The sequence below is a fragment of the Drosophila bipectinata genome, chromosome 2L (genome assembly GCF_030179905.1).
Source record: "Drosophila bipectinata strain 14024-0381.07 chromosome 2L, DbipHiC1v2, whole genome shotgun sequence".
Lineage (NCBI taxonomy): Eukaryota > Metazoa > Arthropoda > Insecta > Diptera > Drosophilidae > Drosophila > Drosophila bipectinata.
The window spans coordinates 24,842,839-24,914,927 of NC_091736.1; the positions used below are offsets into that span (position 1 = coordinate 24,842,839).

At 40.6% G+C, this 72,089-nt stretch overlaps 1 protein-coding gene and 2 long non-coding RNA genes across 3 annotated transcripts; 1 reads left to right on the plus strand and 2 right to left on the minus strand.

The window, feature by feature from the left end:
- Positions 1-23,336: 23,336 nt before the first annotated feature.
- Positions 23,337-24,117, minus strand: LOC138925815 (uncharacterized). The gene is made up of 2 exons (XR_011442038.1): positions 23,963-24,117; positions 23,337-23,896 (listed from the first exon to the last, which is right to left on the minus strand). It is a non-coding gene; the product is annotated as an uncharacterized lncRNA (long non-coding RNA).
- A 484-nt stretch (positions 24,118-24,601) lies between these two features.
- LOC138925816 (uncharacterized) lies at positions 24,602-25,259 on the plus strand. Its single transcript, XR_011442039.1, has 2 exons — positions 24,602-24,731; positions 24,859-25,259. It is a non-coding gene; the product is annotated as an uncharacterized lncRNA (long non-coding RNA).
- A 30,705-nt stretch (positions 25,260-55,964) lies between these two features.
- LOC138925878 (uncharacterized) lies at positions 55,965-59,690 on the minus strand. Its single transcript, XM_070277471.1, has 5 exons — positions 59,608-59,690; positions 59,001-59,205; positions 58,428-58,911; positions 56,086-56,219; positions 55,965-56,000 (listed from the first exon to the last, which is right to left on the minus strand). Exons 1-5 carry the CDS (start codon positions 59,688-59,690, stop codon positions 55,965-55,967), a joined length of 942 nt encoding a protein of 313 aa, XP_070133572.1.
- Between the last annotated feature and the right edge of the window lie 12,399 nt (positions 59,691-72,089).

Here is a 72,089-nt window from a genome sequence, read left to right on the forward strand (position 1 = left end):
TAGAGATGCTTTTTACTCGAAATAGGATGATAGCAATGGAGCTACAGGGTTTGACTGCTAGCAGTGGCACTTACCAAAGTTAATATTGTTAGCCCCAGCATCCTAGATCATGCAGACCTGGAAGGTGTATGAATGGAAGAGCCCACCGAGACCGCGACTAGAGATGTTTTGTCCGTATCGTCCGTTAAGATCTTACAGTCCCATAACATATTACACTTTATTATTAAGTTTCCGAAGATAAAGTCGGCCTGCAGCAAGATCACCGTTTTCCCAGTGTCACATCACGACACCATGCTCAGGCTGGAAGCCAACGTCATTGGCGAATGCGACAGCGAGATCCACACCGTGGAAAAGTGCTCCCCGACATCATGAGCTACATTTTGCCGACTGGCTCGCAGAAGATCATGCGCCCAATAGCTTCATGCTGGAGGCACGGCGCATTGCGAGATCCAACAAAGCGATTTACACCCCATCACTTACGTTTATGAAGGGATAGTAATTGTAAATGATCGCTCGACTCACGTGTGCCATTGTCAACGAAACCCGATTGGTCAATCATGACACAGCCCAGAAGAGGGCTCCAGGAGTGGCCAGCTCACCTTCCCTGAACGTCACCATGGAACGTAACGTTCTTAGCCTTCCTTACCTTCACCGACTGAGTGAACGTAATCTGGAGCACATCAAAGAGTTCGGGAAGGAGATTAACCACCATCAGTTATATCAGTTGGTGTTCATAGCGGGAGCAATATGCTGCGCTTTAATTGGCTTGATCTATCGGCGAGTCACTCAGGCCCGAAAAACCGCGGCCCAGCTGAAGGAGATGATTGCCCAAATTGGGTCGGCCGAGGGCGGCCTCATTCTTGAAGGGGGAGAAGTTAACTGAAGTTAACCGAGCAGGGCAATGTCCGATTATTTAAGAGCTCGCTCTGGCCAAACTGCTGACATAGCGTCTGGCCGGAAGCCCATGCATAGCGGCAAGCACTGCACATTTGCGTGGCCGCTATGAAATACTTTTTGTTAGCTTTAAGTTTCAGTTTGTGTCAGAGTCTCATACAATAAAGAGCACCATAAAACCAATCTCCGGTACTGCCGTTAACTTGTAAATTCATTTGTTGAATTGGTCACCGCGCCTCAAGGGCCGTGACAACGGGGCAAATGCTCCCATCATAACTCCCGTCACAGAAAGGATCTTCCCTCGGCACTACCGGATCTCAACCACTACCTACAAGGAGTAGCAACACCCCCCGGCAACCGCCAGGGGTAATTATCTTACACATATCTCCAGCGTCTGCGGCATCACCGACTGCAGCGAGGGATAACCAACAACAACATTATCATTACACAAACCCAATTTATATTATCTTGTACTCCATATTGGGGACTCCAGACACATGAACCGTACTCTAGTATAGGACGGACCAAGGAAATAAATAATGTTTTGGTTATATAGGGGTCATTAAATTCTTTTGACCACCTTTTGATAAAACCAAGGACTCCTTTAGCCTTATTAACCATTAAGGAAATATGGTCGGCAAATTTAAGTTTTATGTCTAATAGGATGCCGAGATCATTAACCTGGGTTAATTTTTCTAAGGCAATCCCATAAATAGAATAAGTAGCTTGCAGAGGCCAAGAACGATAAAAAGACATATGTTTGCATTTTGATTCATTAAGTATTAGATCAGTGGTCGGCACCCCAATACATTGATATGATTTTACCGCATTAGTGTTAGTAAAGAATAGCAGAAAGTAGGCTTTGAGCATGACGTTTCACACATTTATACTGTGTGTGTGTGGCAGAGCTCGGGCAGAGAAATTTCCTATGCCCCCGAGATAGGGCCGTGCCGACTTCTGTATTAGATCATTAGCTAAACACCATTTTTGAAAGTTATTAAGGTCAGACTGAAGACTGCATTGGGCAGAGATGGATTTGTACTGAAGACAAAGCTTTAGATCATCTGCATACATAAGAACTAGAGAGTTCGTTAAAGCAGGGGGCAAGTCGTTTATAAAAAGCGTAAATAATAACGGGCCAAGATGACTTCCTTGAGGGACGCCGGATGTAGCACGGACCAGACGGGACTGTATGTTTTTAAATAAGACTCTTTGTGTCCTTCCATCTAGGTAGCTGGAGATCCACGTTAAGAGGTCTTTAGGAAAACCCAGCATATTCAGTTTACTCAACAAGAGTGAGTGATTAACTGAATCAAATGCTTTGCTGAAGTCTGTGTAAATTACATCGGTTTGATGTCCCTTACAAAAGCCGTCTATGACAAAGGATGTCAACTCCAATAAGTTTGTGGTGGTGGAGCGACGCTTAATAAAGCCATGCTGACAAGGAGTAATAATCGAAGAGCAATGGTGTTGCAAATGAGGGGTAATTAATTTTTCAAATAACTTTGGAATTGCCGACAACTTAGAGATTCCTCTGTAGTTGGCAGCCTCGGACTTTTTCCCTTTTTTATGTAGGGGAATTATAAATGATTCCTTCCACTTAAAGGGAAAAATCGAGGTTTCCAAAGATAAGTTGAAAAGTCTTAGAAGAGGTATGCACGCAGTATTTTAGCACACACCCTGGTACTCCGTCGGGGCCTGGCGAATAAATGGGCTTTACCCTTAAAAGACCAGATAATAAGTTGTTCTCAGAAAAAAACGGACAGAAAATAAGATTTGCTGCTTGAATGTTATATGCGTAAGGCTGATCAGTCAATTTAGGAGGAGAATAAGTTGTTTGAAAAAATTCTGCGAATAGATCGGCAATGGCCTGATCCGAAGTCGCAGAGGAATTTTCAAACATAAGCAGGGGTAAAAAAGATACGTTTTTACGCTTAGTGTTTACAAAATTATAAAACTGCTTTGGATCCTGAGTAAATTGAATCCGGCAGCGGTCAATATAATTCTTATAACATTCAGCGTTATGCACGGTAAAATTCGACCGAGCTAGTAGGTATCTTGAGAAATCAACACTACTGCAGGTTTTTTTATATGTAAGTAAAAGCTTATTTTTTTATTTTTTAGGTTAGTGAGGCACCTTGTAAACCAAGGAGGATTGGTTGAAGCGGACGGATATTTCCAAGGCACACATGAGTCAAAAAATGTATTTAAAGTAAAATAAAATTTTTCTAAAGTGAAACAAAGTTTTCTAAAGTTTACGGAAACAGCGAATCTTATTTACCACATCTGTCTCCGATCTTATCGGAGACATCTGATCGATACCAGGAGTGGTTTCGATTGAGACCTCCAGCGTGGGGTGATATGGATCCTCTGGGGATGAAAGGGGAAAAGCTCTGGAGAGAGCAGTACCATCAGGATCAGATACAAAACATAAGTCTAAAAGCCGACCTAGCGAATTTCTAACATGATTGATCGGACCTAGGGACATGTCAAACATGCCCGCGGTGAAGTCATGGTAAGTTATAAGTGACAAAGATGGTGAGTTATCGACGTTGGACCACTTTAATTCTGGGATATTAAAATCGCCCACCGCTACGAGTTGGTCACGATCCGTCATAAGATTAGAGACGTATCGAATGGCGGACAAATGCTGCCAATATGTAGGCGGTTCAGGCATAGGAGGTATATATAAACATGTAATGTATAAAGCTTTAACGGACATAGTGATTTTAACGCAAATAAATTCTATGTCACCAAACTCTTGGGATTTCACCTCTTCAGAAGAAAGAGTAGAGTCTACCGAAATGGGGACTCCACCTCCTCTTCGCTGAGATCGATCCCGTCTAAAAGTGATGTACTTACTTGGAAAAACTTCGGAGCTAAAGATCTCCGGATTTAACAAAGTTTCTGTAAATGCTATTATATGGGATGCAAAGAAAGAACTATCAGAATATAGCTTGGGGAGTTTGCTACGTAGCCCCCTAGTATTCTGATAGGTAAGAGTTAGTGAGGAAACTAGTTTTTTGGGTTAGTAGCCAAAGAAGAGGTGGAGGGTTGGTCGGTGGTTCCAATATTGGGAAGTCTCACTCCCACTGGTTTTTTAACTTTTTTCTTCACGGAACTAGGCTGATGTTCTTGGACGAAAAGATTCTCTGGCCAAAAACTGGGAGAACAAATCGTCTTGAACATCAGCGCGGGTACGCGAATCTTGAAAGAAGACGTGCGCCGTGTATAATTATATTTAAATTTAGTTATGTCCTCCACCTTTATATCGGCTTTTGTTTTGGCTTTGATATAAGCCGAGATATCAATCTCTGAAGTATCATGGGCAAGCCGAGAAACAAATATATGTTTCGATGGAGGAATCACCTGTAAGGGTTTTGTAGTCGCAGGTACGAGAACTGCAGCATCAGTCGGTGCCGGTGGTCCGGACTGTGGAATACCCTTTTGGGTGACTCTAATGGGGGTTTCGTTCCCTAGGACCTGTGGCATCACTTGAAGGGATGCCATGGCGGACATATCGGACAATTGCTTATTATCCCTGAGAAATTCTGACGAATTTTTCTCAGTTATAGCCCTTGGGGTGCCCAGAGATATAAGCGGCTTCATTAATGTCGGCTGAGCAGGCTTAGGCGGATCACAAACAGCGGATTTCTTACGCTTAGGAGACTCCGTTAGTAGCTGAAGGCTGCTAAACTGAGTGTCAAGCGCACAGAGTTGGTCATTGACTTTACGAAAGCCAGTGATCAACTCTTTAAATCCATTTTTGGTCTGTCTCATGAACGACCTCATTTCGCCTTCGACAGCACGACAATTTTCACAACAATAGTATATACCCGACCTACGGGAAATGGCATCCGAAACTGAGGCAGTGAAACCGGCACACTTGGCGTGCACGACGTTTTCACATAACCAGCAATGGATGGTAGGCTGGGATGTGGAAATTGTCTTGTTACAAGACTTAATTGCGCAGACAAGTTTAAATTCCATTTTTTTTTTAATTAATAAAACAAAAATTAATATATAAAAAGTTAAAAAAGCACAATACCTTGAACCACTGTGCCAAATAGGAAACCGAAGCGGGAGCTTTGAAATAGTGCAAAAGAGAAATGCAGAAATAGAGATAAGCCGGGGAAGAAGCAGAGCTGAGCTATGCTTGGAATTGAAATTATTCAATTTATTAATTCGATTCCAAATATACCACAGCACTTGCGAAGCGATACGGTTTAAGCTTAAAATTCACAATATATGTATGCAATTGATTAAGTGAGTAAACACCGGTTTACCAATATTTATAATAAAACGCAGTGCGCACAAAAAAAACACGACCGTTCGCTTAAGAGAAAGAGAGGGAAGTTGAATATACTAACTAAATTTTTGTGAATTTTGGATTTCCGATGAACCGTTTTCGGGACATGATGCCCCCGCAAGACACCATCAAAAAAAGACGATCCGCGAATTCGGCTATAACATTTTTATTATGTAATATTTTTTTTATGAAAAAATTTAAATAAGTACCCAGAAACATGTACGAAACAACGTCAGTAAAACATTTTTCATAAATATTTTCTATGGTGTCAAAAAAAATTGATAAAACTCCATTTTTTTGTGTGGTACAACTGTATATAACCCCTTAATGGAAATTAATAAAATTGAAAAAGTTAAGCGTAAGGAACAATACTTCACAATTCTTGTCTTTTGTTTTATATATATGAAAAAAAATGCATGCATACAAAGAGGGTATTTGTGTAGATAAAAGTGCTCACTTACATGGTTTTTTACGTTGGGCGCCTGTAAATAAAAATATAGGTGTGTAATGGTATGCTTGGGTTATTCCTAGATGCGTATGGACCCTGGCGGTTGCCGAGGGGTTTCTTCCTCTAAAACTTCTAAAAAGTTAAGCGTAAGGAACAATACTTCACAATTCTTGTCTTTTGTTTTATATATATGAAAAAAAATGCATGCATACAAAGAGGGTATTTGTGTAGATAAAAGTGCTCACTTACATGGTTTTTTACGTTGGGCGCCTGTAAATAAAAATATAGGTGTGTAATGGTATGCTTGGGTTATTCCTAGATGCGTATGGACCCTGGCGGTTGCCGAGGGGTTTCTTCCTTCTTAATAGGAATTACGATGCGAGCACTTGCTCCGTTATCACGGCCCTTGATGCGCGGTGACCAATTCAACAAAATGACTTTACTGTTTAACGGCTATGCCGGAGATTTGGTTTTTAAAGTGTTCTTTATTCTTTGAGACTCTGACACAAACTGAAACTTAAAGCTAAGAAAAAGTATTTCATAGTGGCCACGCAAATGTGCAGTGCTTGCCGCTATGTATGGGCATCCGGCCATACGCTGTCAGCAGTTTGGCCAGAGCGAGCTTTTAAATAATCGGACATTGCCGCTGCTCAGTTAACTTCAGTTAACTTATACACGCACGAAAGTCATAGCATGTCCTGTATGTATCCTTGCATGTGACGTGAGCTACCTAAGTACGACGATGGTAAGATAACAGAGTTGCCAATTTCAGCAGAGTCAGCGTTGTACGCAATAGTACGCAGCTTCTGTTGATTATGTCGCAAGTATCGAAGTCGTTCACTCTCCATCTTCACATACATGCTCTGCAGTTCTGAGCACTAGTTTGTTGCTGGTGAAATAAGCACGAGTAAGTACTTACATTGGACCCCATGGAGGGGCCTGCCATTATAAATTAAAAAACATGTACAATTGCAATTACAGTTTTTATTTAGTTAAAATTTTTTTTTTTATAACGGGGTTTGTTCTTTAATTACTTTTAGGCTGCTTGAGTTTTTAAAATCTCTTTTTTTGGAGCTGCAAGACTGCAATTGTTCCTCAGCTGGGCCAATACCGCCGACTGCAGTTATTGAATCTAGAAGTGTATAATGATTATTAAACAAATATCTTTTAAAATACTCACCGATTATAACGCCAAACAAATGTTCTTCTTTTCTTAGGGCACCTTTCCCCTGAACGCCATCCATATTATACGCCAAGACCACTTCATTGGCTCAAATATATTTATACATATTTATACATAAAATATACATCAACATATTTTATATTACAAGCATATATTATTTTTTAAGTCACTCACCTAATAATCGATTGATCCGCTTTGCACTTCATAACTCAAATGCTTGCAGAAATTTCGTCAGCCAGCAAACACAGCTGCGTTTGAGCGAAAGAGTAGCACAAAATAAAACAAACTGTTCTTTCTGGACAATTATTTTAGTAAGCAGTGCACCGAAGACGCGTAAACAAACAGCGATGAAAAGCATAATCGAAGTTTTGTCTTTAATCTTGTGTATGCTCTTTCGCTGTTATTTTGTACTTATGCGCTAATGCGCATATATTTGTTAACTGGGTGGTTCCACGTTCGATTACTATAGGGTTAATCTAGTAAGTACCCATGTAGTTATCGACGAGGTAAGCACTTACCCAGGGCTAATCGCAAAATCGAATCGACTAGGTGGTTCGACGTTCGTTTACTATAGGGTCACTTTAGTAAGTACCCATGTAGTGATCGACGAGGTAAGCACTTACCTAGGGTCAATCGCAAACTCAAGTCGACTAGGTGGTTCGACCGTCGTTTACTATAGGGTCACTTTAGTAAGTACCCATGTAGTCATCGGCGAGGTAAGCACTTACCCATGGCCAATCGACACCTCCAGTTCTGCAGGGTGTCGACCATAAATTGTTAACAAAGCTCTCGAAATCGTAAAATTTTTTTTTTGTAATAGCAGGGTAACGTTTATTTAAAACTGTCCTTTAGGGACAACCATTAAATGTTATCACATAAACTTCACTTATAGATAATTTTAAATATTAATATGGTAGAAATAAATTAGAGTAGTAAGGGGAGGTCCAGCGAGTGTGTCCTTTTTAGTCTTCTGGGCTGCTCGCTGATGTCCAGCAGGGAGCTGGCCAACAGGTTCGGGAGATTATGAAGCCTCTGCAAGTAACGTGCGCTGCTTCTTTGTATCTCGTCCTTGACCCAAGGGAAATTGAGAACCTCGTGGATGGTGCGATTGTCATGATAGACGTGGGCCCCAGTGGCGATTCGAAGGGCTCTATTTTCGAAAGCTTGTATAGTTAGGACATTCGTCTGGCTCGCATTATGGCCTTGTAAATGAGGAGTTTAGTGGAAGTTCTCAGCTTCGATCTCCTACCCATAAGCCAGTAGAAGGATCGAAGTCTTTGATTAGCCTGTTTCCTCTTCTTAATCAGATGGGGCTTCCAGGTGAGCCTCCTGTCTAGGGTGAATCCCAGGTACTTGGGATTGTCTACCTGTGGGATTGGAGAGCCGTTAAGGTTAACTGGAGGGCAGTTGCCTTTGCAGAGAGAAAATGTGGTGGCAGTGGACTTCTCATTATTGACGGCAATGTTCCATCGCTTTTGTCAGTCGCTGAGCAAGTCAAGCTGCAATTGCATCGTTTCGGCTGCCCCCATGGCGCTATCGGCGGTGGTAAGGAAGGCCGTGTCGCCTGCATAGGTTGCTGCGAGTAGGACAGGCCTCTGAAGAACAGGGAGGTCGGCCGTGTAAGCATTGTACATCAACGGGCCAAGAACGCTGCTTTGGGGTACACCAGCGTGAGCTTCTCTTATACCGGAGATGGCCTCGTCACATCTAACAGCAATTTTACGGTCTTCCAAGAACGACTTTAGAAACTGAAAGTATGGTCGGGGTAGGCCAGTCTTTAATTTATATAGAAGACCGATGCCAGACTCGGTCGAACGCCTGCTTCACGTCCAGCATGACGGCCATGCAGTACTTCTTGGTTTCAAACGCGTCCAGGATGCACTGCACTACCCGATGGCACTGCTCTGGAGTACCGTGTCGCCGCCGGAAGCCAAACTGGTGGTCAGGGATCAGTCCAGCCTCGTCAAATACTGGCAGTGCTCTGCTAAAAACACTCGTTCAAGTAATTTGGAGAGCATTGGTAACAAACTTATTGGTCGGTAGGACGAAAGGTTTGCTTCGGGTTTCCCGGGCTTAGGTATCATAGTTACCTGGGCACGTTTCCATGTGGACGGAAAGTACCCTATCTCCAAGCATCTATTATAGATCCTCGTAATTAGCTGAATGCTTGGAGGTGGTAACATTTTTAATGCAATTGCATTGATACCATCATCGCCCGGGGCCTTGTTGTTGCTCATGATGGTTATGAGCTCAGCTGTTTCCTCCTCAGTCACTGGTGGTATTGGATCGGCGTCCCTGGAAGGCTCGGCTAGCAGACGGGCAGTTTCAGCAGCATCCTCCGGTGGGCAGCGATCGAAAGGCGTAAAGACACCTTCGAGGTGTTCGGCGAAAGCGTTGGCTCGTCCATCTCCGATCTGCACCAGCTGCCGTCGGTTCTTTGTACAGGTGGGATCCTTTTCAGCGGCTGTCTGATAGATTTGGTGACTCGCCATAAGCTATGTTGAGGGTCGCCTGGCTCAAGTTGTTCGACGAACCCGTCAAAGGCCTGCTTTCTTAGTCTTGCCAGCGTTTCTGTCAGACATTTGGTCGTTCTATTGAAGGCGGTTTTGTCCAAAGGATTCCTCGAGAGTATCCACACTCTTCGGAGTCGTCGCTTTTCAAGTTTGAGTTCTTCGACTTCTGGGCTCCAAATGGATGTCCCTGTCAGTGGCTCTTGGGCGGTTGGAGGGCCTTGGTGCTGCTTCAGAAGCTGCCGCCTGAATATGGGCTGTTAACTCTTCTACAACGGTGTCGATGTCAAACGGGGAGTCAAGTGTCGGGCTGGGGTCGGTAACGTTGTTCAGGTAAGATTGGTACTTGTCAACGTCTGTTGTCTTTTAGATCAGCTTTTTGCGGGCTGATCTGAGCAAGGCTGGGGTGAAAAGTGACACGGCAAAGGCGCTGTGGTCCGAGAAGAGGTCTTCTACTTCTCTCGCTTGAATCCAGTCCTCCGGAGATGACAAAGTCTAGGACATCAGGGATTTTGTGGGGATCCGTAGGCCAGTATGTGGGTGCACCGGTTGCGTGACAGCTCAAGTTTCGGGACTGAATCTGCCTATATAGGGCCGAGCCCTTTGGGTTCGTAATCCTGGAGCCCCACCAGGGGTGTTTAGCATTAAAGTCCCCTCCAATTATGAACTTGGGGCCGAGGCAATCCAGTAGCAAGCCGAATTCCTGTTCGTGAATGTTGTGCCTGGGGGGGCAATATGCTGCTGCGATTGTTATGTCACCGTTGGTAGTGGAGATTTTAGTTTGGGCACATTGCACCCAGTCTTCGCACATGGCTGGAAGTGCCTCATACTTGATGCAGCTGTGAATAAGGATGGCCGCGCCCCCGCGACCTCTACCGTTCGGGTGGTTAGCGGCAATGAGGTCGTATCCTCTAATAGTCAAGTATGATCTGTTGGTAAAATGCGTTTCTGATATGAGGAGAACGTCTGCTTGGTGGGTCTTGCAATACAGCTCGACCTCTGGCCTTCTTTTTACCAGGCCGTTAGCATTCCATATGGTTATATCTAATTGCGTATGCATAAGGATTTGCAAACGGTGGCCATCATTTGGGCTATTTGGCTCAAGACCTTCTCCATCATGCGCTCAAACATAGATTCCATCCTAGCCATTAGGGCGTCCATTGGATTACTTGGAAGACTGGGATCGGGATTGGGGTTGGAGTCAAACTGTGGTGCTCCGTTTTTGGCTGCGCTAGCATAGCTGATGTTAGGGTTAATTTTACTGAATTGAGGTTGCTGGCGTCTTGGGGCAGTCTGCTTGGGGGCGAACGTGCTCTTTGCCTTTTTGGAGGCTGGACAGCTCTTGTAAGAGGCCGCGTGTGATCCGTCGCAGTGGAGGCAGACGGCTGGTTCACTGGCGATTTTGGTGCCCTCGGACGATGGGTGCCTATCTCCACACTTTACGCATCTGTACTCCAGATGGCAGTACCGTTTCGTGTGACCGAAGCCCTGGCAGCGATGGCATTGGGGCCCATCGTCGAATTTTTTTGGTGGCTCAACCGTAACTACCGTGCTGGAATGTGTGGTATCGATGGTTATTTTCGCTCAGGAACTTTTTCAGAGTTGAGTAAGTATCCTTGTCTGGAGTCATGACGCGAATTGTGTTGTTAGTGCTTGCCTTGTAGGTCACTTCAACATCCCCGCCTAAGAGGTGGGAAATGTCTTTGGAGAGGCCCTTGATGCTGGATACGTCCGGGATAAAAATTGGGGGCGGTTTGATGATTTTCGCCGTTTTTACCGCAGATTGCTTGATCTTCTTGTCATCTTTTTTCTTCATACCGTGAACCTCCATGTCGCTGACACGATCTTCATCGTCTAAATCAGATAAAATTGCAAAATAGTTTTTTTCAATATTAGCTTTATTAGCAGCTCTGGCTGCTTCGCTGGTGGTAGGTTCGTCTTCCATAATGGGTTTTTTAGCAGACTTCCGCTTCATTTCTCCATGCTCCGAGTCGCTGGAATCGTCATCTCGAAAATTACAATAGGCTTTCTTTTTCGAAGGCGGCTTGATTTTGATGGAACTGGGAGGGTCTTGCCAAACCATTGAGTTGGTTTTGCCCGAGAATGGCCGCAAGATTGTGTAAATAAGAGTGGTTTTATATTTGTTTGGTGTTTGGAAAAAATTTTAAATTTTTCTTTTTTATTTTTTTTAGGTTTTTAGTGCTTTAGGTTCAAAGCCTACCGGATGATTAGGAAATCGTAAAATGATGTTGTCTTGACCGCGTCCTTTGAGCAAACTTTCTTATTGGTTTCGGCTCCTGTAATAATCTATATATATAAAAATGCTCTGTTCGTATCTACGTCATTTATAGACTTAAAAAGTTCTCAACCGTTAAGCTCAAATTTTTACCCAACATGCGTTGAGGTTCCAGCTCGGTTTATGTCTACTTTTGATGTTGATAGCTTATCTGCGTTTGCAAATATATCAGTTTTTTTCGCGTTTCCCCGTGCCCCTACTTTTCTATTTAGGCAGACAGTTAAGAAGAAAATGTCAAATGAAAATGTCAAAATGTCAGAAAAGAAGTCATTAGAAACGAAGTCATGCCACCCAAGAAGTCGAATTTTGGTGGTCTTACTCGCAATACAAAAGCAAAAAGACATAACATATAGAATAGGACTGACGAAGAGCGGGCCTCCATTCGAGAGACTGAGCGGCTGAGAGCCATGCGGATGCACAACGCGGAGACAGCAGAAACGCGAGCAGCTAGGCTTGAGCGAACACGATTGAGAGTTAGGTAGTCGCGCTCTGCAGCAATCGATTTGATTCGGTCTCAAAATAATGAACGCAACTGGGCAAGGGTAGCTGAAGTGCGTTTACAGCTTGCAACAGATCGAAACCTGCAATACAATCGTCTTGCATTCCGATATAATCCAACTGTTGATTATAGCTCGAATCGCAATGTCGTTATTGGCCGGATGAATCAGGTCTGCACACACTGTCAGTCTCTCAAATTCAACAACGAACCAAAAGGATTGTGTTGCGCTTCCGGGAAAGTGAAATTGCCTCAACTTGAAGCACCACCAGAGCCTCTGCACTCTCTATTAGCTGGATCTACTGCTGAATCGAAGCATTTCCTGTCGAACATTAGGATATACAACTCTTGCTTCCAAATGACGCCATTTGGTGCGGAAATTATAACTGCGCAATTCATGCCAACGTTTAAAATCAAAGGACAAATCTGTCACAAAACCGGTTCCCTGCTTCAGTTCTCAGACAGCGAACACAAGTTTCTTTAAATGTACTTCATTGGTGGTGATGGAGCGGAACTCCATGCACATTATGGAATCAATACCTCGCTGAAGAAGCCCATTATTTCGCAGCTACAGAAGCTTTTTCACGAACGAAACCATTTGGTGTTTTTGTTCAAAACAGCAATCGATATGATGCCTTTGGATACCCATAAAATTGTCATTCATGCAGACAAAACGCCTGCTGGAGAACATATCAGGAGATACAATGCTCCAACTATAGACGAAGTGGCAATTGTCATAGTCGGGGATCAGTTCCAACCTCGAGATATTGTTCTCCATCGACGAAACGATCGATTGGTAAACGTAGCAGAAACTCACCGTTGTTACGATGCTTTGCAGTATCCACTCATCTTTTATTTTTTTTTTTTTTTTTTTTTTTTTACCGGTCTTTCAAAATTTGGAAATGGCTTGTGCATCAATAAGAGCATCAGCTAGCATTCCTGTATTCATCATAAAGCTTAGAGGCCCAGACGACCGAGGGGCGCTCAAGAAACGATTTGTTAGAATATTAAGTTATTTGTTAATTATTAAGCTAAGAGGAGTTAGTAAGGAAATTTAAAATTCTATATTTTAAGTTAGAGGGACAGGAAAGAGATGTAATAGAGTAGAGACCATTGTAGTTCGAACATAATACCCTAAAAGGGTCATGCAGTGCATATGTCGAACTACAACGGCTAAGGAACAGAGGACTAAAGTTTCGAGTCCTTCTATTAGGAATGTTAAAATTTAAGCGTGTTAGTAAATGCTGGCTATCTACATCCCCGTTAATAAGGTTATGCAGAAAAACTACACCGAGCATTGTCCTACGATTTGTTAAGCTAGGTAAGTTTATGAGTAAGAGCAAAGATTATAAAGTACATAGATGGGACATCAGGGCCCAAAACGGTCAACTTTTTGCGTCGAGCTTGTTGGTGAGGGGGGAAACGAACATGCATACGATTCTATTTTTAGAACTCATTACATGTATCCGTCAACAAAAATGTGAACCTATGTATGTATGGGTGACTGCTCGCACGACGGAGTAAAAAGGTTTTGGCTTCCAAATTTCAATTTCAATTTCTCGTTTCTGTTTTCGATGCGCCGAAGTGGTAGTTGGTAGAACAAATAGTATTTTTAATCGCGGCAGATCGAAACAGGATGGTAGCGTAATGCATAGAGTAGTTACTCCATGTGTAGTTTTTGTGTGTTCAAATCCTCGTAAGGACTTCGAACTTTTTCTTTCTTTTGTAATAATTATTTTTTATTTATTTGTCTTTAATTGTAATATTTATACCCTTGCAGAGGGTATTATAATTTTGGTCAAAAGTGTGCAACGCAGTGAAGGAGACATCTCCGACCCTATAAAGTATATATATTCTTGATCAGGATCACCTCCTGAGTTGATATGAGCATGTCCGTCTGTCCGTCTGTCCGTCTGTCTGTCCGTCTGTCTGTTTCTACGCAAACTTGTCGTCTAAAAAAGCTATCGTCTTGAAACTTTGCACACACCCTTCTTTCCTTTGCACGCAGTATATAAGTCGGAACGGCCGGGATCGGCCGACTATATCCTATAGCTGCCATATAACTGATTGATCGGAAATGGTATAACTTTGGTGTTTTTAGAGTTAGAGAGTTCAAATTTGACATGAGAGCTATTTTTGGCAAAACATTACGTCATGCCAAATTTCATAAGGATCGGACGACTATATTCTATAGCTGCCATATAACTGAACGATCGGAAATGACCCAACTTTCGTGTTTTTGAGTATAGAAAGCTGGAATTTAATACAGATTCTATTTTTGGTCAGTTGATCCAACCTACCAAATTTCATTAGGATCGGCCGACTATATCTCATAGCTGCCATATAACTGAACGATCGGAAATGGTATTTGGTAGAAATATCAACTTTCGTATTTTGGAAGATAGAAGTTTGGGACTTTTTTTTTAGATTTTGTATTGTAATAAATTGGATTATATATTCCTATTCCCATAAGGATCGGCCAACTATATCCGATGTTTGCGATATATATCCGGTTTTAACTGCAAGGGTATATAAACTTCGGTTCGCCCGAAGTTAGCTTTCCTTTCTTGTTTTATTTAATTTTACAATTGTAAAAATTTTTTAATCTTTATTATGTCCCGCTAATAACATGCTAGTAAAATTTCAAGGGAGTCCTTCCGGCATTTTGTCATCCGACACGTCCGTCACTTATTTTTACAATAATTGTAATAGAATGCAATTAAAAATAATAATAATAACGTTAAAATTAAAAATTAAAAAAAAAATAAATAAATCTGTATAAAAAGAATCATGAAACTAAAACTTTATCAAAATTGGAAAAACAGCCCGCTGGTGTAATCGAACCCAGGACCCCATGAATAAGGACCGCGCACTATCCATCTAGGCTACCCTCGAAGTCGATTTTATGATACTTAAAATTGGTGTAAAAGGAGACGCTAGAAACTATACCAAAAACAGAGCTGACGAGTAAGGATAGTAAAAGATATTTCTGATCTATTTACTCTTACATTGGTTCGATTACAACGTTTCAAACTTTCATCGTTCCAAAGATGTTACGATCTAAAAATAGAATTCTCTCTCTCCCTATCTCATCTGCCAGCCGTTTGTCGTGGAACCCGCTCTCAAATGTTTTCATTATTACAGCGGGTTCCACGACGGAAAAAATGATAACATTTAAGAGCGGGTTCCACGACGCGGCCTGCCAAAGTGCCGTAGAACCCGCACTTATAGACCTTTTTACAGCGGGTTCCACTACGAACTGAGACGATGTTAAGGTGATTTTACAATTTTGTATTTTTTTTTATTGGATTATAAATTTAGGAAAAACCCTTAAAAGAATAAAAATATAATATAAATAGATTTAAAATTAAACAAAAAATTGAAGTCCCGAGCCTGGTTTGAACTCATTTTACTTTGCACACCAGCCAAGCACTCTACCACTCGGCTATTCCTCATTCGTTGTCTCGCGAAAAATTTATCAAACTTAACCTGTCGCGCAATGGAACCCGCTCGTTCCAGCGGGTTCCACTGCTGGAACCCGCCATAGAAAATTTTTCTTTGTATGAGATGTCCCATCTATGTACTGTATAATCTTTGGTAAGAGTCTACTACTATAAGATGGAAGTTGAAGATTTGCATCCCAGTTTAGACCTCTAAGTGAAAAAATTAGGAAATTCTTTTGTACGGATTCTATGCGGTCCTGGTGTACTCCATATTGGGGACTCCAGACACATGAACCGTACTCCAGTATAGGACGGACCAAAGAAATGAATAGTGTTTTGGTTATATAGGGGTCATTAAATTCTTTTGACCACCTTTTGATAAAACCAAGGACTCCTTTAGCCTTATTAACCATTAAGGAAATATGGTCGGCAAATTTAAGTTTGATGTCTAATAGGATGCCGAGATCATTAACCTGGGTTAATTTTTCTAAGGCAATCCCATTAATAGAATAAGTAGCTTGCAGAGGGCAAGAACGATAAAAAGACATATGTTTGCATTTAGATCCATTATGTATTAGATCATTAGCTAAACACCATTTTTGAAAGTTATCAAGGTCAGACTGAAGACTGCATTGGGCAGAGATAGATTTGTACTGAAGACAAAGCTTTACATCATCTGCATACATAAGAACTAGAGAGTTCGTTAAAGCAGGGGGCAAGTCGTTTATAAAAAGCGTAAATAATAACGGGCCAATATGACTTCCTTGAGGGACGCCGGATGTAGCACGGACCAGACGGGACTGAATGTTTTTAAATAAAACTCTTTGTGTCCTTCCATCTAGGTAGCTGGAGATCCACGTTAAGAGGTCTTTAGGAAAACCCAGCATATTCAGTTTACTCAACAAGAGTGAGTGATTAACTGAATCAAATGCTTTGCTGAAGTCTGTGTAAATTACATCGGTTTGATATCCCTTACAAAAGCCATCTATGACAAAGGATGTCAACTCCAATAAGTTTGTGGTGGTGGAGCGACGCTTAATAAAGCCATGCTGACAAGGAGTGATGATCGAAGAGCAAAGGTGTTGCAAATGAGGGGTAATTAATTTTTCAAATAACTTTGGAATTGCCGACAACTTAGAGATGCCTCTGTAGTTGGCAGCCTCGGACTTTTCCTATTTATGTAGGGGAATTATAAATGATTCCTTCCACTTAGGGGGTTATGTACAGTTGTGATATATGAAAAAATCGATTTTTTTTTATTGCATATTCCTTAAGTATATTCTATTGGAAATACTCTCACAAAAATTCAAACCGATCGGAGCATTAGAACCGAAGCTGTAGCTATTTATAGCGCACTATCTGCATATAAAACTTGAACAAACTTGAAACTTTAAACGCGATTATCTCAGAATCTGTTTTTTTGGGAATTACCTTTGAGGTGGACACGATTACTAAAAAACTACTAATCCTATCAACACCAAATTTTGACCACTTATTTATTATGATATTAGCTAGTCCGTGAACGAGGGATTTTCTTCTTTTTTAAAGCACAAAAAACGAAAATCTTATACCTTGAAAAAGTACATTTTTTGTTAAAAACGTCGCCATTTTTTTTTAAATCAAAATTTTTAAAAATTCCTCGTTCACGGACTAGACAATACAATATACTAACTAAACTTTTTTGAATTTTGGATTTCGGATGAACCGTTTTCGAGAAATCATGTCCACCGCAAGACACCATCGAAAAAAGACGATCCGGGAATTCGGCTATAACATTTTTGTTATGTAATATTTTTTTATGAAAAAATTTAATTAAGTACCCAGAAACATGTACTAAACAACGTCGGTAAAACATTTTTCATAAATATTTTCTATGGTGTCAAAAAAAAATCGATAAAAATCCATATTTTTGCGCGGTACAACTGTATATAACCCCTTAAGGGGAAAAATCGAAGTTTCCAAAGATAAGTTGAAAAGTCTTAGAAGAGGTTTGCACAGAGCCCTGGCGCAGTATTTTAGCACACAGCCTGGTACTCCGTCGGGGCCTGGCGAATAAATGGGCTTTACCCTTAAAAGACCAGATAATAAGTTGTTCTCAGAAAAAGACGGACAGAAAATAAGATTTGCTGCGAATAGATCGGCAATGGCCTGATCCGAAGTCGCAGAGGAATTTTCAAACGTAAGCAGAGGTGAAAAAGATACGTGTTTACGCTTAGTGTTTACAAAATTATAAAACTGCTTTGGATCCTGAGTAAATTGAATCCGGCAGCGGTCAATATAATTCCTATAACATTCAGCGTTATGCACGGTAAAATTCGACCGAGCTAGTAGGTATCTTGAGAAATCAACACTACTGCAGGTTTTTTTATATGTAAGTAAAAGCTTATTTTTTTTATTTTTTAAGTTAGCGAGGCACCTTGTAAACCAAGGAGGATTTGTTGAGGATTGAGACCTCCAGTGTGGGGTGATATGGATCCTCTGGGTATGAAAGGGGAAAAGCTCTGGAGAGAGCAGTACCATCAGGATCAGATACAAAACACAAGTCTAAAAGCCGACCTAGCGAATTTCTAACATGATTGATCTGACCTAGGGACATGTCAAACATGCCCGCGGTGAAGTCATGGTAAGTTATAAGTGACAAAGATGGTGAGTTATCGACGTTGGACCACTTTAATTCTGGGATATTAAAGTCGCCCACCGCTACGAGTTGGTCACAATCCGTCATAAGATTAGAGACGTATCGAATGGCGGACAAATGCTGCCAATATGTAGGCGGTTCAGACATAGGAGATATATATGAACATGTGATGTATAAAGCTTTAACGGACATAGTGATTTTAACGCAAATAAATTCTATGTCACCAAACTCATGGGATTTCACCTGTTCAGAAGCAAGAGTAGAGTCTACCGAAATGAGGACTCCACCTCCTCTTCGTTGAGATCGATCCCGTCTAAAAGTGGTGTACTTACTTGGAAAAACTTCGGAGCTAAAGATCTCCGGATTTAACCAAGTTTCTGTAAATGCTATTATATGGGATGCAAAGAAAGAACTATCAGAATATAGCTTGGGGAGTTTGCTACGTAGCCCCCTAGTATTCTGATAGGTAAGAGTTAGTGAGGAAACTAGTTTTTTGGGTTAGTAGCCAAAGAAGAGGTGGAGGGTTGGTCGGTGGTTCCAATATTGGGAAGTCTCACTCCCACTGGTTTTTTAACTTTTTTCTTCACGGAACTAGGCTGATGTTCTTGGACGAAAAGATTCTCTGGCCAAAAACTGGGAGAACAAATCGTCTTGAACATCAGAGCGGGCACACGAATCTTGAAAGAAGACGTGCGCCGTGTATAATTATATTTAAATTTAGTTATGTCCTCCACCTTTATATCGGCTTTTGTTTTGGCTTTGATATAAGCCGAGATATCAATCTCTGAAGTATCATGGGCAAGCCGAGAAACAAATATATGTTTCGATGGAGGAATCACCTGTAAGGGTTTTGGTGTCGCAGGTACGAGAACTGCAGCATCAGTCGGTGCCGGTGGTCCGGACTGTGGAATACCCTTTTGGGTGACTCTAATGGGGGTTTCGTTCCCTAGGACCTGTGGCATCACTTGAAGGGATGCCATGGCGGACATATCGGACAATTGCTCATTATCCCTGAGAAATTCGGACGAATTTTTCTCAGTTCTAGCCCTTGGGGTGGCCAGAGATATAAGCGGCTGCATTAATGTCGGCTGAGCAGGCTGAGGCGGATCAGAAACAGCGGATTTCTTACGCTTAGGGTACTCATTTAGCAGCTGAAGGCCACTAAACTGAGTGTCCAGCGCACAGAGCTGTTCATTGATTTTACGAAAACCAGTGATCAGCTCTTTAAATCCATTTTTGGTCTGTCTCATGAACGACCTCATTTCGCCTTGCACAGCACGACAATTCTCACAACAACAATGTATCCCAGACCTACGGGAAATGGCATCCGAAACTGATGCAGTGAAACCGGCACACTTGGCGTGCACGACGTTTTCACATAACCAGCAATGGATGCTAGGCTGGGATGTGGAAATTGTCTTGTTACAAGACTTAATGGCACAGACCAGTTTAAATTCCACTTTATTTATTTATTTTTTTTTTTATTTAATAAAACAAAAATTAATATTAAAAAACACAATACCTTGAACCACTGTGCCAAACAAGAAGCCGAAGCGGGAGCTTTGAAAGAGTGCAAAAGAGAAATGCAGAAATATAGATAAGGCGGCGAAGAAGCAGAGCTAGGAAAGCTTGGAATAGAATTTAGGCAAATTATTAATTCGACTCCAAATATACCACAGCACTCGCGAAGCGATACGGTTTAGGCTTTAAGAGGGTTAAGATTCACAAGATTTAATTGACAAGTATGTAAACACCGGTTTACCAATATTTTTAATAAAACGCAGTGCGCACAAAAAAAACACGACCGTTCGCTTGAAAGAAAGAGAGGGAAGTGATATTCTGGGATATCATTTCAATGTGAGGATGGTAGATCCAGTCAATGGCGTAGAAACGAATAAAAAGTACAGCGCAATGAACTTTTACTCATACCGATTAATGGTTCGGAGGACCGATGACAATCATATATTGAAATGTCGTCAGTTGTTTCATCAGTACATTGTCGATATGTATGCAAAATTTTAAACAGAACGTTTTTTGTTCCTCCGATTGAATCAGACGAAACTTCGGTCCGAGGAATATATCCATTTGCGGGATGCTGTGATGAATGACCGCAATACAACCAACGTTGGAAAGCTCACGATTTTGCCATCCTCATACATAGGTAGTCCACGAAAATTATTCTTTTTTGTTTGACTTATTTCTTATGCGTGCAACTACAATATGCCACAGCGAAACGTGGCAGGTTACTGCTAGTATATAATCAAATTAATAGAAGTTTTATTCTTAAGGAAAACGTCATTTATGTTCTTCATAATTATTTAATTATCTGTTACGGGATCTCGTTGTTTAATATTAACGCAATATCCGTCTTGTCCCTTCCAAAAAATTAACGTATATTGAAGGGCGTCATATGAACGGAGGGTGTCACTAATGAACTGAAGATCATTATTTCTTCTTCGAATCACAATTTTTCGCGTAGCTCTATGGCGAACCATGATTTTAGCAACGTCGTCAATGCTCTCCAGATGGTGTTTTATCAGGATTGGTGACATAGCGTGACCTCAAAAAACCTGATACAAAATTATATTCGAGTCCGTGGGTCAGACCATGTTTATTATATGTTTTCAGGGTCGCTGAATCCGAATCCGAGGTCTAAAAAACTCCAGAATGTCAGGGTTACGACATAACCTCAAAAACTTGATAACATTTTTATTTTCCGAGCGACACCAAAAACATATGGTAAACATGATCTGAGCCCAGAACTCGGAAAATAAAAATTTTATCAAGTGTTTGAGGTTATGTCGTAACCCTGACATTCTGGAGTTTTTTAGACTTCGGATTTTTTGAGGTTATGTCAGAACCCTGACGTGCTGGGGGTTTTCGGACCTCGGATTCGGATTCAGCGACCCCAAAAACATATAGTAAACATGGTCTGACCTCCAGACCCAAAAAAAAAATTATTTTTGTGTGGCTGTGTTATTTTTGCCTTAACCGATGTTTACATACTTGACAATCGATTTTTGAGAAACTTCAGTTTTAACTTAAACCGTATCGCTTCGCGTGTGCTATGGTATATTTGGAGTTAATAATTTAATAATCATAATAATAATAATAATAAGTTAATAATCGAATTAATAAGTTATTTTATTTTAATTCCAAGCATAGCCTAGCTCTTCCTTTTCCTCTTATTTTGTTTTTTTCTTTCGTGTACAATAGAGGTTTTGGGAGAAAACCTCATCCCTGCCTACCAATCTCCTCATCCCTCATGTATAAACGTCATACATGCCAAGTTTGCCGGGTTCTGTGTCTTAATTTCGGATGCCATTTACCGTAGGTCTGGTTTGCATTATTTTTTTTTTTCGTGGTCTTTCAGAATTTTGAAAATGGCTTGTTCATCAATTAGAGCATCAGCTAGTGTTCAAGCATTGAACACGATTTTAAATACAAATTCCAAAGATTATGTTCAAGTGATTGGACCTATGAAAATACTAGATAAACAGCATGGGTTAAAATCGATCCCTTGCAGCCTAACACAAATACATAAGTGGTGCGCTTATCGCACTTAAGAAATGGTCGCATAGCAGGTCAGCGTGTAGTCCGTAGATAAGAAGTTTTAAATAGATTTAAGATTTTCATGTATCTTTCTTATAAGAGATAAAAAATAAGAGATTAATCTCTTCTTATAAGAGATTTACAAAATAAAAATAGTTTTGAAAAGGAACTCATTGATTTAATACCTATTTTATGAGGGCTCTCTTAACATTTGGTCTATTGAGGCACCATGATTTTTTCCCCCCTGTGGTAAGATACTCAGGTTTTAAAGTAGCACCTATAAGTGGCTGTAGAAAAATAAAAACTCTCAGCCCAAGGTAGAAAAAACAAAAAAGCAAAGCTATATATATATATATACTTTTTTATATACTTTTACTGCGTTGCACACTTTTGGACAAAATTATAATACCCTCTGCAAGGGTATAAAAATAAGGCTGCGATCTCGGTAAAAAAGAGCCCCGTTTAAAAATCGTAGGCCTCTGTTGTTTTCCCCCAAGAGGTAAGGAACACAGAGAATAAAATTATATAAATGCCAATGAGCATTTAAATATATATAAAAAAAAAAAAACAAAAATAAGTCAAAAAAAGGTTTATGGAGTATTCTCAACCGTATTTTGGCGCTCCCATTAAAATTGTTTTTTAATGGGAGTTTAAAATCGAAGTCCTCTGTTGTTTCCTCCCAAGTGGTAAGGGACACAGAGATTGAGAATTGCCATCGAGCAATAAGTGGGTTTTTTGTTTAGCGCAGGACTGTCCGAGGCCATACATCGGAATGTTTATGAAAAATCTTTGGGATGGAATTCAGTCATCGGATCTCCAAAGCGATACCGCATAAGGAGTTAAAAACACATCAGGATCTTGTGTAGGGAAAGATCCTTAGGTTAGACACCACCTGAACCATTGCGCGGTTTACTTCTCGGTACAGATCCAGATTCTACCCTGTTCCTGAAGTCAATTCGTACATTCAATTCATGCTTCCAAATGACATAGAACAACACAAAAGTAAACAATATTGCTGCAAACGGTCAACATTTCAAATCCACGTTCAAAATCAAAGACCAAGTGTATCACAAAGTGGGTCATTGCTGCCAATTGCTGCCCATGCCAAAAGAATCTCATAAATTTTTACAAATCTACCTTATGGGCGGCGAGGACTCCACAAGTGCACTCGTCAATCGTGTGGATGCACGTTGCGACTACCATAATCTCAATTCACCGTTTGCCAGGCGTATCGTCGGCGAGCTGGACACTCTGTTAAATGAGCACAATGATTTTTTGAAATTATTCAAATCACACATGCACAAGCTACAGTGACAATCACGCTATTATCATCAATCCTGCTAGAACACCATCTGGAGAGCATTGACGAAATCAGACGTTGCTGAAATCATGGTTCGCCATAGAGCTACGCGACAAATTTTGATTGGAAGAAGAAATAATGATTTTCAGTTCATTAGTGACACCCTCCGTTTATATGACGCCCTCCAATTTCCGTTAATTTTTTGGAAGGGACAAGACGGGTATTGCGTTAATATTAAACAACGCTATCCCGTAACAGGTAATTAAATTATTTGTAAGAACATAATTTATGTATTTCTTAAGAATCAAACTTCTATTAATTTTATTCTTTACTATCTGCCCAGCCCGGCTTCGCCCGGGTTCTGTTTTGTTTTAGGGTCCGTTATAGTATGTATAGGATATTAGAAGGCATCATATGATCGATATGTTTCAGACACACGCTGAAGTTGATCCTTACGCCTATGTGAAACAATGTCTCGGTTTTCTAAATTTTCTCCTACGACGACAATAGCCACTTCATCAATTTTTGGCGCATTAAAACGTCCAGCATGTTGTCCTGCAGGCGTCTTATCGGCTCTGATGACAATTTTATGATTATCTGATGGCATGCGGTCTAATGCAGTTGTGAATAATGCAACTAATTCATTGTGGTGTTAAAAAAATGCTTGAAGTTGTTCCACAATAGATCTTTTCACCGAGTTGTTATGTGCACAACGCTGATCGACTTTTCTTGTTGAATTGCCTATAAAATATATTTGCGAAAATTTCTAGTCTTCATCAGGCACTGGCAATAAGAAGGTTCCTTATATGATATATTTGACCCTGAATCTGCGAGAATATAAATATTTATTTAGGTAATTGTAGAGAAAATTGTTTGCCATTATACATACTTACCTTGAAAATAGGTTAAAAATTGTCTCGAGTAACTTTTGTTGCGCCAAGTGACGTCGTTTGGAAGCCTTTATTGTGTTGCTGGATATGAGTAAAAAAATGAATGGAATCTGGCCCATTTCCGGAAACAAATGAATGTGGTGGCTCTGGTGGTGGTACCAATGGCGTCAATTTGACTTGGCCGCTGGCGCAACACAATCCAGGGGCTTATTTTTTGAATTTTAATGCATTGCAATGTGGACACACAATATTCATTAGTTCAATAGCAACAATTTGCTCTGAACTGTTATCAATTGCCACATAATAACTAAATGCAGCTCTGTGGAGATTAAACACATTTCTATGTTAATTTCGATTCGGTTGAAGTTCATTTCGAGCTTCGCGTTGCTCATCAGCTCTTATATATATTTGACTTGCCGTATTTCGAGTTTTGCGGCTTAAGTTTGTACGTCTGGTTGCTGGCATTGTTGGTTTCTTGTATTGGTTTCTGTGTAGTCACCAAAAGTTACCAAAAAACGATATGAAGTGAAGTGAACTTACCGTGACTAACAAACACTTATTAGCAAACAAATAACTTCTTAGTCTTTAAAACAAACGAACTTAATGTGTTGTCACTAAATATCAACCAATTTTTAAACGCAACCATAATAATCATAACGGAACCCAACCAGTCCCAAGCCAGTTTGATTTGCTTGTGTATAGGAAATAGAAAAGGGCTGTTTTTATGGTTTTCGCGGCCACTTAAGAAGGATTTTCTTGATATTTTTTTTCTGTAAGTACATTGTAGAGAGTATTAGAAAACTACAAAAAAAAAATCAGCCAAATCGGTCAATCTGTTTTCATGTGATGTTGTGACAATGGAAAACGGGTTTCATTTATATATATATATATTATTACAGGAGCCGAAACAAATAAGAACGTTAGCTCGAAGGACGCGGCCGTACAACATCATTTTACGATTTCGTGAGCTTTGTCAACAATTTATGGTCGACATGTATGTGAAGATAGAGAGTGAACGACTACGATACTTGCGACATAATCAACAAAAGCTGCGTACGGAAGAATATAGATGCTATTGCGTACAAGGCTGACACGGCTGAAATTGGTAACTCTGTTATCTTACCATCGTCGTACTTAGGTAGCCCACGTCACATGCAAGGATACATACAGGATGCTATGACTATCGTGCGTGTATATGGAGGACCGCGTCTTTTCATAACGTTCACATGTAATCCAAAGTGGCAAGAGATTATATAATGTCTGTAACCAGGACAAAATACAATACATCGTCTTGACATAACAGCACGTTTGTTGAAACAAAATTTAAAGACAATAATTATTTACTTTATTACCAAATTGCTTACCAACAAATTACCAATTTATTGCTTAAATTATTTGCAACGCTTTTGATTATAAGTTTTTCCCCACATTCATAGTTAACAGGTATTTTTATTGAATTAAAAAATGTTTTCTATAAAAAAAAGGGCAAAACAACGATTGCCGTGGTTGGCTAGTTTAATTAAATAATTTCTAAAATTTTTTATAAATAAGAGATATTGCCCAGCCCTTCCCAAGCATGCGAAAGTAATACTTCATGGGTTGGGGTAGTCTTTCCTCGTTTTCGCACAGTTGATTTAAATTTTTTGGTGGCGAAAAAAGTTTTTATACAACAACAGTTCTTAAGTTCTTAAATAAACAAAACATTTTAATTCATTTTAATAAAATAATACATAATCTTCATGGCTTAAATAAGAACTGAATAAGTACCTCATGAAATGTCACCGCAAAAACTTCTTGCAAAATGTAACCTTTGATCTTGAAATGTCTGTTATTTTAAAGATACCAAATAACTACTAACGTACCAACGTACCATCAAAAATACCAAAATTGGGTCGAAAGCCTTAAAACTGAGCTTGCAACAGACAGACTGACGGTCAGACGGAAAGCCGGACATATGTATATACTTAAGAATAAATATACCTTATACAGGGTGACAATAAATAACCCGGACAAACTTTAAAGCAATCTATTATAAATGTGTTATGATGCAGCCCTTAAATAAATGCATTTATCAATAGCTTGTACTTTTCTGAAACAAATATATTTACATTTTTGTGATTCCCATCAATTTGATATTTGTTTCGGGATGTCTAACAATCGTTGTGCAATTTTAAAACTGTTTCAACAAGGAAATCGCCAATGGGACATTGTTCGTTTGCTTGCTAAACTAAACTAAATAAACTTGCTTGGCATACCAAAACAAACGGTCTCTGACGCTATCCGGCGATTTAATGAGCTTGGCCATAAAGTCGACCGTCCCAGACGAGGCAGACCATGCACCGCTAACACTTTAAGAATTCGCCAGATCGTGAAAAAGGGGATCACTCGGAATTGCAGAGTCTCGTCAGAAAAATAGCCCGTGAAATTGGAGTGAATGGAGAAAGTGTTTGGTTGATTGCAAAAAATGAGCTTAATCTCAAGCCCTACAAGCTGCAAAAAGTGCATCTTCTTACGGATGACAATAAACGCGTGAGACTCCAAAGATGCCGTCAGCTAAAGCGTCGGGCCACAGGCCAAAAATGGGAGCGTATTCTCTTCACGGACGAAAAGATATTCACAATCCAACAGGCGCACAATCACCAAAATGACAGAAGCTGGTCGGTTGAAATTACAGGTACCTCTGCAATAATCGAGCGCCGCCAATGTGAGCAGTCTTTAATAATTTGGGGAGGAATATGCGCCACCGGTAAAACACCCCTTGTTTTCATCGATCATTTCATCGTTTTCATCGGTCAAAATCAATCAGGAAGTGTACCGCTGGGATATTTTGGAAACTGTTGTGCTTCCTTGGGCCCAAAAGCACTTCGGTGATACGGAGCGGACGTTTCAACAGGATTCAGCCCATAGAGCCAAATTGACTCAGGACTGGTGCAAAGCCAATTTTCCGCACTGTATCACATCCAGTGAATGGCACCCTTACTCGCCAGATCTAAATCCGATGGAGCCATATAAGTTTGGAGGCGCTGAAGCAATCATTGCTCCGAGAATGGGATCGATTATCGGAAGAAGACCTGCGGCCCATTGCGCTAAATTTCCAGAAACGTTTAGGGCCCTGCATTGCAGCCCAAGGAAGCCACTTTGAAACCGGCTGAATATGTGTTAACACAATACCTATCTAAAAGTTGTGTATCTGCATTTTCTCTCAAATACAGTTCCTTAAAAAGTTATGATCAAAAATGTTTGTCCGGGTTATTTTTTGTCACCCTGTATGGTTATATGGCACATTTTTGATCAAAATTATCATACCCTCTTCAAACGTATAAAAATATAAACTCTATGTTGGTGAAAAGAGCTATGTTGGAATAGGACATAATTTCCTCCATATATCCTAGTTCTTATAGGCTTCTTTCAGGTCGATTCATGCATTTATGCAAATCTTAGCGCCCCTATTGAGATGACCATACCAATAAAAAACCCCTTGGCATGCTGGGCTCGCAGCGACAAAGACAGAATTAAAACATTCGCTACACATCTACAAAGTGTCTACCAGTATAAATCTTTTGCTACCAAGTACAAAGTATCCCCTGTGGAAGGCCCACCCAAATCTTAGCGCCCCTATTAAGACGACCATCCCGATAAAAAACTCCTTGGGATGCTGGACTCGCAGCGACGAAGATAGAACTGAAACATTCGCTACACATCTCCAAAGTGTCTACCAGCTAAACCCTGCCTCTAATTCATTCTTCCTGCCACTAATCCAGCCAGAAGCTACCCCTCTGCCAAATACACCTTTCTTCCGTCCGAAAGAAATCGAGAAAGTGAGAAGGGAGCTAAAGCCAAAACAGGCTCCCGGTGGTGACCTACTGACGAAAAAGATTTTGATCGAACTTCAGAAATGCGCTATAGAGGTTGTCTGTAATCTATTTCCCAAAAAAATCCATATATTCATTATTTTATGATTATTTTATAATCATTGTATAATTAAGAAATCCATTATCATAATGATACCGAAGCCGGAATTCCGACATCGTATAGACCAATAAGCCTTCTGTCGTGCTTGTCTAAACTGTTTAAAAAATGCTTGTGAACTCGTATAATACCATATCTGGAAGCTTCCATATCTGGCCCACCAATTTGGCTTTTAAAAGAACCATGGAACCTTCAAGAAAGTGAACAGATTAACATCCGAAACACGCTCAGCCATTAAACAGTGAGAATATTGAAGCGAGTTTTGGCTTATACGAATACAACCGAGTTTTGCCTTACTGGTCTCATGCACAAAATAATCAAGCTACTGAAATCATACCTCTACAATAGTGTATTCGCAAAGAGATGCGACGCATGTACTTCGGGCGTACATTCCTACGAACGAACCACTACCAACATCAACGTTCTCCGACGAAACCGCTATCCTTAGTCGCTCCAGATGCTCAACGCAACAAACCATCACGCTCATCATCTTATAGTTGTAGAAAGAAAACAGTAGAAAACATAAAGTAGTAGAAAACATGCCTTCCGCCTTCATTAAACGGTATGCAGATCCCTCAACCTAACGAAGTAACGTACCTTGGCGTCCACCTCGATAGACGAATAACCTATTGAAGGGGAACAATATGGGGGAACGCGAGCAGCAACAACATAGACATCATACAGCGCGCACAATCAAAAATCTTGAGAACTATCACTGGAGCACCTTGGTATGTTCGCAACGAAAATACCGGGATCTGGGCATCGTCACAGTGAAAGACGAAATCCAAAAGCAAAAATAGTCCTACAAAAAAAAAACTGTTTTTGCACCTGTTTTCCGCCTCAGCCGGCTCAGCCGATATTAACGCAGCCGCTCATATCTCTGGCCACCCCAAGGGCTAGAACCGAGAACAATTCGCCGTCCGAATTTCTAAAGGAAAATGAGCAATTGTCTGATATGTCCGCCATGGCATCCCTTCAAGTAATACCACAGTTCCTAGTGAATGAAACTTTAGAGTCCCCGTTAGAGTCACCCAACAGGGTATTCCACAGTCAGGACCACCGGCACCGAATGTGGCGAATATAGCAGTTTTCGTACCTGCGACACCAAAACCCTTACAGGTGATTCCTTTATCGAAATAAATATTTGTTTCTCGGCTTGCCCTTGTTACTTCAGAGTTTTATATCTCAGCTAAGTGGAGCTAAGTAGAGGACATAGCTTAATTTAAATATAATTATATAAGGCGCACGTCTCCTTTCAAGATTCGTGTGCCAGCGCTGATTTCCAACAGGATTTATTTAACCAGTTTTTGGCCAAAGAACATTTTTGTTCAAGAACATTATCTTAGTTCCGCAAAGAAAAAGTTTTAAAACTTTCTCATATAAGAACCGCGTACCTTTCACCTCTTCTTTGTCCACTAATCCAAAAAACTAATATCGTCACTAACACTTAGCTATTCTGATGAATACACAATATTTTGATGAATACAAGGGGGCTACAAAACAAACTCTTTAAACCATTTTCTGATAGTTCTTTTTTTGCATCCCATATTATAGCCTTTACAGAAACTTGGTTAAAGCCGGAGATCTTAAGCTCCGAAGTTTTTCCAAGTAAGTACACCACTTTTAAAAGGGATCGACCTGAGCAGCGGGGGTGGTGTCCTCATTTCGCTAGACTCTTAACTTGCATCTGAGAGATGAAATCACAAGAGTTTGGTGACAGAATTTATTTGCATTAAAATCATTTTGTCCGCTAAATCTATATACATTACATGTTTATATATATAATGACATTGTTTGGTCATTGAGCGTTTTCAATGCCGTAAATAAAAAATCAGAATTTAGTTAATTTCAACGTTATAAACTTTATTCAGGCCGCATATGAAATTAGGATTTATGCACAATATTTGAAATCCAATTTAGGATGCGAGCGCAGTAAGATGACGAACGAGAGTGGCCCAACCTTCCAGAATAGGCTGAGCGGATGCTCGCTAACTTTAACGCCGAAGTAGCAAAGCCGAGCGGCCGAAAAAGAATCGGCTTGCGACCAACAAAACATCAGTTACTAATTAATTATAATGCTTAAATTAGTTGCTTGCTGCTTGACCCGACATTCTCCCCCCAGTTGGGGCTTCTACTCCAACTTCATCCTTAAGGGGCAAAAGGCACAGCTTAGTCACTGCTCGCTTGGTAATTCCAGATGAGGTTTTTATCACCGCCACTCGAAAGATACCATCCCGACCAGGGATTAACTCCATTATTCTCGCAAGCGGCCATTTCATCGGAGGTAGATTCTCGTCCTTTACTAGCACCACATCGTTCGGGGCCAAGGCAGGACCGGAGGCGCGCCATTTGGAGCGCTGCTGGAGAAGGCATAGGTACTCCTCCTTCCATCGGGACCAGAATGATTGCTGCAGGAAAGACACGCGCTGCCAGCTGTCCAACCGGTTGAAGTTCAGCTTTGTGACATCAGGCTCGATAAAGCTGACTGACGGACCACCAGTTAAAAAGTGAGACGGGGTCAGAACCTCAAGGTCTGCAGTATTTTCTGAAAGAGACAATAAGGGTCGTGAATTTATAACAGCCCCAATATGGCACAGCAGCGTTCGCAGCTCCTCGAATCCCAGAACTGCAGATCCGACAGCTCGGTAAAAATGGTGCTTGGCGGTTTTAACAGCCGCTTCCCACAGACCACCGAAATGCGGAGATCGAGGAGGAATAAAATGCCATTCGATGGACTCCATAGAGCAAAACTCCAGCAGTGCCCGTTGATGCTCTTCGCTTAGAAATAATCGGCGCAGCTCCTTTAGCTCGTTTTTGGCTCCAACAAAGTTGGTTGCGTTGTCAGACCAAATATGTTGAGGCCTTCGGCGGGTGAATATAAAACGCTTCAAAGCCTGCAAAAAAGACATTGTGGACAGATCTCTTACAAGCTCCAGGTGGACGGCTTTGGTAGCAAAACAAATGAAAATGCTAACGTAACATTTTACTGGAGCCTTATTACGCAATTCCGGCTTATAATAGAACGGTCCACAAAAATTCACACCAGTGACTCCAAAGACCTGAGAGCCGCTAACTCTTTGCTCCGGAAGATCAGCCATAATGTGCTCCAACAACCGAGGCTTAGTCCGGAAGCATCGGATGCATTTATGTATTGCCTTCGTCACGGTTTTTCTCCCCCCCAATTGGCCAATATTGGGACCGAATAATTGCCAACAGTGCGCGAGGTCCCGTATGTAAATTTCGCTCATGGAAGTCAACAATTATAGCCTGCGTAACTGGATGGCTTCTTGGAAGTATAATTGGATGCTGACTATCAAAATCCAACGACGAATTTTTCAGCCGACCGTCTACGCGCAACAGTCCAAATTTATCCAAGAAGGGAGAGGATGAGGCAAGGGCACTGGATACCGCTATCTCTTTTCCATTTTGAAGAGCCTTTATGTCCTCCCAAAAATGCACACGCTGCACTAGCCGCAGCAACAGCTGTGTTCCAGATTTTATATCGCTAGCCGTAACACCGTTGTGGTGAATTCGTTGAGAAAACTTGTATACGTAAGCGAATACCCTCTGCAGTGCTGGAAACGAATTAGCGTATTTAGAAACCGCTGTTATATCTACGTACGGAGAATGAATGAGCAGGACCCTTGCACGTAACTCCAGGGTTGATCTCTCAGATGGGACCGCGGTTGGCCACGCCTCTTGGGATCCAATGAGAAACGGAGGACCGTAAGACCAAAGCTTATTCTCAACCAATTCATTGGGAAGAGCACCACGCGACAGGATATCTGCTGGGTTCAAAGAAGTGGGAACATAGCGCCACTCCATTTCTCTAGTTAGCTTCTGAATGGTCGAAACTCGATTGGCGACGAAAACATTAAACCGAGAGGGTTCTTCTCGAATCCAAGACAGAGCCACAGCAGAATCGCACCAGCAAAAATACTTTCCAACGTAGACCTTCAACTGCTCTACTTCCGACATAAGTCGAGCCAACAACTCGGCTCCCGATAACTCCAGCTTCGGCACCGTAACAGTCTTTAACGGCGCAACTCGGGACTTCGAACAGAGTAAATAGCTTGCAGATCCTGCGCCCTTGGATACAACATAAACGCATGCCCCATACGCCTCAATGCTGGCGTCACAGAATCCATGGACCTCCACCTCGGAATTCGATGTTAGCACCCATCTAGGGAATTCGGCGCGCTGCGTACTAACAAAGCTGCTACAAATCATATTCCAGTCGCAGTGAAGAGCTTGAGGAAGACTTTCATCCCAGGAAAACTTCTCACGGCACAGTTTCTGGAGAAAGATCTTTGCCTTTGAAATTACAGGACCAACAAGGCCTAAGGGGTCATAAAGCCGAGCGACTGAAGAAAGCACAATGCGCCTAGTGGGCTTTGAGATTGACTGAATCCCTTCAAAAGAAAATAGCAAGCGGTCAGTTGCAGGATCCCAAGCAAGACCCAGTGTCTTAGTGAAGTTGCTACCATCATCAAACTTTAGGAAAGACTCCCGGTCTTCTTCAGGCACCTTATTCAGCACGTCAGCAACATTGGAGCACCACTTCCTTAACCGAAAATGGCCTTTGGAAAGGATCGCGGAAGTTTGCTGCATTATACTAATAGCTTCATCTATAGAGTCGCCTCCAGAAAGCAGATCATCCACATAAAAGTCGCGACGCAGAATTTCGGCCCCCTTTGGAAACATTTTTTGCTCATCATCTGCCAACTGATGCATTGTCCGAACTGCTAAAAATGAGGCAGGCTTTATTCCATAGGTGACCGTTTCCAGCTTAAACACCTGTAACTCATCCTGGGTGGAATCCCGCCAAAGAATACACTGAAGATAGCTGTCCTCAGGAAAAACCCTGACGCAACGATACATTTTACAAATATCTCCAGTAATGGCCACCCGATGGCATCGGAACCTTAACAGAATATGCAGTAACTTTGGCTGAATAACTGGGCCAGACATCAACACGTCATTCAATGAATATCCGGACATTGTGACAGCAGATCTATCAAAGACAACCCTGAGCTTGGTTGTTGAACTGTCCTCCTTTAAAACACAATGGTGTGGAAGAAAGTATTGACCAGTGAACCTCGCATCAGCAGGGACTGGAGACATGTGACCCAAGTCCAAATACTCCTTTATGAAGGCAGCATATTGCTCCTTCAATTGAGGACGGCGACAGAGCTTTCTTTCGAGGGAAAGAAATCGTCGAACAGCTTGGGGGTAAGACTCTCCCAGCAACTTAGAACCGCATTTTAACGGAAGCCTCACAGCGTAAGAGCCGGAATCCAGCCGAGCAACATTTTGCACGAAATGCGCATCGCAATCTAGCTCTTCCTTCGTCCGCTTCACAATAGGCTCGGAGCAGTCTTCGATTTCCCAAAACCGGCGGAGCAGAGAATCCAGCTGATCATCCAGCATTGTTGCGCTCTCCGGAACATCCTTGTGGGCAGTAGAAACGAGTGATCTTCTCTGGACATGTGAACCGCCTCCACACACGACCCATCCAAGTCGAGTTTTCTGCAGCAATGGCAGGCCGGCTGAGAGCTTAATTTGCCCAACACACAACAGCTCATAAAACAGACTGGCTCCGATAAGAAGGTCGATGCGCTGCGGGCGGAAAAATTCAGGATCAGCCAAAGAAAGATTGCCAGGAATATTCCAACTGGAGACATCCAAACTGAAGCTAGGCTGCAGGTCCGTGATATTGGCGGCGATGACAGCGTTAACCAGGGCAGAGTATTCGGAACAGTTGGAACGTAGGAGAACATCGACAGCGAATCCATCTGTCTCAAAGCCGGTATCTCCAATACCAGACACCGCCATGAATGATTTGTACCTCCGGAGCTGCAGCTGACTTGCCAGCCGGGAAGTGATCACGTGCACCTGAGATCCCGAATCGAACAGAGCTCGGCATGGAACAAGGGATCCATTGCGACTACGAACAAAAATGTTCGCTGTAGCAAGCAACGATATATCGCCGCTGCGACCTTGAGCAACTAGTGCATTAGCAGTGGACGGCGAAAAGGCTACAGGCTCGGCGACCTCGGCTATGGCTGACGTGGGAGGACCAACCAAAGGCTGGCCGCTAGATGCCTGCGGCTCCAGGAAATGCAGCAGGCTGTGATGCCTCCTTCCACAACTGCGACAATTAGCAGCGAGGCACTCACGCATGTGATGGCCCGTATGCAGACACTTCCGACAAAGACCGAGTCGCCTGGCCTCACCAAGGCGAATCTCAAGGGGCATTGATAGAAATCGGGGGCATGCAGACATTATATGGGACCATCCCCCGCATAGCGCACAGGTAGAAGGATGCGAATTAGTGACAATAAAGGATGATCTACTATTATTTGCACCTCGACACCTTTCCACATGAGCGCCCGGGGCGTATGCAGCCATGGCCACGTCCATAGCCTCCAGCGTCCTACACCGCTGCTCCAAAAATTCGGCCATCGACTCCCAAGTTGGAATGGCGTCTGAACCTGAGGAGTTTTGACTCTCCTCTCACTTGGCCTGGGTAGCTGGGTCCAACCTTTGAAGCAGAACTTGGACGATGATGCAGCTGGCGATCTGAACTGATGTACCCAAATTCTGTAAGGCTCGCATATGGGCATTGAATTTGTCCGAAAGACCTCGAAGAGCTGCTATTGAGCTACTTTCCAACAAACTGAGGCCCAGAATCTCGTTCACGTGTGCCTGAAATATTAAGCGACGGTTATTAAATCGTTTCTCCAATAAATTCAGCGCAACATCATAGCTCTCGTCGGAGACTTCCAAGGAACGAACTGCTTCGAAAGCGGACTCCCGAAGGCAAGATCGCAACCTTTGCAACTTTTCCACCTTACTAATACGAGGATTGCTGCCGACGATTGTAGAGAAGATCGAGTAAAATTCCGCCCATTCCGAGTATCCACCGCTGAACGTAGGGAGCGGCAAAGGAGGCAGTACTTGAAAACTTTGACCTAACCCTGGGTCAGCCTGCATGGTGGACATTCCGTTGGCAAGGGTGGAGTGGGCAGCAATTCGAGATGAGCGAAGGGTCGTCTCGTGCTCAATTTCTGCGTGCATCGTCGCTACGAGCTCCGAAACAGTCCATCGAAGGTCACTGCTGATCTGCAAAATGTCCAAATCCTCAAGCTCCCCTATCTGACCATGTCGGACGTGTAGCATGGCATCATCCACCGTGGAAATAGGCTGAAGAGCTCCTTGGATCCTCTGTAAGTCCTGGAGAATACCCAGGGCCTTGCACTTTAAAATAGCACTCCGAGTTGGAGTGGGTGCTCCTGTGACGGCGCCGCTGGAGTTCATGATTTATTATATTGAGTTCCGAACAACCCGAAATAAATTTTATTTGCTCGCGGCGAACACGATCTGTCCCACTGTGCGCTCAGAAACGTAGCGGAATTGTGGAATGTATATATATATGAAGCTATGTGCGAGCGAATGCACTTGCGTTGTGGATCGTATGTTTGTATGAAGTCTATGCGCGGGCGAATGCACTTGCGTTGTGGATCGTAAATATGTATGTATGCTTGTTAACTAACGTTTATGTTTATGCCTGTATGTATGTATAATATAATAATATATTATAATTTGTTTATTATTGTAAACAAACTTATTATCCACGTATGATATTTTTCCACATAACACTGTTTACAAAATTGTTTTGTTTTTGTTTTAGTAATTTGTTTATGTGTATATAAATATATTAACGATCACGTCGGGGTTCACCAATGTTTGGTCATTGAGTGTTTTCAATGCCGTAAATAAAAAATCAGAATTTAATTAATTTCAACGTTATAAACTTTATTCAGGCCGAGCGGCCGAAAAAGAATCGGCTTGCGGCCAACAAAACATCAGTCCAATTAGGATGCGAAATCCAATTTAGGATGCGAGCGCAGTAAGAAGACGAACGAGAGTGGCCCAACCTTCCAGAATAGGCTGAGCGGATGCTCGCTAACTTTAACGCCGAAGTAGCAAAGCCGAGCGGCCGAAAAAGAATCGGCTTGCGGCCAACAAAACATCAGTTACTAATTAATTATAATGCTTAAATTAGTTGCTTGCTGCTTGACCTGACAGACATATTGACATTATTTGTTCGCAATTCAATCCGTTTTTAATCTTATGACTGATCGTGACCAGCTTGTTAATATCTTAGTATCCCAGAATTAAAGTGGTCCAACGTCGATAAATCACCATCTTTATCAATTATCACGCACCATGATTTCTCCGCGGGCATGTTCGACATGTCCCTAGGTAAAATTAACCATGTTAGAAATTCGTTAGGTCGGCTTTTAGATTTATGTTTTGTATCTGATCCTAATGGTACCACTCTCTCCAGAGCTTTCTCCCTTTCAACCCCAGAAGATTCATATCACCCCACGCTGGTGGTCTCAATCGAAACCATTCCAGTTTCCATGCGTGACAAATAAGATTCGCTGTTGCCGTAAAACTGATTCTCACAAACTTAATAGCCTTGTCGATACATATGATTGGTCCGATAGTCTGGCATGCACCGATCTTAATGTCATCTTAGAAAAATTTTAATGTACTTTAAATACATTTTTTTACTCCTGTGAGCCATGGATCTATCCGTCCGCTTCAATCCTCACTAACCTAAAAAATATGCTCTTACCTAAATATAAAAAAAAACCTGCAGTATTATAGATTTTTCAAGATACCTACTAGCTCGGTCAAATTTTACCGTACATAACATTTACAATTTACTTAGGGTCCAAAGCAGTTTTATAATTTTGTTGTAGGGGGGCGTTGCTGCCGCAAAAGATTCCAGGAGTAGATGAAATAAGAAGTTGGGGGCGTCTTCAGTAAATTCAAAAAGAAGCGCGTTCAGCTTTATTTGGACGGCACCCGATGAGTGGCGGACGAAAGCAGTCGAGCACTTGACGACTGCCGGCCAGTGGCGGAAGAATGCCGAGGAGTTGCCGACGAGAAGATGGTGGATCGGCTTGTGAGTGCCGGAAAGTGGCGGACGAAGGCCGAGAAGCACCCGAACCGAGCCGGGAGTTCGCGGACGACGGCCGAGCGCCAGCTGAGACACTCCGTGTACTGTCTCCCGCGCTCCGTGACCGGTGTTCCTCTTGACGTGCCTTGCGCCGAGCCCGTGGCTTCTCCACGAGGTGCAGCAGCGTGTGGTGATCCTGACCACACGTCTTACAGCCGTCCCCACGCCGACAGCATCCGTCGGAGTGCTCGTGGGCCAGACAGCTCGAGCAATACCGGTTCACGAGAACCGCTCGGAGCCGCTTCTCGGCACTAAGGCGTAGAAAGTGCTGACACTTCTTCAATGGATGGATCCCATTGCAGATTCAGCATCGGTAGGATTGTGTACCTCGAGTACATCTGCTCTCCAGTGACTGGGCGTTGCGTGGGCGTGGCGACATCGTGCTGAATATGACCTTGGAATCCAAAATTTGGCCCGGATCAGACGGATCATCAGCTGATTGCCACCGTGCAGATGCGTAAATTAAAGAAGGAGTCGAGACAGAATTGTCTGCCTGAATCCGATTCGAAACTGATCTGTGTTGGCACCTCTCCCTGATCCAGTGAGTCACCGAGGCTGCGGGCAACTCATGGGGAAAAAACACCGAATGGAGACTCTCCATTGGAGAGATGGAACAATTTAGTAGACTGCGCGGAAATGGTCTGATTAAGGCCGGAAACTTGTGCGTGAATCGTCTTGAAGGGAAACTTGACAAGGTTGAACATTCGTTCAGTTATGAAAGTCGATTCGGACCATGAGTCTATCAGTTCTCGTGCCTGGACGGTGCACCCCAAATGGCACACGGTGATAAGTGCCGTGCCCAGTAGGACGGCTCCTGACCCGGAAGCGAAACACACCTGCACGTTCGACTGATCCTCTGAGCCGTTTGCTGGCGTAGGCGGACATGGAGCGGTGGCGAACGGATTGCCGCGGTGCAGGAGGGCGTGGTGTCGGCTGTGGCATGTGAAGCAGGTATGGGCGCTCGTGCAGTCTCGCACGAGGGCACCAGCAGCCCTCGGGAAAACAGTTTAAACATAACTGTTTCCTCCTTTTGTAGTCAGAGCGCCCATTTACATCCATTTCAAGGAAACACGGACTTCAGCGAATGGGGTGGTCCTCCCTCGAACAGAGATCGCAACCCTTGGGGCCCGGAACCACTCGAGTCTCGAGTATGAAGTGAGCTTCCGAGCAGGGGCAGTAGGAAGTCCCGACCTTGGCGGAAATTCGATGGCCTCCAAAGTGCGATGGCGCTCTGTCCAAAAAGTTATCTAATTCCTTCCATGTTGGAATCTCGGCCTTATTATGTACGGATTGCTCCCACATAGAAAGTGTGACTTTGGGGAGCTTTGACGAAATCATAAACACCAGGAGGCAGTCCCAAGCCTCAACATTAATGGAGGACATTTCTACATTTTTGGCGATGCGGAAGGACATTTTTGCGATGCGGAAGAGCGTTCCGTGTGCATGCACCCACATATCTTGTACTGAACACTACCTGTACGTAGACCCATTTCAGAGCTGACAATGGGAATACGATTCATGTCCAAAAAGATTCCCGCGCCGCCCTCTAGAATGGTGGCACCCTGTGTAGAGTTGATGGAGATATGATGCTTGGCCTGAATGTCGACCTTGGCGCCGTCCAAAAAGACTCCCTGGGCGCCCCTGATGGACAACCTGCCGTCGCTCTCCAGCCTTAGGGCTTCGTCTACGGGTCTTGCGATGCCACTGGCACTCATCACCTTAGCTTGGAGGGAATTGACCAATAGCCGCCGGTTCTCAAAGCGTTCTGTGAGGCTTTGCCAAGCGGCGACGAACCCCTCATGGGTAAGCGGAGCCTTAGAAACAATGGCGTGGGCGTCACCACTTGTTTTGGACAGTAAGTGGAACAACTTCTCTACTGGGGTGAGCCGCGAGTTTTGGATGTAAATGGCCGTAAACAAGTCTCTGAAGGTGGGCCACCGAAGATAATCACCCGCGAAGACCTCGGTATCCACCGGAGGTAACCGGCAGCCTGTAGACGCGGGCGTGTGTACATTGACGGAAGCCTGAGGGGATTGGGAAGCAATTTTCTCCCGAAGCTGGGCAATACACCTCGAATAAACGGAGTAACAGTAGCTGTACTTTGATTCCAGCACTGTCAAGGTGGCCGCATTGTCGTCTGACACGGCTAGTAAATCGGAGCAGCCCTCATAGCTTTTCTCCACCTTCTCCCACAGTGCCCGAATTTGGTCCCGATGGACTTCGCACATGTATTGGGAGCCTATTTCCGTTTCTGGGGCGCCCGGAGCATTTATGTATTTGACGCTATCAAATTGGCTAATTCGATCTGTTGTGGCGATGAACTTTTTCAGCGCGACTTCGACCGCACTTGGAGTAGCGCCGACGTCGAAAGGAACGTCGTATGCGGCACAATTCGAATGTAGAAGAAAACTTCAGGAACCCAAAAAAACCAAAGGAAACGAGGTTTGTTGAGATTCTAGGCGGATGTTGCCTGATGCGGAGTAGAAGCAGCGTTAGAGGGACGAAAAATGGAAGTACCGGAAAATTCGTGCTCGTTTGGAAAAAAATTGATGACGGTCTATTTATGTTCATTTCGACAAGTGTAGCTCGTACTTAGATATTGAATTCTTAACCATTTTTGAATTTGCGGTGCCGGAAAGGTGGACTTGACCTTGGCTTGGATTTAACACGAAAAAAAAAGAAAATAAATAATTAATAATAATTAATTTTTAGCTAATTGTCGGATTTATTGACAAAATTGAAACCTTAATCTTTAATTAATTGGATTTAACTATCCCGAAGCCGGAAAGGTGGATTTGAAACCGCGGCGCTATTCAGACAGAAGGTTGATAATTAGATTATTAAAAATTTTCGATTATTAATTTTTTTTTTTATAATTTTAATTGTTGAGTGGCCGGAAAGGAGACTTAAAACAAAACTGGCCCTTCGTTCGAACGGAAATATTAATTCAATAAATTGTGGTGGTTATAATTAAAAATATATAAATTTATAATTAATTTATTTTTATAGGGTATTATAATTATAATTATAATGCAGAGGGTATTATAATTTTGTCCAAAAGTGTGCAACGCAGTGAAGGAGACATCTCCGACTTTATAAAGTAGATATATTCTTGATCAGGATCACCTCCTGAGTTGATATGAGCATGTCCGTCTGTCCGTCTGTCCGTCTGACCGTCTGTCCGTCTGTCTCTTTCTACGCAAACTAGTCTCTCAGTTTTGAAGCTATCGACTTGAAACTTTGCACACACCCTTCTTCCCTTTGCACGCAGTATATAATTCGGAACGGTCCGGATCGGTCGACTATATCCTATAGCTGCCATATAACTGATTGATTGGAAAAGGTATAACTTTGGTGTTTTTAGAGTTAGAGAGTTTAAATTTGACACTAGAGCTATTTTTGGCAAAACATTACGACATGCCAAATTTCAAAAGGATCGGCCGACTATATCTTATAGCTGCCATATAACTGAACGATCGGAAAAGACCCAACTTTCGTGTTTTTGAAGATAGAAAGCTGAAACTTAATACAGATTCTATTTTTGGCCAGTTGATCCAACCTACCAAATTTCATTAGGATCGGCCAACTATATCCTATAGCTGCCATATAACTGAACGATCATAAATGGTACTTGGTAGAAATATCAACTTTCGTATTTTTGAAGATAGAAGCTTGGAACTTTTTTTTAGATTTTTTATTGTAATAAATTGGTTTTATTATGATGTAATCATAAGGATCGGCAAACTATATCCGATGTTTGCGATATTTATCCGGTTTTAACTGCAAGGGTATATCAACTTCGGCTCCGCCCGAAGTTAGCTTTGCTTTCTTGTTTTGGTGGAAGTTAGTTGTTACGCAGCCGGTTATGCCGTCGGCACCCTGTACGTATCCCAAAGGAAAAAAAACAGCACCAAAAAACACAACACACAAATGGCGTTTTATAATTGGCGCTTTAAATAAAATTTGATTTTTATGTAATTTTATCAGTTATATATTTCTTGAAATTGGCACAGTGGAATGTTGATAAGTGGACTGTATATGTAACTGTATATGACTGTGTATATTAAATTTTGTCGGTTATATATTTCCGGAAATCGAAGGCAGAAAATATTTGGAAATATATGGACATGCACGCAAGTACGGATATATGTAAGGGCATGTGGGGCATATGTTGGCACAGTGGAGCGTTAATAAGTGGACTGTATAATCGGGGGAACAGAAAAGTTATGTGGTGTAAAAAGTGACACTGATTGGGGAAGATAAAAAACAAATATTACGAAAGCGGCGGACTGTTAGGTGAATTTGGAAATTCCGGAACTAATTCACACCGGCTGGCCAATATTAATTATGCCTTCTTTTTGTCACCACACAATTTCACTGTTCACTTGCGAATTTTTTGCGGATTAATTGCACCAAAAAAATATGTATGTGCGTATGTATGTATGTGGATGTACATATGCATCGAGCGTTGGCAAGCGAATGGATAACGGAGAGGCCGAAAACGGCGAGGAATATGGGCAGCACACAAAACGGAGACGGATGGAAAAATTTGCAGAATTTGAAGATGATGAAGAGTAGAAAATCTCAAACTGCCGTTGTGTTGGAAAACTCGGACTTGGAAAAAAAATCTTGCAGCAGTGTGGACGAAATTTAATATTCGGACCACTGCTGAAGACCGCCAGAGAGGTGGAGACGGAAAAAAGTACTTATTTTTTGGCGGAACAATGCCGAGAACTGCTGGCAGAAGAAAATCCAGGATCTGTCCGGCTCGAAGGACCAAAATGTTGTAAGGGGCGTTGCTGCCGCAAAAGATTCCAGGAGTAGATGAAATGAGAAGTCGGGGGCGTCTTCAGTAAATTCAAAAAGAAGCGCGTTCAGCTTTATTTGGCTGCTTACAGAGAATTAAACTTAACTTAGAAACATAAACGGGTGTCACCGAGGCCGAAGAGAGAGCGAGAGTGTATAGAGGGACGAGCGCGGATGCGCTCTTCAGCGCGGATGAGCTTTTCAGCGCGGGTGCGCTCTTCAGCGCGGATGCGCTCTTCAGCGCGGATGCGCTCTTACGTTCAGCTGAGCGGCGGCCCAACGGCCCCTCACATAAACAAACTTTGTAAACTTTAAGCGTAAGCAGGTATCTTTTCCACCTCGGCTTACGTTTGAAAATTTATCTGAGACCTCTGATCATGCCATTGCCGATCTTTTCCTAAAATTTTTGCAAACAACTTATTCTCGATACCTTGATGAAGCAAATTTTGGAATTTTTAATATTAAAGTGAAATAAAAAAACGTCTTGAAATAAAATAACGGGTTGATAACTGTTATTCATTACAATAATTGCAGCCATTTTGGAGGAGTACAGTTAAATTAATTATTTAATCCCATTCTTAAAATTAAGGGAGATGAAAAATCCGTTGTCCAATCCTCACCCATAACGGATATGTACACAAAGTTTCACGAAAATCGGTCGAGACATTTCGGAGGAGTAAAATAACTAACACTGGACATGATAATTGTATATATTAGATTGGTAAATCTTGGTTGGCAGCGCGCCGTAAGAAAGCACAGATGACGTGGAACGTAACGGTTCTCGGGGCTGCGGAGGCGTGTTTAGAAGTGCGGCGGGGCTAGCGTCAACGGAGGAGCTATTAAAAAAGGGAGCGCAAAGTGTAGCGGGCTCTCGAAGTCCGCATAGCAACAGCAAAGGTCCGTGGCCGAGAGGGGCGAGGGGGCACGTACGTCAATCCGCCAACGGAAAGGTGACGTGATTTTGGAAGCAGGATAAGCGACCGGAGCAGAATCCAAGAGGATTAACTGGCGCTCCAATCAGTATAAAGGAAGGCCCATTGGATAGAATAGCAACGAGGGTTTATAGAAAGCTTGTAGCGTTGAGCTTTGGATTTTTATGGGAAATTTCATATAAAGGTGTTTGATGTAATTGTAATTGCAATATTTTTTGAAATTCTTTGAAAATAATGGTTTGGAAATGGTAGCGTAATTTTTTACAAATTTCCTTTAATATCATGTCAGGCCTGATATTTTTTGGGGGTACATATTTTTAAATGGTTTCTATTTTATTAAAGTTTTGTGCTACAACATAACCTAGAAATGATGTTTCTAGTTGAAAAATTGAGCGGCAGAATTCGAAGCCACCGAAATCAGAAAACCGTGTGTATGCTTCGGAACTTTATTTGTGACTAAAAATGTATGCAAAAGAAAAATGAAAAGTTGGTATACATAATTTCTTATTCTCTACTTCTTAGAGAGGGACAATTATAACTACTTCAAGATCTCTATCTCTTTCCTATAACTACACAAGCGTGCATTGCATCATACTAATAATGTACCGGGTACAAATTAAATGTTTTTGTAAACTCTTCGTGTTTTGTTTTAAGAAGCAATCATTCAAGCAAAATATCTACAATCATTTCAGTTGTACATTTGTATTTTAACAAAACTTGCCCTTGTTTACAACTTCACTAACAAAATGATAACGTATGTCAAATGTGCTTCGTTCTGGAATGATGAACAGGATTCTTGAATAACGCCTGCGCACTCAGATTATCCCCATATACGACGATCGGGGTGTCGTTGTCTCCGCAACCGATCTCCATAATTAGCCTTCGCATGACTATCGCGTCCTTAAATGCCGCCGATAGTGCCATGTACTCCGCCTCGGTACTGCTTAACGCCACACTTCGCTGCTTTTCCGAACGCCAAGAAATCGGACCACCTGCTAACAGGTAGATATAACCAGTATATGACTTCCTGTCAAGCCTATCGCCTGCCCAATCCGCATCCACGTATCCACAGAACAATTGACCACATTGCCGATAATGTAGTTTCATGTCAATTGTAGATGAAAGATATCTAAAGATGTGCTTTATGCCAGCCATGTGTTCAGCATGCGGGTTTTGATTCCGCTGTGCCAATTTTGACACCGAATACAATATGTCTGGCCTTGTTGTAAGAGCTAGCCACATAAGCTCTCCTACTATGGACTGATAAGTAGTGGGATCCACCTTTTTTCATTGAGGGCTTGTACAGTCTACTTGGAAACCAGCATCAAAATGTGTCTTCGCCGAATGCAAAAATCACTTCTATGGGTATGCAAAAGGTCCTTGATATATTGCGTATTTCCCATAGTAATTGCTCCAAGATCGCCGTCTCGTTCGATTTCCATGCCCAGGAAATGGCTAAGTTGATCCTTGTCAACACACTCTAATGATTGTGAGATGCTGCTCTTGATTTTCAGCAAAACCTCGTGCGATTGGAATATTATTATTATATCGTAAACATATACAAGGATTAGTACAAGATTACATTTGCCACATTGTTTGTACAAACATGGTTCGTTATCACAGGCAACGAATCCCATATTAACCAATACGCCATTTAGCTTCTTGTTCCAGGCCTTTCCTGATTGTTTCAAGCCATATATTGCTCTCTTTAGAAGCAATACCTTGTCAGGATTTGATTCATCTGAGTACCCTTCCGACTGCTTTATGTAGACCGTCTCACTCAGATCGCTGTTGAGATACGCGGTGGATACATCCATTTGATGAAGATGTAGCTTGAGCTCCGCCGACAGTGCTATAATAAAGCGAATACTCTCCAATCGGCATACTGGCGAAAATGTTTCTTGGTAATTTACGCCAAACTGCTGGGAGCATCTTTTTGCTACCAGTCGACGCTTGAAACGTTCTATATGGCCATCTTTATTACGCTTCACGTTGAACACCCACTTGCATTCAATGGCTCGCTGATTTTTGGGTAAATCAGCGACTTGCCAAGTCTGGTTAGCAAGACCAGAATCATTAGAATCATATTCTCTTTCCATGGCTTCACGCCACTCCTTTGCATTTGTACTCTCCAGCGCCTCTTTGCAAGTTAACGGAACATTTTCCGAAACAAGGGCGCCTAGGATATTGTACTGCTTCTTTGGCCGTCCATGTTTTCTAGTCCGGATGATCTTAGGGCGGCCGAGACCCCTGCGTGCCTCCTCCTCAACATGCTCACCCCTTTCTTCAGCACTCTCGTACTGATCTGTGCTCTCATCGGAGCTGTCGGCGTCGATGGATAAGTCAAAAACGACTTCTGCATCTCCGGGTCCCTGCAGCTGACGGGCCTCCTCCAGTTCCTCCAGCTCGATCGTCACAGTATCATCCTTGGATGCCACGTCATGATGTTCATGATTCCATGCTACCTCAGACATTCGTCAAACTGTTTATTGATAAATTCTCCGCCATTATCACTCCGCAGGCATTTCTATCTTCTTCCTGTCTGCCGTTCCACCAGGTTCTTGAATTCGATGAATTTGGATAGGACCTCGTTCTTTCCACGCAGGAAGTAAACAAGTCCTCCTGGACTTATCGTCAATGAACGTCAGAAAATACTTGAAACCTCCGAGGGACAGTGTTGGTAAAGGTCCACAAACATCTGCGTGTATCAGATCCAAAAGCTCCTTAGCCCGATTACTTGTTGCAGATGGAAAAGGTTGAACATGGATTTTGCTAGCCATACACATTTTGCAATTAATATTCTCTGGTATCCGATTATCTATTCCTCGAACTATCCCTTTGGATACCATCTCTTTCAAGCTAGAGAAATTAATATGTCCGTATCTCTTGTGTAGCAATTTCATCAACAGCTGACATGGCAAAACTATGGTTATGAAATAAACCTACAAAATGTCATTTTAATAAATCGCACTCAAAGCTCGCCGCGTCACAGGAGCGCCAATATTACCCCCAGCCATGCTCAAAACTTCCCCACCGGAAAATCATCAATCCCTTAGCGAAATGATGGATCGCTCGCACAGATAAAAATAAAGCAATACAACTGTGTCTTTCAGCATACAATAGTGTCAAAATTAAAGTTTTGGCTTGCAGATCGTCCAGTTCTTAGTCAGCCGAGTTGAGAAGCTTTAAGTTCCAATATGGATGTTAGAGGTTACGATCGCAGTTAATGTCCTACAATAGTCTAAGCAATAGGATACAGAAACCTGGGACTTGATATTTAAAAACTGCAGCTGGTTCGTGGGTCTTAATTCTAGAGTGGTTTCAGATTAGGTCATTGGCGGTGGCTAGCAGCACCATTTCACCAAAGCGATCCTTACGACAAGAGAATTGGCGGGTGTGAACGCTGAATGAGAAACTATTGGAAGTAGAAACACGCCACACGCACGGCAGCTCGACGAATTACAATGCCAGAATAGGGGACCATAACCAAGCCATTTACGACATAAATCCAGCAGCCTTACTTCTGCCAAACGATCCTCAGAATCAGAAAATTGGGACTTTTTACGTCTGAAATTTCTCGACCACAACATTGTAAAAGCGAACGAAGATTTGGAGTAAACTCGTGAGAGTGGCGAGACCTTTTTCAGCGCGAGGATGCTTCATCCACGAGAGGCATTTCTGATTGGAACCTTAAACGCCGATATAAGTCCTTCCGATTCTTCCAGCCGAATGCTTGATATTTCATGTGGAAGCGCATCGACATCCTGATTGCGTGAAGCCAGACGCATTCTCTGCAAATCATCAAAAACTCCATCCTGCTAGGGTAACGGATGCCCTAGATTCCCAGAATGGAATAATTTTTTAACGTAAAAGCGGCACCAATGTTTCTTAAGCATCATTTTGAAATGGCAGAAAAAACTTTTGCAAATGCCAGTTTTTTATCGTACAGACCACAACTTAAATATTGATGCTGCATTGACGTCGGGGTCACCAATGTTAGGTTACCAAACGTTTTCGTGAACTGCAAAAAAATGTTTCCAAAAGTACCTTTTAAGAATAAACCCGATGTTTTAGATATTATTGTTTAATACATGGTTATTATTTTATATATATATGTACATATGTATAAGCGTGTAAGTTAAATTGTTTGTAGTTCGGTGAATTAAAAAAATGAAAATTTTATTTTTTGATTTCACAACTTGGTGTTAAACCTTTATTTATTAAACGCAAAAATTACAAGACACTTTTGGTTTTTTCTGAAATACTTTTGTCAACCGTTCGCGGTCTCGGTCAAAATAGGACTGCCTTCTTAATTCTAAATCTGATCCAAAGAACCTCGGCCATCAGTTGTGTTTAGATTAGAGGCTTAAGATGAAACTGTCGCATCTTATTGTGAAATTCGATTAAGCTGATCGATGCAATTTGGTGGGTACTTGAAACGCAAAAGGCGTAATTGATTGGGCTTCGGAGGGAAGCTGATGTTTACTTTTGATTTTGATTTGTTTATGGGAAACTGACATGGCAAAGACAAAGCAAAGACAAAGCCGAAGGCAAATGCAGAGTTTGAAAATATTGTTTATAAAATTCATAAGTGGAAAGCCATAAGTGGCCTGGATTTATGGGTTGGATAATTGAGCCAAAGATCAAGCCAAAGGCAAATGCAGAGATTGAAAATATTGTTTATAAAAGCCATATGTGGCCTGTATTTAGGGGTTGGATAACTCTCCCCCTTCTAAAATGGATCGTCCCGATTCAATATGAAATTCGTTTAAATGATCTCTTAATTCTGTTAAAAAAATTTCTTGGTTAATAGATTTTTCTGGTTCAGGCCGATGTTTTTTGGTTACAAATAATATAGCATTTTTGTATTTTATAATAAGTGAAAGAATCAAAAATATAATGATTAAAATTAATAATATAAAGGTAAGTGATATTTTAGTATTCTTAATTTTAACGAATGGGTTTAAAATGTTTATATTATCTAAAGAAAGATCAGAGTTATTTGATAATATGTAATCGGATATTTCATAATTTTTAAAGTGGTTCGTAGTTACGTATTCAAGAATTTTATTTTGCAAATTGGTATATGAGATATTATTAATTTTAGTTGTACCATTAAATGTTATTAAAAACGAACCGTTTAAATGGGAGTTGTTAACAATATTGTTCCCATTTATAAGAATGGCACCATCTTGTATGATGTCTATTTTTTTTTTTTTTTGGTTTTTGTTCATGTTTTAATATTTCCAAGATGTCATCATTGTTTAAAATTTTGGTATTAAAAACGTCTATTTTTGCTAGAGTGATTGTGTCAATTAAATTTTGCAGATCAAATGTTAATAATCGCAAGCGATGTTTTCGAAGTGGTAGATCTTGATCAATAAATACTTTTTTAAAATCATCGGAAAGAGATTCTATTTCTTTGAATAATCGGGAATTGATAATAGACTGCTTATTATTGTTTTCAATTAATTCATTAATTTTATTCTGAACTGTAATAATATCATCATGGTCCGGAGTTCCAGCTAACCATTTCCACACGGTGCCTAACTCATTTATCCCTCTTTTTGATCTAGTTGATACTAATTGCGATAAAATTAGTTCGATTACTTTTATGTCATATTTAATTTCCCATTGTGACTTTTTATTAGTATCCCTTTTAATATTATCTGATTCCAAATTTATTATTTCTTTATAAAAGCTTAAGTTAGTTACATGGAATAAATCTGCGTATGAATCGTACGTCAATACGTCTTTATTGTCCTTAAATAGAAGATATTCGTGACTTGTATAGTCAATTATTTCTGATTTTGTTAATAAAATAAGGTGTAGTATGAGCACCTGATAAAACATTTTCTGGGAAAGGAAAGAAAAAAGGATAATATATAAATACTTAGAATTTTATATTATCTTTGTGAATAATTCTATTTCTATTGTTGATTATTATTTTGTTGGGTAAATTTTCCTTAACTATTTGTTTTTTATATCTGGTTTTAAGTTTATTTCTTTCCCCGTGTTTCTTTTCATAGACTACCTGTCCTACATGATATTCTTTTTCTTTTCTGTTTTCATTATGTGTTTCCAACATTTTCTCTTGAGTATTTTTCAAAAGTTCAGGAATGTTATCGTGCTCTATTTTATTATATAATACGTCAAAAGGTTTTTGGTTCGTTGTAGAATGAATGCTCTGATTATATTCTTGAGCGGCTCTTATTATTATTTCGGAAAAGTCAGCTAAATTAAATTCTTCTTTAATGCATCGAGCTAATTCTGTTAATGTAGAATGTGCCCTTTCAACCTGTCCGTTTGACGTGCTGTGCCTCGGATCTGCGTAATGTAAAGTTAAATTGCACCTTTGTGCGAAAGATTTAAATTGGACCGAGGTAAAGCTCGGTTCATTATCGGTCATTATTACTTTTGCTTGTGGAAAATGCTGAAGAAGTTCCATTACTTTATTTTCGATATTTAATTTATTTTGGATTTCTTTTACTACTAGAAATTTTGAGTAAGCGTCAATACAAGTTATGAAAGTAAGACCTTGCGCGTAATATATATCAATGTGTAAATTTTCTCCTTCTTTACTTGGAATTGGGGCTTCCCCAATTGGAATTCTTATTGGGTGCCTGGTATATTTATTTTCGTTACAAATCACGCAATTTTTAATATACTCTTTTAATTTTTTAAAACAGTTTGGCCAATAATATAATTTACTGATCTGTTTGTAATTCTCTTCTAGCCCCCTATGAGCACGGCTGTGCGTTTCTTCTATTATTATAGCTTTATCTTCCTCGTTTTCCACGTCTTGTAGAAAGATTCTTGTAAAAGGGAATGTGTTTGTGAAATTATTTTTTAATGGTAATTGAATTTGAAATAAGTCCTCTAAGGTACAATGAATTCCTACCGTAATGTTAGGTGGAAGATACTCTCTTAATATAGTTATTAAATTTTCTGGTGTGTCATATTCAATTAAATGTCGTGTCCTGTCAAAAATTTTCAGTGACTCATGTATTGTATACCTCCCCGTTGTTAATAACAGTTGTTGTTTAAATTGATTTAACGGTTTACGGGTCTCTTGTATTACATTTTCAAAACTACTTTCAGCTGAATGCAGTGTGTTCTGATCTGAGTCTGACTGGTCTGTTTGTTCTATATCGCTGTCAGTAATATTATTTATCTGAATTCGAGATAATGCGTCTGCAACTACATTTGTTGTACCGGGCTTTAATGATATTTTCGGAGTAAAACTTTGTATGAAAGAATACCATCCTTTCATATTTACATTGGGATTTTTATCCGAAATTGTGTAAGATAAAGTTTGATAGTCGGTTTGAATTTCAATTCCAATAACTCCGTATAAGTAATTTCTTAGATTTTTAAGAGCCCATACTATCGCTAAAAGTTCCTTCTTATTAGTCGCATAAGCTTGTTCTGTTTTAGACAAGGTTTTTGAAATAAAAGTAATTGGTTTTCCTTCTTGAGATAAAACTGCACCATTTGCGACGTCTGAAGCGTCGGTGGTCAAGGTAAATTTTTTATTATAGTCCGGTTGAACTAGTTCTACTTGAGCAATGAGATTTTCTTTCAGCTCGTTAAAAGCTTTAATTGCTGGTTCATCCAGCTGAATCAATATTTTTGATGACATTCTTTTTGAGATTTTGCCATTATGACCTCCAAGATATTTTGTTAGAGGTTTGGCTATGTAGGCGTAGTTTGAAACAAATTTTCTATAATAGCCCGTAAAACCTAGGAAACTTCTTAGTTCCCGAATATTTTCTGGAAGCGGATATTTTCTAATGGTTTCAATTTTCTCTGGGTCTGTCTTGATGACGTTATAGGATACCATGTATCCTAGAAAACGGGTTTCGCCTTTGAAAAACTTAGATTTTTCTAAAGAGATTTTCATGTTTGCCCTCAATAATATATTTATAATTTTGTTTAGATCTGTATAGTGTTGTTCAATTGAGTTTGAGAATAATATAATGTCGTCCATATAGACATGACACGTTTGTTCTCTTAGAATATCGTCCATTGCTCTCTGAAAGATTCTTGGTGCATTTGTTAATCCGAATGGCATTCTTAAAAATTCGTATTTTCCATTATTTATTGAAAAAGCTGTTTTTTCGACATCAGATTCTTTCATTAGTATCTGATGAAATCCTGACTCTGACTGTTGAAAAATATCTTGCTTTTCCCAAATTTGATAGAATTACTGATGGGTCTTGCATTGGGTACCTGTCAGGTATAGTACTTTCATTCAATTTTATGTAATCAATGACGAGTCTTAATTTACGGCTTCCGTCTTGATTCTCTCCTTTCTTTGGGACTACCAGAAGTGGTGAATTGTAAGGGCTTCTGCTAGGCCTTATTATTTTTTCTGATAACATTCTTTTGATTTCGCTATTCACGAAATCGTTGACAGATAGAGCATACGGATATTGCTTCCCGTATATTGGCCTATCATGGATTAGATTTATTTCCCCCTTTATGTCTGTTCTAAAAGGAATTTGCATATTTATCTTTGAATGCTCCTTTTCAATATAGTGAACTATCTTTTCCCTCAGTCCGCCTAATTGGTCGGTACCTATATTATTTATTTGATTTTTGACGGTATTTACTTCGTCCGCACTCTCAGGATTTTTAATTCCCGAGATATTTTTATTTTTATTGACGGATATTTCCACGTCGGCGTTCTCAGGATTTTTAATTCCCAAGATATTTTTATTTTTATTGACGGATATTTCTACGTCGGCGTTCTCAGGATTTTTTGTTCCCAAGACATTTGTATTTTTGTTGACGGATATTTCTACGTCGGCGTTCTCGGGATTTTTTGTTCCCAAGATATTTGTATTTTTGTTGACGGATATTTCTACGTCGGCGTTCTCGGGATTTTTAACTCCCAAGCTTTTCTCACTATTTTCAACAAATAATGAATCTGGGTTTTTGCTACCATTATCATCAAAATACTTTTTTATAATAAATTCTTTTAACGGAAGAATATTATTTTCTTCAATTAAACGTATTTCGTTTTTCTCCTCATTATCATAATATTTAAACTTCTCCTGTTTCCCATTATATTCCAAGATTCCCTTATCTATATTTATTATAGCTCCAATTTTTCTTAATAGATTGAATCCAATTAGAATATCAGATTCTAAACCTTCGATTTCATAAAATAATTGTTTTGTTTCAAATATATTTATAATATGGTAATACCTAATAATTGAGTAGCCATGAACTGTTGTTACCTTTTTGTATATTGGTAGCTCGTTTTTATTTTCAAAAATTCCCCTTTTTATGTAGCAAGCAGTGGCTCCTGTATCTATTAAAACTTTTAGCTGCTTCTTGGTTTTTCGATCTATCCTATTTAAATAAGGCATTCCTCTGTAGGGGTCTGGTCTAAAAAATGGTCTTCATTAATATTATTTAATCTGGTTACTTTATTAGCTGGCTGACTTTCTGTTCCATCTGATTCCCTTTTTTGAGCTTGAGTTTGCTCTCTATTTTGATTTGTGTTATAAAAATTTGAACGATTTTTATTTTGATGATAATTATTATTATATCTACCTTGATTATCGTTTGCCTGCCAATTATTATATCTTCCCTGGTTTTTATTTGGCTGCCAATTTTGGCTCGGCTGCCGATTGTTATTAGATTTATTCTGGAGTTGAATCGGTGGATCAACATCCATTGGCTCGATAGCTTGTTGCTTATGATTATTATTTTGCCAAAAATTTCCCTTTTGTGGCCAATTGTAATTTTGGTTATGATTAAAATTATTTCCCATTTTAGTGGTATTATTATTTTGCCGTATTTGATCAAATCGTAAGTTGTTTCCCCGATATTTACTTTCATTTTTAAATCCATTAAACCTATTTGCGAATTGAGCACGGAAGTTGTTTGATTCTAATTCTTGGACCTTTGCCAAAGCATTGGGCAAATCTGGTGGATTTAATGAGAAAAGAGTTTCTGAAATAGATCCATAAAGTCCGGATATAAATACTCGTAGAGCATTTCCCCTTATTGAATTGTTTGTTTCTTTGGTAATTACACTGTCCTTTCCGTATGTCATTATGGTTTTGTTTATTAGTAAGGTCATTTTTTTATTGACTTCGTTATAGTACTCAGTAATTGTCATTCGTCCTTGCCTGAGGATACTTAGTTCTGACTCGAGAACATGTATTGGTCGTTTGTCACTATATATAAAGTCCAATCGGGATAAGATTGCTTTAAAGTTTAAAACTGTGCCATGATTGGTAAGAGCATCATGGGCAGCTCCCATAATTTTATTTCGTAAAATTGTTAGGGCGATAAAATATTGTTCACTTTCAATTTTATAGAGACTCATTGCAGTTTCTGCAGCTTCCCTCCAACCTACATATTGTGTTGCTTCCCCTGTGAAATTTGGTAAGGATTTTACCACTTCAAGTGTTGTATCGCATTTTATAGCTGGGTCAATTGTTTGTACTTTATAATCTTCCACAGTGTTTGCATCTGTGGCTAGCCTTCCTTCTAAACATTCTACTTTCCTGCTAACTTCATTCAATTGAGCGTTTATTAATCTGTTTATCAATTCTACTGTTAAACTGCCGGCTGTAGCTACACTGCCTGCAGAAAAATTTGGTGCTGAACCTCCGGTTGCCATTGTTAGATTTAGTTCACAAAAGCTATTTATCAAATCTTCCAGAATTATTCTTTATATTTTTTTGTTAAATCGCGAATCTTACTTTTTTCAATATATAAATCTTATATTATTTTTCTCGAATTTACAGGTCTTAAATTTTAGTCTTTAATTTTTTTATTTTAAATTAATTCCTCACGATATTGTCCCGTTGGGGTCTTCCTTCTGTGTGGTTGGTGGTTGATAGAGAATGTCCTGTCTTCCTTCCTTGGGTTTTTCTTGTTGGAGTTGTCGTTTTATTTGTTTTTGTTGTTCTTGTTTGTTTTTTTTGTTGTGCGTTGATTTTTTTTTAGTTTTTGTGTTCTTGTAATTGTTTGGTTTAAAATTTCGGTCCACCTTTGTTTTAATTCACTCTTTATGGATTATTACATTAATTAATTTCCATTTACTTTATTGTTAACGATCACTGTCACTTGGTAGTGTCGTTTGGTGGATGTTTTAATTTTTCCACTAAAAATGTTGAGTTGTTGACCGCGCGAGTTCCGTTTATGTTTAACTTATTTTTCATTAAACTATTTTTTGGAGCTTTATGTGACGCGGCCCCTTGAGTTGGGCGCCAGTTAAATTGTTTGTAGTTCGGTGAATTAAAAAAATGAAAATTTTATTTTTTGATTTCACAACTTGGTGTTAAACCTTTATTTATTAAACGCAAAAATTACAAGACACTTTTGGTTTTTTCTTAAATACTTTTGTCAACCGTTCGCGGTCTCGGTCAAAATAGGACTGCCTTCTTAATTCTAAATCTGATCCAAAGAACCTCGGCCATCAGTTGTGTTTAGATTAGAGGCTTAAGATGAAACTGTCGCATCTTATTGTGAAATTCGATTAAGCTGATCGATGCAATTTGGTGGGTACTTGAAACGCAAAAGGCGTAATTGATTGGGCTTCGGAGGGAAGCTGATGTTTACTTTTGATTTTGATTTGTTTATGGGAAACCGAGATCGCGCCTCAGAGCCAAAGACAAAGCCGAAGGCAAATGCAGAGTTTGAAAATATTGTTTATAAAATTCATAAGTGGAAAGCCATAAGTGGCCTGGATTTATGGGTTGGATAATTGAGCCAAAGATCAAGCCAAAGGCAAATGCAGAGATTGAAAATATTGTTTATAAAAGCCATATGTGGCCTGTATTTAGGGGTTGGATAACTTGTATACACAGTTTTTTATTTGTTGTTTTTTTGCCCTTTGCTTAAATTATTTAAATCTTCTCCTAATTTTGAGACTAATAACAAGCTTACGAATCTTAACATTAAATTTAAACAGAAAGTGTACTGAGACTGCATTAGACCGCGTTCCATAAGTCAGTCGCTGGGTGGGAAAGACATTGCGACGACGACGTGATGGGTTTCCCAACCTTGTTAGACCTCTTACCTGGTGGTAAGGGTGCAACAGTAGCTTGGTAAAGTACTTTTCCTTCTCTTCTCTCTTCTCTTTCCTTCAATAACTTCTTTGACTTGTTGAATTTTTTAGTCGCGATGTATGTATTTGTATCGAACGTTCTACGGTGCCCCGGTAATTGTTCTCCAGATCTTCGACTGAGCTCGCTGGACTATGTCAATATAGCTGGCATTCCTCCATAACTGGGAGCCGTATATCCATATAGGTTTTAGTACCGAGTTATACAGGAATTTATATCAAGGCTGCTGGCTTTTGGCTTTTGGTGTGTTCTTTTGGCTTCAGTGTGCCGGCGCCAAGTAAGTTTTCTGTCGAGGTGTACTCCTAAATATGTCGCTTCGTTTTCTTGCGGGAATAGAGAGTTGTTTAACGTAAGCGACAGGCAGTTTTGTTTGTTCAATGTAAACGTAACGTGGTTGCATTTTTGTTCGTTTACTTTAATTCGCCTCATATGGTAAAGTCGGTCAGTAAACGCACTAGTGGCAGGATTTGGCTGGTAGTGGTTTGGCAAACGTGCTGGACCTGTATGATCGCGGAACCCCAGGCGCCTGGTGGGATTTCTAATAAGTATCAAGGATTCTTCCGGTGAGCTTAGAGTTGGGTTAGCTCTTCATTGTGAGTATTTTGTACTAGAAGTTGAAAATTGCCGTTTGTAGCGGCGGTGGACATATGTTTTTTCTTGCTGTAGAGCTTTAGTAAGGGGACGTGAGGCATATTTTGTTTTAAGAATGTTTTAAGGGGCTCAGCTTCCCTTTGGATTTGGATGTAGCCATCCATACCAGTCTGCACAGCCGGTATTCATTGTTTTTGTTGTTTTACGGGCAGCACAGGGGCAGACGTATTAATATTTGCGCTGCAAGCTGATGATGTCTGCAAACGCGCTGTCGATACAGAGCGAATGTTGTTGTTGTTACGCTTGAGGTTTTTAAAGAAATTGCGGGCTAGTTCTTTGCTTTTTGTCTGCATACCGATGGTAGCGAGGGGGTGCAAAAGTGCACTCTCCCTCAAGGGGTGGCTTTGCCGAGTTGCCGGATTTCTGCGCCCTGTTTAGGACGATTGATAGTTGACCAAGATGGACGTGGATCATTTTATGTCTGCGGGAGTCAGGCTTAAAACTGTAAAGCGCCGGAGATTACTAACGCTTACTATATTGTTGCCCTTGATCTTTTGCACAACCGTTTTAATAATCGAAGGTTAATATTCCAGGCTCACATCAAGGAGATTCTGCAGCTAGGGGTAGACGAGCCGGGTCCGTTACAACTCCTCGGGAGTTACCCGACCGATTCAATGGTCATAAGCGTGAGGGATGAGTTACGGCACGGCGGATGAAATTCAAAGATGCCTTCTCATCCAGAGCATCCTGCCTGCCAACTTGGGATTCAATGGCTCGGTTCTTGAAACAAAAGGTGCTGTACCCTTGAGACTGGGGATTTCGCCTTAGCTCCGCATCTGCCAGCGAATCAGGTGGTCATTTAATAATCCATCTTGCTTGCTCCTGAATGCTCCGCCTTCTCCGTATGCCCTCGGCGCTATCCTTGCAGATGCTGAGCCTCCTTGCACAAGGTTCCTCACCTCACTTTCAAGTCTGAGCACCTAGCCTGCAGTCATTCTCCCGTTGCCCACGAGTAATCGCCGACATCATGCCCTGTTCCTTGGTTGCGAGCACCACTTACCCAGCAGAATTCTGCATTGGATTTCGATGGGGGAGTCCATTCGGCCCATTCGGGGTAGAAGAACTGTTTCAAGGGTCTTCAACAAGCGCATACGCTGTTTTCGCAATAAGCTTCGTCTTCTGGAGCATGTCAAAGCTGATCTTCCGACCGAGAGAGTTGAAGGCTTTTAAGTCTTTTATGTAACAAGTGTGGACTTTTGCGGACTTTTTTTCAGAGAGAGTCTCGGAATGAGGGCCTCATTAAATACTACGTGAGCGTATTCATCTGCTTCAGTATGAAGGCCATCCACTTGGAGCTAGTCGAGGACCTTTCCACAGCTTCGTTTCTGGATGCACTCAAACGACTTATTTGTACGCGACGTAATCGCAGGCAGACATGGTCGGATAATGGTAACAATTTTGTGGGTGTCAAGAATAAGCTAGTCGAGTTAAAGCAAATATTCCTCAGCCAGAATCACCAGACATCTCTTCATGAGTTTTGCTTGTTCGAAATTATCGATTTATTCCACTACGCTTTCCCTAATTTGGCGGTCTGGGAGAAGTAGCACTAAAGTCGGCAAAGCACCACCTGTATCGGGCAGTAGGTCCCGCGCTTCTTGGTTTCGAGGAATTGAGGACCTTAACATGCCACATGTGATCGATTGTTAATTCCAGACCTCTTGCATCGATTTCAGAAAATCCCGCTGACCTAGATGTACTGACCGGCCTTTGTTTTGGAATTGATGTTTGCAATATATATGTAAGCAAAACAAACAATTATATGTTTCGACAGAGAAATAACCTGTAAGGGGTTTGGTGTCAGCAGTCAATACCGGTGGTGCGGACTGTGGAATATCCTGTTGGTTGACTCTAACGGGAGTATTTGACTGGTTGACTATAGTTTTGCATGCGCTTTTGTTAGCTTTCGTAGAAATGCAGCACAATGTATTTGTGTGTCTAGTCTAGTCCCCCGCCTAGTCTCTTGCCTACGCAACAACAGACAACTGAATAGCTCGGAGCTTTTTTTGTTAAGCTTTGATTCTTGTGTATTTGGGTCTTGTATTTTTGGGTTAAATTGAAACCCGAATAAATATAGTTAATTGAACTGCAACCATTTTTTTAATTCGGCCTCAATTGAAAGCTATTCATTGAATAACACCGATAAATTCATTATGACAACTGGAAAGCAGTGAATTGTAATCCTTAGAGCGATCCAGGAAATGAGGGGAAGGATGAAATCGGCCATAATTAGGAATAAATCAGAGTAATTACTCAACGAAAATATAGACTTGATGGACTCAAGGTGGTGAAGGAATTCGAGGAATTAATGAACAAGTCAAAAAAATATGAGACGAGCTAGTGGAAATTTTCGCAATAAATTCTATTTCAAACTCATTGTCGAACTTGTCGGAAAGAGACAAGTTCAGCTGAGTACTCATTATTAACAGCATTGAGGACACCACCAGCAAAAGATGGACGATTCAACCAAAATGGTAAATTGCGTGAACGGTGAAAACAGTAAAATTGGGAACAAAAATTTCATTTTTTAAAATTTCATGCGGGGAATTAAGCCAAGTTTCAGTAAGCGCGATAGCATCAGAATCCAAAGAAGCACTCTATTCGGTTTGACGATTTATTAGAGACTAAAAAATGATGCACGCAGACAGAACCAGAACTTAAAGAATAATGATAATTCGTTACTCGTTACTTTAGTGTATAACATAAGAGGAATAAGATATACAGTGATGCATATACAAATAATACAACACTCCTTCTCACCGCGGTATATCTAATTCAAAAGATTCTTTTTTAGTTTAACCCTAGTGAAGTAATACATTTTGTGTGCTAAACTTTACATAAAGCTTTAGTTAGAACATCTGAAATCATATTTTCGGTTGGAACATATTCAATATCAATAACTTACTTCTTATATAAATCTCTTATGAAATAATACTTGATATCTATATGTTTACTTCTAGCATGAAAACTCGCATTCTTCGCTAAACATTGGGCGCTTTGGTTGTCACTGTAGATCATCAATGTTGGCGCCGTCTCGAAACCCATCTCAGATATCAGCTTCAGCACGTAAGCAGACTCCTTAGCTGCTGTTGAAAGCGCCACATACTCAGCCTCCGTGCTACTGAGTGCTATGATGCTCTGCTTTTTCGACTCCCACGAAAACGCTGCTCCAGCCAGAAAGAACGCCCAACCACTGAACGATTTGCGGTCAGTACAGTCACCTGCCCAGTCTGCATCCACAAAGCAGTGAACAGGCACACCATTTCGAACAAAATGCAGCTTCAAGCTCGAAGTTCCTTTTAGGTAACGAAGGACGCGTTTAGCGGCCACCTCATGTTCCTTATGGGGGTCACTGCATGTCTGGGCCAACTTTGCCACACAATGAACAATGTCCGGCCTCGTAGTCATTGCTAGGTACAGCAGATACTGCTTCTGGTTGGCTCGTGGACAGTCTTCCAAAACACATAGGTTCTGATAAACAACCTCCAAATAAGCGATTGATACTGCTTCTGGTTGGCTCGTGGACAGTCTTCCAAAACACATAGGTTCTGATAAACAACCTCCAAAGGCGTTGCATTCGGCTTACAGTCTTCCATGCCATAATCTCGTAACAGCCCGTCGATATACTGCTTGTGGCCAATTGCCACACTGCCCGTCTCTCCATCCCGCTCGATCTCCATGCCTAAAAAATGTTTCAGCTCTCCGCCATCTACTACTTCGAATTCCTGTGCGATTTGAAGTTTTATGTCGACAAAGTCTTCTTTTCTGGAACAAGCAATAATAAGATCATCGACATATACAACAATTAAGTTAAATTTTTCGCCGTTGTTCTTGGTGTAAATCAGTGATCGGCACCCCAATACATTGATATGATTTTACCGCATTAGTGTTAGTAACGAATAGCAGAAAGTAGGCTGTGAGCATGACGTTTCACACATGTATACTGTGTGTGTGTGGCAGAGCTCGGGCAGAGAAATTTCCTATGCCCCCGAGATAGGGCCGTGCCGACCTCTGGTGTAAATGCATGGCTCACTGGGACATTGTACAAAACCAATACGCTGAACAGTAAAGTCCAATTTCTGGTTCCATTCACGCCCACTCTGCTTCAGACCGTATAAAGACTTGTGTAACTTCAACACCCTTTTTAGATACGCTGTGTCCACGAACCCTTCCGGTTGCCGCATGTAGACTACATCTTGTAGGTCGCTATTTAAATACGCAGCTGAGACGTCCATTTGATGCATAAACATTTTGTTCTCGACAGCCAGTGCAATCGCCAATCGGATAGAAGAATACCGAGCCACTGGGGAAAATGTTTCTGTGTAGTTTATGCCGTACTCCTGTCCACAACCTTATACAACTAAGCGCGCCTTGAACCGTTCCACGTTGCCGTACTGGTCTCCTTTAACCGCAAACACCCATTTGCATCCAATAGTTCTCTCGCCAGGAGGAAGATTTACAAGACTCCATGTATTGGTGGACTGTAGTTGAGAACACTCCTTCTGCATCGCAACCTTCCATTCTTCAGCCTGTGTCGAGCTCAAAGCCTCCTTGACTCCATTCGGTACTTGGACGTCGACAACTCCAATAGCGTTAAGCATATTGTACTCCTTACGTGGTCGTCCTGGCCTTCCAGTACGAATTATCTTAGGCCTACCTGGGCCTCGCTGAACTCGTTCGACGCTATCAACCAACTCGTCTTCACCATCTTCGGCTCCCGACTGTCCGTCCCTTGCATGATCCCCGTCATTTTCATCGCGACCGCCATTTATCTCCTCACCAAAAACGTTTCCGTTTTCTGCAAATTCTACGGTCGATATATCCTCGGTTTTTGTTATATCGTGCTCAAGGAACTCCACATCTCTGGCTTCCTTGATAGTTTGCGTATCAGGATTGAAGAGTGTATACGCTTTGGCAGTTTCTGAATACCCAACCAGGATATGCTCTATTCCTTTCTGAGAAAATTTTCTTTTCATTGTCTTGTCTAGCACAATTGCCTTTGTACCAAACACCTTAAGATGGGATACGCTGGTCTTTTTCCCAAACCATGCTTCGTATGGAGTCATGTCTGGCAATGTAGACGTTTCTGATCGGTTCCTCAAATACATTGAAATCATTATCGCTTTATCACAGGTACTCGTTCGCATTAGCGTGAACCATCATGCTCCTTGCCATTTCCACTAGCGTCCGATTGGCACGCTCAGCCACGCCGTTTTGCTGTGGAGTATGGGGAACGGTGAGCTGCCTCTTAGTCCCATTGCTTACCAGAAAGTTTTCGAATGCGCCATTATTGTACTCTCTACCATTATCGCTCCGTATACGTTTAATCTGCTGCCCAGATTGCTTCTAAGCCAACAACATAAATTCTTTGAATTTCTCAAAAACTTGGTCTTTTGTTTTCAGCATGTACACCGATACATAACGCGTCTTGTCGTCTATGAATGTAGCAAAATAACGCGTTCCACCTTTGGAAACTGTACTCATAGGACCGCACACGTCCGTATGGATCAGCCCCACTTTGTTCGAACAATTTTCCGCCACTTTTCGAACAATTTTCCGGAAATTGTTTCACGCATATCTTGCTTTTCACACAAGTCTCGCAAACAAAGTCATTCGTGCTACCTGTTACTCCGCGTAGACCATACACCAGTTCTTTTCGAATCATGGATTTTAAACTTTCGAAATTTAAATGTCCGAATCTATTGTGCCACGTTATTACTTGATTTGTTTTCCCTTTTGCAGCAAAAGCCGTTTTGTTTTTATTTTCGAAAATAAACAAGTCATTCTGCTTGTTCGCTTTTAATACCGTTTCGCCGTTCTTATTCTTGACATTAGCACTATTTTTCGAAAAACTTATTTCGAACCCGTTATTAGTTGCTCTCGACACCGAAATAAAATTACACTGAAGGTTTTGTACGAACAATACATCAACCAATTCAATAATGTTTTCTTGCCAAAACAGTTTTACTGTTCCAATGCCTTCAGCCTCAGTGTAATTTTCTCCAACCAGCATTATTTTTTCCTTATGCTCACGAATTGAAACAAATAACGATTTGTTTGCACATAAATGGGCTGTTGCCCCACTGTCAATGCACCAAATATTACTCGTTAGTCCACTTTGGCTCGCTGCAGCAGCGAAAACCGAGAACGACTTTTTGTTCTCCTCGCGTTTGCTCATACTATTGTTATCCTTTTCTGATCTTGCGTTTTTCTCTTTTGAGTAGCACTTAGCCGAAACATGTCCGTAACGACCGCAGTTCCAACATTCCACATTTTTCATGTCTTTCTTATGCTTGGCCTTTTCCTTTTCGGCACGCGCACAGTGGTCCGGCTTGTATGAAGAGAGCGGCCAAAAATACTTCTAGTTGAGGTAGGGACTGGAAACTTGGCACAAAATATTTATATTTTTATTCTAAAATAATATGTTAAAATGAGCCAGATCGGGCAACTATATCATATAGCTGCCATATAACTGATTGATCGAAAATGCTATAACTTTGGTGTTTTTACAGTTTTACAGAGAGTTCAGTTTTTGTACGAGTGCTATATTTGACAAAATAATACGACCTACCAAATTTCATAAGGATCAGCCGACTATATCCTATAGCTGCCATATAAATGTTTGATCGGAAATGACCCAACTTTTGTGCTTTTTAAGATAGATAGTTGAAACTTCGTACAGATTCTATTTTTGGTCAGTTGATCCAACCTACCAAATTCATAAGGATCGGCCGACTATCTTTAATAGCTGTCATATAACTGAATGATCGGAAATGGTTTTGGTAGAAATACCAACTTCGGTGTTCTTCAAGATAGAACTTTGGGACTTTTTTTTACATTTTGTATTGTAATAGATTGGTTATATTATGATATTTTCATAAGGATCGGCGAACTATATCTGATTCTTGCGATATATATCCGGTTTTTTTAAATTGAGGTTAGGTTACCTTTTTGTATTTTGCAAGCCGCACGGCTCCTTACGGCACTTGAACTAAACTTTCTTATATTCTTAAAATGCTAAAGAATATTATACAAAAAGATTTGTGAATGTCAAAAATTGCCATCACAACTAAAACTCCAACCAAACACAGAAAAGCCAAACTAAGAACGTTCACAATTATGTACTAAATACAACAATGATTTACACAAAACACAACAAATACTACATATACTTTTTATTGTAAAAAGAAAGTTAATACCTTTCTTTAAAATATTAATAACTTCCATGGCACAAACACTTGTTTTAAAAATGTTTAATAAATTTTTTGCGGAGAGCTTCACTTACACGTTGCTTACGCTGCAATACACAATGAATATCATGCTATCACTTTCGATGCTAAACAACTGTTTTTTACGCGCTGGTCCACTAGGCATGTGAACACTAGCCAGCTTTTTCCAAGCTTCCATCGATGATTTGCAGTGTTTAACATAGTTAATCTGGGACGGCTTTATACACAACAAAATACTCGCGAGGGCCTTTTCATCCTTGTTATCAAAGTTTGCCTGCTCTGCAACCGTTCCACTTTCGTTTTTAATTTCACGACCACACACAATTGACCAAAGTTCTGAGTGTACCAGCAGACTTTTCATTTGCACTGCCCACGAACTATAATTGTCACTATTAAGTTTTTCTATTGAGTATTGCGAACTCATCTTGTTTACCTTGTTCATTAAACACCACCGAATCTCTAATTATCGTATAATCTTTTCGACTATTACGCAGTAGTTTTCTTGCTGCCCTGGGCCCATAACCTATTCGGTTTGACGATTTATTAGAGACTAAAAAATGCTGCACGCAGACAGAACCAGAACTTAAAGAAGAATGATAATTCGTTACTCGTTACTTTAGTGTATAACATAAGAGGAATAAGATATACAGTGGTGCATATGCAAATATATTCAACACACTCTTTGTAAAAAAGCGACTCAATTTACCCAGAATTTTTCGAACGTTTTGCTACAGGCAAATACTAATACATTTTTTTGGAGCAGTTTCTGCAGAGCTAGGATTCTGAGGGTCTTTGGCTAGAAATTAATAGATGATACTGTGCTCAAGCCAGGCAGCAGGATCATGTTCGATGTTGGAATCAGGTAGGACTCTTTTGAAAGAAGATATAGAACGCTTATGTTTAAAGCAGGGGAGCCTAGCCCTATTGCTCTCGGTGCTCCTTTGTTGTTGGAATTGCTCCTTCATATGGAAAAAGAAATTTAATATACGTGTGTTGTTCCCAGCTTAGGCAAAGCCCAAATACAAAAACTATTTTTCTTTTTTTCTTACTCTTTTCATTTGCTCCCAGTTTTCCTCATTTGACAGCCAAAACTTATAAGCCAAAATGTTCCCACAAGGAAACATTTTCTCAGAAATTGGGGTGGAACAAGTTTTCTCCATAGAAAACATAGATAGGGAAGCGTAATTTTTCATTTGTTTAAGAACTTTTGCTAAAAAGCTTTCTTGCGGGGAGCAACCGATCTCAGCGTAGGCCCAAAAAATTCCAAATAGGCCAAAAAAAATCAAAAAATTTCAGGCGCCACAGTAATCAGAGGTCTTGGAGACTGTACAGCAGGAGCAGCATGTAGGTTGTTCAACGATGGAGGCTCCAAGATGATAGGTGGCTCCAGATTTTTACGCAGTTTCATGGAACCATAGAATTGGACTTGGCTTTGAAGTGCAAGCTATTGCTAATTAAAGCCAAAGAATTGCTTGCGAAAATCAATAAAACCATTTATTGTCTGCTTTAAAAAAGACCGCATCTCAGACTCAATTTCGCTCCAAGCGATACAAGCCCACGTCAAAACATCTTCTTATTGATAAAATCGCTTATCCGTCCATTGTGTCCACCTTAAGCACATTTAATATGTGAGCAGTTGTTATAAAGCCAGAATGACAAGTACGAGTCAAACGTGATTGATTCACAAAATTTATTTTTTTATTTTTTTTTGCATTATTGACGGATTTCTGACTTCTTTATAGTTTGTAGAATTTTTATAGGCTCTCTGTAGCCGAGAGAATTCGATCAGATGTAAGAGAAGACGTTACAAAAGAGATGTGCAGCAAAAACTAGGCGTCAGAATCCGAAAGTTACTAGAGAGTAAGAATCAGTGAAAGTTTATGATTATAGTTAAACCGCGACAGAAATAACTTTAATTGTATACGTTAATATATATTTTATATTCGCTTAAATATACTGAACTAACGATTGTATTGTACTAACGAATTGTATCTATAAGAAGTCAATAATTCAATGAACTTTTTAAGGCAAATATATTTTGAGAATCAATCGGTATATTTCAGTTTGTCGCGAAAAGAAAGGCAATACGGCGAGAGCAATCAAAGAAACACGTCCGGATACGGCAAAGTGCAACAAGCAAATTATTAATTATTCCATGAAGATATTTTTATATTTTTTCATTTAAAAATGTATGACATGACCTTGTGCCCCTTCAATGGCTTTCAACCAAAATCATTATTTTTAATATTTTTAAAAATATATGTTTGGTTTTGTGATGCCAGCATATTTCCTCTTATCATTGTTATTCTGTAATTCCTTCTACAACAGTGAAATCGGGTGTCAGTCAGGTGCGCATTACTGATCTAAAGGGCTTTTTATCTTTTCGTGCCAACAGCTCCCGTACTGTCGATCGGCCACCTGCATTTGCCGTCTTGCCTTAGTGATGGCCTATCTCCCTTCCCGGTCAGTTCGTATGGATGCACACCGGATGTTCAATGTCTTTTCAAAGGGGAAGCAGGCCCAGCACATTGGCTGATAAGCTTGGCGACCGATTCTCCACGACCTCCGCTTGAGCTTGCCCTGGAATAACGGGAGGAACGGGATCCGAAAAACGCGATGGGCTGTGGTGCCTTCGCTCGCATATACTGCAATTTTATAAGTTGCAGACTCGAGTTAAATGGGAACATAACATTTGTGACATAAACCAAGGCCTCGAATCTCCGTGATTTCTCAATTATCCAACCTTTTTATTCCTTTCAACTTCTTCTCCAAACTTACTAAAACTTTTTTTTGTTTTGTGACTGTCATTGTGGCCGCCGAACTGATCCTTTTTGACCAAGGGTGCACAAAACAAAACAGTTTCACGAAAAAGTTTACGCACGTAAAGAATAGATATAGCGGGGCTATTCGTATCATCCACGTTTTTCCGTATTTTCCGACCATACGCCTCGGATAATGTCTTTTCACTTCCCTCTCTTTCTTTCAAGCGAACGGTCGTGTTTTTTTTGTGCGCACTGCGTTTTATTAAAAATATTGGTAAACCGGTGTTTACATACTTGTGAATTAAATCTTGTGAATCTTAACAATCTTAAAGCCTAAACCGTATCGCTTCGCGAATGCTGTGGTATATTTGGAGTCGAATTAATAATTTGTCTAAATTCTATTCTAAGCATAGCTCAGCTCTGCTTCTTCCCCGGCTTATCTCTATTTCTGCATTTCTCTTTTGCACTATTTCAAAGCTCTCGCTTCGTCTTCCTATTTGGCACAGTGGTTCAAGGTATTGTGTTTTTTAACTTTTTAAATATTAATTTTTGTTTTATTAAATAAAAAAAAAAAAAAATAAAAATAAAATGGAATTTAAACTTCTCTACTGCATCAGTTTCTGATGCCATTTCCCGTAGGTCTGGGATACATTATTGTTGTGAAAACTGTCGTGCTGTGCAAGGCGAAATGAGGTCGTTCATGAGACAGACCAAAAATGGATTTAAAGAGCTGATCACTGATTTTCGTAAAATCAATGACCAGCTCTGTGCGCTTGACACTCAATTTAGTGGCCTTCAGCTGCTAAATGAGTCCCCTAAGCGTAAGAAATCTGCTGTTTCTGATCCGCCTCAGCCTGCTCAGCCGAAATTAATGCAGCCGCTTATATCTCTGGCCACCCCAAGGGCTAGAACTGACAAAAATTCGTCAGAATTTCTCAGGGATAATGAGCAATTGTCTGATATGTCCGCCATGGCATCCCTTCAAGTGATGCCACAGGTCCTAGGGAACAAAACCCCCATTAGAGTCACCCAAAAGGGTATTCCACAGTCCGGACCACCGGCACCGACTGATGCTGCAGTTCTCGTACCTGCGACACCAAAACCTTTATAGGTGATTCCTCCATCAAAACATATATTTGTTTCTCGGCTTGCCCCTGATACTTCAGAGATTGATATCTCGGCTTATATCAAAGCCAAAACTAAAGCCGATGTAAAGGTGGAGGACATACAAAAATTTAAATATAATTATACACGGCGCACGTCTTCTTTCCAGATTCGTGTGCCCGCGCTAATGTTCAAGACGATTTGTTCTCCCAGTTTTTGGCCAGAGAATCTTTTCGTCCAAGAACATCAGCCTAGTTCCGTGAAAAAAAAGTTAATAAACCAGTGGGAGTGAGACTTCCCAATATCGGAACCACTGACCAACCCTCCACCTCTTCTTTGGCCACTAACCCAAAAAACTAGTTTCCTCACTAACTCTTACCTATCAGAATACTAGGGGGCTACGTAGCAAACTCCCCAAGCTATATTCTGATAGTTCTTTCTTTGCATCCCATATAATAGCATTTACAGAAACTTTGTTAAATCCGGAGATCTTTAGCTCCGAAGTTTTTCCAAGTAAGTACATCACTTTTAGACGGGATCGATCTCAGCGAAGAGGAGGTGGAGTCCCCATTTCGGTAGACTCTACTCTTTCTTCTGAAGAAGTGAAATCCCAAGAGTTTGGTGACATAGAATTTATTTGCGTTAAAATCACTATTTCCGTTAAAGCTTTATACATTACATGTTCATATATACCTCCTATGTCTGAACTGCCCACATATTGGCAGCATTTGTCCGCTATTCGATACGTCTCTAATCTTATGACGGATCGTGACCAACTCGTAGCGGTGGGCGACTTTAATATCCCAGAATTAAAGTGGTCCAACGTCGATAACTCACCATCTTTGTCACTTATAACTTACCATGACTTCACCGCGGGCATGTTTGACATGTCCCTAGGTCAGATCAATCATGTTAGAAATTCGCTAGGTCGGCTTTTGGACTTATGTTTTGTATCTGATCCTGATGGTACTGCTCTCTCCAGAGCTTTTCCCCTTTCATCCCCAGAGGATCCATATCACCCCACGCTGGAGGTCTCAATCGAAACCACTCCTGGTATCGATCAGATGTCTCCGAGCGTGGTAAATAAGATTCGCTGTTTTCGTAAAGCTGATTTTCAGAAACTTAATAGCCTTATCGATACATTTGACTGGTCTGATATTCTGGCGTGCACTGATCTTAATGTCACTTTAGAAAAATTTTATTTTACTTTAAATACATTTTTTGACTTATGTGTGCCTTGGAAATATCCGTCCGCTTCAACAAATCCTCCTTGGTTTACAAGGTGCCTCACTAACCTAAAAAATAAAAAAAATAAGCTTTTACTTACATACAAAAAAACCTGCAGTAGTGTTGATTTCTCAAGATACCTACTAGCTCGGTCGAATTTTACCGTGCATAGCGCTGAATGTTATAGGAATTATATTGACCGCTGCCGGATTCAATTTACTCAGGATCCAAGCAGTTTTATAATTTTGTAAACACTAAGCGTAAACACGTTTCTTTTGCACCCCTGCTTATGTTTGAAAATTCCTCTGCGACTTCGGATCAGGCCATTGCCGAACTTATTATCTGGTCTTTTAAGGGTATAACCCATTTATTCGCCAGGCCCCGACGGAGTACTAGGCTGTGTGCTAAAATACTGCGCCAGGGCTCTGTGCAAACCTCTTCTAAGACTTTTCAACTTATCTTTGGAAACCTCGATTTTTCCACCTAAGTGGAAGGAATCATTTATAATTCCCCTACATAAAAAAGGGAAAAAGTCAGAGGCTGCCAACTACAGAGGCATCTCTAAGTTGTCGGCAATTCCAAAGTTATTTGAAAAATTAATTACCCCTCATTTGCAACACCTTTGCTCTTCGATTATCACTCCTTGTCAGCATGGCTTTGTTAAGCGTCGCTCCACCACCACAAACTTATTGGAGTTGACATCCTTTGTCATAGATGGCTTTTGTAAGGGATATCAAACCGATGTAATTTACACAGACTTCAGCAAAGCATTTGATTCAGTTAATCACTCACTCTTGTTGAGTAAACTGAATATGCTGGGTTTTCCTAAAGACCTCTTAACGTGGATCTCCAGCTACCTAGATGGAAGGACACAAAGAGTCTTATTTAAAAACATACAGTCCCGTCTGGTCCGTGCTACATCCGGCGTCCCTCAAGGAAGTCATCTTGGCCCGTTATTATTTAAGCTTTTTATAAACGACTTGCCCCCTGCTTTAACGAACTCTCTAGTTCTTATGTATGCAGATGATGTAAAGCTTTGTCTTCAGTACAAATCCATCTCTGCCCAATGCAGTCTTCAGTCTGACCTTAATAACTTTCAAAAATGGTGTTTAGCTAATTATCTAATACATAATGGATCAAAATGCAAACATATGTCTTTTTATCGTTCTTGCCCTCTGCAAGCTACTTATTCTATTAATAGGATTGCCTTAGAAAAATTAACCCAGGTTAATGATCTCGGCATCCTATTAGACATCAAACTTAAATTTGCCGACCATATTTCCTTAATGGTTAATAAGGCTAAAGGAGTCCTTGGTTTTATCAAAAGGTGGTCAAAAGAATTTAATGACCCCTATATAACCAAAACATTATTTATTTCCTTGGTCCGTCCTATACTAGAGTACGGTTTATGTGTCTGGAGTCTCCAAAATGGAGTACATAAGGACCGCATAGAATCCGTACAAAAGAACTTTTAAATATTTGCACTTAGAGGTCTATACTGGGATGCAAATCTTCAGCTTCCATCCTACAGTAGCAGACTTTTACTTATAAACTTACATAGCTTAACAAATCGTAGGACAATGCTCGGTGTAGTTTTTCTGCATAACCTTATTAACGGGAATGTAGATAGCCAGCATTTACTAACACGCTTAAATTTTAACATTCCTAATAGAAGGACTCAAAACTTTAGTCCTCTGTTCCTTAGCCGTTGTAGTTCGACATATGCACTGCATGACCCTTTTAATATTAATATGTACTAACAAATCGTTTCTCGAGCGCCCCTCGGTCGTCTGGGCCTCTAAACTTTATGATGAATACAGGAATGCTAGCTGATGCTCTTATTGATGCACAAACCATTTCCAAATTCTGAAAGACCAAGAAAAAAAAAAAAATAATAATAATAAGACGGACAACACGGAGCCTTTGTTGATCGGAGGCCAGATAATGTAAATGATAATGCGATAATGTGACAAGCAATGCAAGAAATCAAGTGTGACATCATTGCCAGAACTTAGGTTAGGTTATCCAAGCTTGGACTAAGTTACCCGAATCATATGGCCCATCCGATCTAGGAAGAGGTCAATGATGCTTATCGCCCTGAATAGGCACGACTGTAGTCTGGCGATCAAGGCCATTACGGGACATTGGTTAATAGGAGCACACGCGGCTAGACTAGCGGTGCCACATTATGACTACTGCAGGAGCTGTGGGGACGAAGAAGAGGAAGAGACAGTCGCACACCTCCTGTGTCCGACTCAAATTCTTGGGCGCAGCTATACTTACAGACCTTACAGACCTCGCGGAGGTCGCTCCACACAGACTCGTAGCTTTCATCCGTAAATCTGGATGGGACCGCGAGCCGCTTCAGGAAGGATAGAGCACCCTTGGGCACATAAGTAGAGGGAAGGGAGAGGTCCTCTTGTAGGATCCATGCCTGTGCGGTATCACAAGGAGCCCCAGCGGCTCAAGTGGATGGGGGTCAGAACCGGCCCTCATCGCCGCCTCAACCTAACCTAACCTACCCGAATCATAGACGGCTGCCAGACCCGGCACTTTGTAATGGCAAAAAGCTGCGTTTTAAATTATATATTAGCGATTTAAGTACATGTTTCTTATCTTTTCGTCAAAATTCAAATGAAAAAAAGGAAGGCTGATTCAATAATAATTTTAATAAGAAACAAGAGTATAGTTGAGTTTCCCGACTATATTATACCCGGTTACTCATTTCCTTTAATATTTAAAGGTATGGATTCTCAGCAAAAATTTTTTGCATAATTTTGCGCTTGGGAAAACAACAACAACCGAAGCTCCCCTACGACCATACTACATATTCAGTAGGGAAACAGAATAAAAAGCCTATAACACCTCTAAATATTGTCCGATTTTGATTTGTAGGTAAATATTAGCCATTAAAACACTTTGGAACTAATAAAAAAATTTCAAAAAATAAAATGTAAAACTTGAATTGCAATACAATACACCCTTCTACTCCAGGTATACAAATTGTATGAATTACACAAGTTGTATGAATTACACAAATAATGATGCTCAACGCTAATAATTAATACAAACATAATTTTTATTAAATTTATTCTTACATTTTATCTATAGCTTGTTTAAAATTAACATACAATTACGATACACAAAATTTATTAAATATATTTAACGGATTAGATTGCGAGGATCCCAGTTAAGTGGGTTATTATCACAAACATATTTTTCACAGTTTATTGCTGGTGCCTTCTTCTTTCGATTAGGGTTTATTGATGAAGAAGGTCTATAATAAATTATCAGTTTAAACAAGAAAGAAAAGCTATATTCGGGTGAAGCCGAACTTTCAAAAGCCCTGCAGTTAGGTTGCAGTTTGTATTATAATACATCATATCGGATATGTATTGCAAATATCGGATATTGATGGCCGATTTCTTATACAACAAATTTGAAAAGAGTCCCAAACTTCTACTTCTACCAAACTTAGACCCCAACGTCTTGATCTTTTGTTCGTTTAGCTTAATGGGAGCTATTGGATATGATGGGTAGATCCTAATAAAATGTTATGAGGCAAATTCATTCTATTTGGCTTAAAATGTAATTTGTATATAGTCTCAACCTTTATAGTTACAGTGGTCGGCAGGGCCCTATTCCAGGGGCATAGGAAATGTCACACAGTATAAAACAGGGACCGCAAATAAGACTTATGAGTTCAAATAAATGGAACCACAAAAAAATGATTTTCGGGGAGTGGAAAAAGGACACATATAGTACAATTTTCTAACGGTAAATACGGAAAGACAATAAACTTTTATTTCCGATTTCTATTGTTAAAATTGAAATAAATCTCTTATTTTCAATTATTATAATAATAATTAAGAATAAGAATAATTTTTCAATTTTTATAAAAAAAAATTTAAAATAAAAATGTTGATTCAATTTTTATTTCAACAAGAAAGGAAAGCTAACTTCGGGCGGAGCCAAAGTTGATATACCCTTGCAGTAAAAACCGGATATATAACGCAAACATCGGATATAGTTGGCCGATCCATATGCAAATATCATAATAAAACCAATTAATTACAATAAAATATTTCAAAAAAAGTCCCAAATTTCTATCTTCTAAAATACCAAAGTTGGCATTTCTACCAAATACCATTTCCGATCGTTCAGTTATATGGCAGCTATAAGATTTAGTCGACCGATCGTTATGAAATTTGGTAGGTTGGATCAACTGATCAAAAATAGAATCTATAATAAGTTCCAGCTTTCTATCTTCAAAAACACGAAAGTTGGGTAATTTCCGATCGTTCAGTTAGGATATAGTCGGCCGATC

Bases quoted from the DNA above. Each gene is read 5' to 3' on its own strand.
- LOC138925878 (XM_070277471.1), bottom strand. From the start codon at position 59,690: ATGTTTATGCATCAAATGGACGTCTCAGCTGCGTATTTAAATAGCGAC. The intron at 58,912-59,000 runs GTTGTTTATCAG...GTTGTTTATCAG, and splicing joins CGAATGCAACGCCTTTGGAG to AACCTATGTGTTTTGGAAGA. The intron at 56,220-58,427 runs GTTTAGCGAAGA...ATTCGCTGGCAG, and splicing joins TGACAACCAAAGCGCCCAAT to ATGCGGAGCTAAGGCGAAAT.